At 39.2% G+C, this 72,089-nt stretch overlaps 1 pseudogene across 1 annotated transcript; it reads right to left on the bottom strand.

Moving 5' to 3' along the window:
* Nucleotides 1-39,564: 39,564 nt before the first annotated feature.
* LOC105420457 (eukaryotic translation initiation factor 6-2-like) lies at nucleotides 39,565-71,599 on the bottom strand (annotated as a pseudogene). The gene is made up of 6 exons (XR_016055325.1): nucleotides 69,486-71,599; nucleotides 68,774-68,859; nucleotides 68,639-68,683; nucleotides 63,258-63,373; nucleotides 41,308-41,410; nucleotides 39,565-40,107 (listed from the first exon to the last, which is right to left on the bottom strand). The product of XR_016055325.1 is annotated as a eukaryotic translation initiation factor 6-2-like (transcript).
* Between the last annotated feature and the right edge of the window lie 490 nt (nucleotides 71,600-72,089).

Below are 72,089 nucleotides of genomic sequence, written 5' to 3'. Positions count from 1 at the left end.
TGGTTTAAGGTCATATACATTGGACCATAGTTACGCAGTTTAATGTCTTGTAACTAAGACCATGCAGTTTAAGGTCATGCAATTAAACCTCCGCTACAGCTTAAGGTCTTATTGTTTGGACCATGAAGTTTAGGGTCGTGCATCTGAACCAATGCTACAGTTTAGGGTCATATAGTTCGGACCGTGGATATGTAGTTTAAGGTCATGCAGTACGGACTGTGGTCGCAAAGTTTTCAGTCGTGAGACAAGGACTATGCAGTTTAAGGTCGTACAACTAGACCACTGTTACAGTTTAAGGGCATATAGTTTGGACCATGCAGTTTAGGGTCGTGCATCTGGACCTTGGTCATACAGTTTTGAGTCATGAGACAAGGACTATGCAGTTTAAGGTCATGCAACTAGACCACCACTATAGTTTAACGGCATATAGTTTGAACCATGCAATGTAGGGTCGTGCATCTGGACCGAGGTCATACAGTTTTGAGTCCTAAGATAAGGACTAGACAGTTTAAGGTCGTGCAACTAGACCCCTGCTACAGTTTAAGGTAATATAGTTTGGACTGTGGCTATGCAGTTTATGGACATGTAGCACGGACCGTGGTCGCACAGTTTTGAGTCGTGAGACAAGGACTATGCAGTTTAAGGTCGTGCAGCTAGACCACCACTACAGTTTAGGTCATATTGTTTGGACCATGCAGTTTAGGGTCGTGCATCTAGACCGTAGCGTGGTGAGGGAATGTGACTCAATGGGGAACAAAATCGTCATCGGAGGATGGACTCCCGGAGGAGTGAGGCAGAGGTGCAGGGAATGAACTTCTTGAGAGTACAGGATGATGGCCCAGTTGGGAGTGCCATGGCCTACGCATGACACTAAGTATTGGATGGCGCACACGGCATTAGGGCCCTTGGTGAAGCGTGCGGCAGTAGCCCTTGGCAAAATGCACGGCGATAAATCTTTTGACGAGGCTTGCGGTGATAGCCTCCTGATGAAGAGCTCAGCGAAGGTCTTGATGAGGCATGCGGTGATACCCTCCTGACGAAGTGCTCGATGAAGGTCTTTGGAGTGATGTGAGTGGCAACCCTTTCGAGTCTCAGGCTTGACCCACCCCAGTCTGGTCTTGTTACCATTAGGAACTGGGGACCGGAGTGTCCTTTCGTGCTTACCAGGGGCAATTTGCATCACTACTGGGTATAAAAAAGTGGAAAACCTAAAAGGATTTTTAGAGAGAGAGGGCTAAAGCTTTTTGGTGAAGGTTTTCTGGCAAGAACTTCCCTGCCAAATTTGCAGAGACAGTCAGTTAGGAGCGTTTCTGGTGAGCTTCAGGAGATTGTAAAGCTTCGTGCCGTGATTTTAAACCTTTTCAGGAACTATCGAGGCTTCTTGAGCAAGGAATAGGGTTTCTCGGGGCCTTAGTAGGATTTGCAGTGGTGTCCTGCCGGGGTTTGAGCCCTTCTCCGGTCATTCTGCTACTGAAGGGGAGATTGCAGAGAGTTCAGAGGGCTCTGTAGGTTCTCTGGTTATTGGAGGAGAAGAAGGGAGAACAATAGTAGGCTCATCAGGAACTTAGTGGAATTTCGGTGAGGTTGTGACGAACTTGCTGAAGTGGGAAAGCCAGGGAGGAGGGAAGACCGTAGGGTTACAGGGAAGCTTTCAGGGATTTCCAGTGGTCTTCTAACCCTTCTGGTAATGAGTGGAAGGCAGGAAAGGGTTTTCCTGATGGAGGCAAAGTTCTTTTGTCAGGGAGAGGCAACATCAATAGGGGAAAGAAAAGGGTCAGACGGGAGTTTTCGATTGTCAAAGTAGTGTTTCCAGCTGTCAGAGGAGTGTTTCTGGCTAAACCCAAAGGGTTGCAGAGGAGATGAAAGGTCGTGAGAAGGTGGACAGTCGCCACGAGCAGGCAACTGAGGAAACTGAAGAAGCACAAGGTTTAATGCCCTCTGAGAATTGGGGATGGTGGGGACCAAGGTACGACAAGGACATGCGTGACATTAAGTCGTATGAGGCCCCGCCTTCACACATCCCTAGGCCATGTACGATGATAGCTGCATTCGGGAGCATGCTGGTCGCAGCGATGGTCTTGCACGGCGTTGGTTTTCCTGTGGTGATGGTAGAACGCGGCATTGTGTTGCACTCGACGATGGTTGCGCATGATGTTGAGTCTCGTGCAATGATGATCATGGACGATGATGTCTCACGGGGGTCAAGAGTGATGGCAAACGAGAAGCTTGTGCCGCCATGGTTTGTTGGAAGCCAAATCCTCCAGCACAGCCATGAAGTCCATGTTGTTCCGTCATGGGCCGGTCCTTTGGAAGCCAGCCATGTCTCATCAGATGAATTGAAGCTGAATCAGAAATAGTTAGCTCCTTCTTTTGGCCTGTAACCCTCCTCTTCGGTGGCACCGAAGTTATCTTCTCCAAGTGGTTTTGCTTCTTCTTCATGAGGAGAGCATTTCTTTAGTGGATTTGGTTTTTCTTCATGAGGAAGACAGTTCTTTCATGGGTTTGCTTCTTATTCATGAGGAGAGTGTTTCTTTTTGACCTGTAGTCGTCCTCTTATCCTCAAATGCAAGAGCTTTGTAACTTCCCTAGTAATGGGCTTTTGATTGTAACTTGTAACTGTTTGTAATGCAGTTAAAGAAACGAACTTCTTTTGAACTAACTTGATGTTCTTATTTTCCATTTCCTTATTTTCTTGTTGCACATACCGAATTTTAGGGATACATCAAGGATAATACTTCTTTAGGTATCTTCCATTGATATGGGGCATCGCCTCTCCTCCATCTGAGTTTGCCAATAGATAGGCCCCATTTAGCGTGACCTTTTTTACTATGAACAGACCTTCCCATTTGGGCTCAAATTTTCCTTTGCCACGTCCAAGCATGACGATCAGTCTTTTGACTGCTACGACTAGATCTCCACTAGCGAATGAGCGAACCTTGACAGAATTGTCAAAGGCTCTCTTCATTCTTCCTTGATTGAGCTTGAGGTTTTGCTCGGCCTCTAGTCTCTTTTCATCAAGGGCATCCAACTCTTAGTAACGGAGCTTGACCCTCTCATCTTCAGTCAGTCCCTAATGTATAGCGACATGGAGTGAGGGAATTTGAACTTCAAGGGGTAAGACCACCTCACCTCCATAGATCAGGGAATGAGGACTGAAGTTTGTCGCATTCCGAGTGTTGGTGCGATAGAACTTCAGGTAGCTTCTCATGCTAATTATTCTTTGATTTCGAAACTGACTTCCAGAGCACCCCGCACAAAGTTTTATTGAATTCCTTAGCCAATCCAATAGCTCGAGGGTATTACATAGTCGAGTACTTTCACTCGAAGTTGAATTGGTTGACCAGGTGATCAACATGATGGCTTCTGAACTGGGGGCCATTATCAGAGATTATCCGGTCTGGAACTCCGAATCGGTAGATGATGTGATGGCGCACAAAGTTGGCTACCATGGTCCTTGGAACCTTCTTGAGACGGATCGCTTCAGCCCACTTAGAAAAGTAGTCTGTCATCACCAAAATGAAGGCATGGCCCAAGGCAAAAGGGGGATCGACGGGTCTTACAATGTCCAAATCCCATTGGGAGAAGGGCCACGATGCCATTGTAGGGTGGAGAGGCTTCAGGGGTTGATGGATGAGGCTTGAGTGGATCTAGCACACCTGGCATCTTTTGGCATAGTTTTGGGCGTCAGCCACCATAAAAAGCCAGTAATAGCCGAGTTTGCATATGCGCTCGTAGAGCTTAGGGCCGGACTGATGCAGCCCACAGATACCCAAGTGCACTTCTTCAAGTACTTTGCTTGCCTCTTATGTATCGACGCATCTGAGGAGAATTTCATCAAATGACCGATGAAAGAGGACGTCTCCATCGAGAAGGGTGTGCTTGGTGGACATCTGTCATATGCCGTTGCATTCCACCGGATCCTGAGGTAGCCTTCCATGCTTTATGAAGTCTATGATAGGCTCTCTTCAGTCCTCTACTAGTTTAACCTCCGCACACATCGGGTTGAAGAATTCGAGTTGCTGCTCCTTGACCTTGGATTCTTTTCGATGGGACATTTCTTGCTCTGCCTCAACAATATCCTTAGCTGCGAGGAGTGAACCAAATGGGTAAGGCGGGCATTCAGGGATGGCATCCCTCTCATCATCTACATCAACTTCTATTCGTAAGTCGACATGTCTCCATTCGGTTACCCAAACAGAAGTAGGTCCTGGTCAAGACAACTAAATGGTGCCGCCGAGCTTTGAGAGCGCATCAGCCTGCGAGTTTAGCCTTATAGGGATATCACTCAGGGAGAAGTCATTGAACTGGGCCATGTAAGTTTTGGCCATGTCATGGTAAGGCTTGCGAGTATCCTTACGTCATAAATCCCTTTAAGATGTCAGATGACTAGCTCAGAGTCGTCATAGATCAAGTGTTCCAGGTCTAGCTCTTGGATGATTTCCAATCCGATTATGAGGTGGTACTCGGCTTTGTTATGAGAAAATGCCTTTGCAAGAAAGAAGGATAGAGGGATCATTCTGCCATCAAGAGTTAAGAACAAAACTTCGGCGCCCCCTTTCTCAGACTGGAATGCTCTGTTAAAGTACATTTCCCACAGTTGAGTTAGCGCCATACATAAAATTTCTTCATCTGGGAGGTCGCTCGACAAAGGAGATTCTGAAGGAACTGGGTGAGCCACGAGGAAGTCTGATAAGGCTTAACCTTTGACTGCCTTCTGAGGTACATACGTGATGTCGAACTCCATCAACAATAATGCCCACTTAGGCAAACATCCTGACAAGCATGGCAAGGCCATAAGGAACTTGACCGGGTCTGCCTTGGAGATTAACTTGACCTTGTGATCGAGCAAGTAATGGCGAAGCTTCTGTACCAAAAATCAAGGCTAGGCACATCTTCTCGATGTGAGGGTAATTCTTCTCAGCCCCTTGCATTTTGCGGTTGAGATAATATAGCGTTGTCTCTTTTCCTCCGTCATTGTTCTGTGCTAGGAGTGCCCCGAGTGACTCATCAAGAGCGGTCACGTACATGATGAGAGGCCTTCCCAACATTGGCTTAGAGAGAACTAGAGGATTCAATAACCATTGCTTGATGTCATCGAGCGCAGCTTGATCCGCCTCATCCCATATGAAGGGAGTGTCCTTCTTTAGGAGATGTGAAAAGGGCCTGCATCACCCTGAAAGGTTCGAGATGAACCTTCGAATGTATGCGAGCTGTCCTTGAAGAGGTTGTAGCTCATGGAGAGTTGTAAGCAATGACATGTCCTGAATTGCCTTGATTTTAACTAGCTCGATCTCCAGTCCTTGGTACCTCATGATGAACCCAAAGAATTTTCCCGAGCATACACCGAAGGCGCATTTCAAGGGGTTCATCTTGAGTTGGTGATGCCACAATCGTTCGAATACCTTTTTGAGGTCTTGTATGTGGGCATCCTTTGTTTCAGATTTCACCACCAGGTCATCCACATAGCACTTGACTTCCCTGTGGATCAGGCCCTTGAAGATGGTCGTCATGGCTCGTTAGTATGAGGCACCGATGTTCTTTAACCCGAAAGTCATCACAGTATAGTAAAAGACACCTCTTTGGGTCAAGAACGCAATGGCCACCTCATCTTCTGGTGTCATCCTGATTTGATTATAATCGGAGTACCCATCCATAAAGGAGAAGATTTGGCAATGAGCCATGAAGTTGACCAGCAACTCAGTGAATAGGAGGGGGAAGTCATCCTTGAGGCAGACGGTGTTCAAGTCATGAAAATCAATACAGACCCTGATTTGGCCAATCTTCTTTTTGACTGGGACAACATTTGCCAGCCATTTTGGGTATTTGACTTCATGTATGAATCCTGCTTGCCTGAGCTTGTTCACCTCAGCATCGATCTGCATCTCGAGGTCGGGTCTAAACTTTCTTAATTTCTGCTTCATGGGTTTGATTGTTGGATCAATACCAAGGTGATGGACAACAATCTGGGGGTTTAGACCGAGCATCTCATGATAGTGCCAGACGAAGACATCTCGATTTGCTCGGATGAGGAGATATAACTTTCTTTCTCCTATGGGGACATTTTTATTGAGATGAAAGTTAGCCTTAGGTCTGTCTCATCCCCCAGGTTAATCTCTTAAAGCTCATCAGCCATGGCCTAACCACCTTCTTCCCACTCTTCTGGAGCTTCTTGGAGTTCCTCGTTAGGGGACTCACCAGGATTCTCATTGACCTCGAATGTAGAAACCCATGATCCTGACATTTTGGCTTCTAAGACGGACACAGTGTGGGGGAGGACCGGTCTTTGGCTAGTCCAAGCGATGGAGAACGAGGAGTTCGAGACCATGTGACTAGGATCACTTGGTGCTTGGCCCAAGTTGGGTGATGCTTTGAACACCTGGATCATGTGGCAGGCTTCTTGGGAATAAGAGCATGAAGATGACTCAGTCTTTGCTCGGGTTGACAGGGCGTTGGCGGCTGTCGAGAATCCTGCCACCTAGGTCAGCATCTCTCTGAGGCACTCTTACTAGTGCCTCCGAACTCTCTGTTTAGAGTGTTGAAGTCTAGGCACCATCGAGCTGTACCTGTGGAGAAAATAGAAGAGGAGGGAGAAGAAAAATTAGAACGTTCCGGGCAGGTTTTTACTTCGTCGTCGGAGTTGGACGTACCCAGGGGATATTTTAAGTCTTGCCTCGGGTTTGACCGTTGTGGAGTGGTTTTAGCGTCGTCACCCATATTGGAGGAATCTCGAGCTGCTAATGACTCATGGATGTCCGCTTAATTGGATGAGGCGAGCTGCGCTTGGGATGAAGACTTGCAAGGTCAGCAGTGGAGGAAGGAGCCAGAGATATTCTTCCTTGACTGGTGGCTGAGGAGGGAAATTCCTTCGACGGGCCGACCTAGGTGCCCACCGTCTCCTTTGGGATCCATGAGGGGGTGTTTGGACCACCCTATCAGGCTGGTGAGTAGCCCAAGCTTGGTAGACTACCTCACATTTCAGGGATTTGAGCTTATTTTGCCCATGGTAGACTTTCTAGGACTGAAAGGTCAAGGGCTTTGAAGGGTCCTGGTGTATGCTCATGAGGGGCTTATAGTGTGACTTACTCTTGAACGGGCGCGAAGGCCTGGACGCGTTCTGAGAGGAACCGTACAAATGATGTGGCCCGGTTGAACTTTCTCCATGACAATAGCTTCCAACCCAGATCACTCGTTGAGTTCGTGACCTCATACTTGACGATATGAGCATCAGAGTTTTCTGTGCCCTAGGCAAGACGCCTTGACTGCCTGGCAGGCTTAAGAGTGACAAGGCCTTGTTGAAGCATTGTCTTGAAGAAAGTCTGCAAATGGTCTTGTTTAGTATTTTGCTGAGCTTGAGTCGGGAGGCTTTCTTGGACAGACGGAAGAGAGACTTGAGGATGTCCTCCTGGGTTGCCTTGAACTTCATGACACTGCTGCATCTTCTCTGCTAAGAGCTTATGAAAGCCAGTGCACTAGCTGACATCATGACCTCGTATCTGATGATATTCACACCAGAGGTTCTTGGTCCCTTGGGCTAAGAACTTAGGCTGCCTTGTCGGCTTAGGAGTGAGGAGTCCTTCTTCAAGCATTATGGAGCAAAATGCACAGATGATGGTAGGCGTCTCGTCATCCTCTTGGATAGTGACTATGTGAGAAGCCTCAGTTGCCCTGAACGCTTTCTTCAACTCTTCGAGCTTTATCTAACCCTTGTTGATAAGGGCTTCGATCATGCCGTTGAGCTTATAGCAGTCGTAAGTGGGTGGCATACCCTCTTGTGATAGGCATAGTACTTGTCATTTGCGTCCTGCCCAGCTGACTCTGCAGTATCGGCTTCTGACAACTGGATCATGTTCTGCTCTAGCAACAATCGGAGCAGTGCAGGAGTCCACTCCTTGTCGAAGGGATAAACTTTATTCTGGTGTTGGATCCAGTAGTCATTTCGCTTAATATTTTTAGAAGGCAGGATACTGTTGTAAGATTGTTGCTTGCCCCCAGCCCGAGGAGTCTGTGCCTTGGAAAGGTCCAGGGTTTGAGGAGTCGTGCCCTTAGTGCCCTTGACTGTGACGTCCACCCTGATCACTACCTTTTGGTTGCCCCAACTATTGGAGCAAGAGTTTGAGCTGGTAGGTTGCTGACGAGGGCTACCATGGTGCTTGAATAATACCTCAGTACAAACTGCCATAGAGATGAGCTCTGACATGGAGGGTGGATTGGATGCCTTGATATGCAGAGCGATCTTGAGAAGCATGTTCCGTATGCAAGCTGGACCGCTTCCTTCTCAATCATGGGAGTGGCATGAAAGGTTGCCAACTCTCTCCATCGGTTCATGAACTTATCAACCGACTTACTAGGGTTTTACATTAGAGTGAGGAGCTCGATGGTTTCCACGTTCCTTTGAACCTCGTAGAAGCGTTGGTAGAATAACTGCTCCATTTCTTGCCATGTTTGTACCAAGTTTGGAGGCCACCGTTAGTTGGCCCTTCGAGAGTCTCAATGAACTGGTGGAGGAGTAGTCATTCGTCAATTGCCGTCTCTCGACAGGCTGCCTGGAAGTGGGCAGTATGCTGGTGAGGAGACATAGTACCATTGAATAGGGGGAGCTTCCCCTTTTGATAGTTTGAGGGAAACGACACATGGTCGATGTACGAAGGGTATGGCTTTTGATAGAGCGGTGTCTCCAACATGCTTGGGACCTTGTTATTGAGTCTATGGGCCACCATAGCATCTATGTTGGTTTGGAAGACCGCACGGGAGGTAGAACTTTCTTGGGAGGCCGGTGGAGGAGTTTGCCTGGGAACTGTGTCCCAGCAGTCAGAGAATCGGTTCAAGAAGGGGACCTGGAGGCCTCTAGGGGTTCCATTTTTCCAAGGATGGCTTCATCATTTCCTCGAACTTGTTCATTTACTCCTTCTGAGCGTCGTCCGGGTCATTAATCACCATGACATTGACTGTCTCTTCTGGAGGGTCAGAGCCTAGTGGCGCAGTGGTTTGCCAAGGTTAGCAAGTCATACGTGGCAAGTCAGCCTTGAGGGGTTCAGCTTGCCCCGACTGGACTCGAGCCTTGTATGCCGATCTTGTGAGGATTGGTTCTTGATTGTCTTGGGACCGTAGCTTCTGGGCAATGATGACCGAGCAATATTCTTGGACCTGCTCAGGTTCTGGAGCTTGGAGAGGGAAACAGGAATTACGCCAAGCGTGACCTTAATTGCCTTAGAGGCTTCCCTGGTCAAGATCTGTAGGCCTCTTTTCTGCTTAATCCTAAGGCGACTGTGGACCTCATCCCAAAACCAAGCTTGAGACCTGGACTGCCCTGGTTTCTTTGAACATGCAAGGGTCGTGCTTATCAATTGGAGCATAGAATGGGGTCCTAGGATAGCAGGCAGGCGAGGATTCTTCTTTGGAGGCTGGACGCCTCTGTTTGACATCTTGCCATTGCCCCGAATTCTTTTGTGGGGACTATATGCACGATTGACTTGAGGCTGGCTTAAGATGTGTGACGACCCAAACTTTTCTCAGCCAGTTAAAAGGAATGGCAGGATGGGGAGGCTGAAGTTGTGGATAGTGTCGGCTGGGTAAGAGTGAGAGACTAGCGTCGGGTGAGTTGGAGAAGAGGTCAGCGCCGGTTGGAAGAGGCCAGCGCCTGTTGGAAGAGACCAGCGCCGGGTGAGTTGGAGAAGAGGTCAGCGTCGGTTGGAAGAGCCAACGTCAGGCGGATTTGTGTGAAAGGACCAGTGCCTATTAGAAGAGCCAGCGTCGGGTGAGTTGGAGAAGAGGCCAGCACTGGTTGGAAGAGGCAAGCGTTGGTTGGAAGAGACCAGCGCCGGGTGAGTTGGAGAAGAGGCCAGCGCTGGATGGAAGAGACCAGCGCCGTGTGAGTTGGAGTAGAGGTCAGTGTTGATTAGAAGAGGCCAGCGCCGGTTAAAACAGACCAGCACCGAGTGAGTTGGAGAAGAGGCCAACACCGGTGGGAAGAGGCCAGCGCCGGTTGGAAGGGCCAGCGCTGACTGTGTCTCTGACATGCATGTATTGAGTATGCCACTTGTTATATGCATGTTGTTTGAGTTCCACATGTTCAGATTTTACAGTCTTTTGGTGACACTTGACTAGCCACCTCAACCCAAGAGTACTTAAGCCCCCTTCTTGACCCATGGCACTCATTCTTACTTCATTTCTCTCTCTCTTTAAGACACAAGGTGGGAAGAAGTGATTGTTGGTGGGAAGCCACTGTTGGGCGGGTGAGAACTATGAGGAGAAGAGTGGAGAAGACACCATCGTTGTTTAAGCAAGTGGATCCATCACCATTGCATGATAGTCGTAAGGATGCATGGAATTTATGCATGTAAAATGAGAGAAAGTATCTGTGGTGTAAGAAAATCCTTACGCCTTTTTATTTAGAAATTGGGGTTCTTGTTCTATGATAACGGTGAATGTCAAGAATGAATGCATGATTCTTAGATTATGTAAGAAATGCATGCTATGCATGATTATGTGTGTGTTCACATTGTTAGAGAACGGTTGTTATCAGGTGCCTCACCATGAAATGAAGATCATGGAATGTATGCTTGAGACATGCTATATGCCATTGTGAAATTCCAGAAGTTTACATGCACTTGTAAGAGGCTTTTGAACAGTCAAATGGGGTCCGATTAAACTCAAACCAACCCCATTGGAAAGATATACGAGTTTAGTAAAATGTGCGTTTTTACCCATTGCTGAGTTTATTTACAAAAATAATGTTATGTTTCAAAATGGGAAGGTACATCATTATTGACTGTTTTCCTAGATTTTTCATTTATACCACTATGTGTTTGAACGTATTTTTCATCACCTTGGTCCCCAGTACGAAGCAGGTTAGTAGAAATTCTTGACAGTCTCAGAATGGCCCCAGAATTCGTCCGAACTGTCATAAGCACGTCAAAAGGCTACCTGCCAAGTTTCATCGCAATCAGACATGTCTAAGGTAGTGACACACAAAGAAACAATTTTCGAAAAATTTGCCTCTTAACACCTTGAAACGGACCCAATAACTAGAACTATATTTTCGGTGTCTCAAATCACTGTGGGACCACTGCCATTAAATCCGGTACAGTCGAAAACCCCTTTGGACCAATTTTTGGCTTAATCGGACACTCTAAAACAAAGATATAAGCAAAACATTGAAACAAGAGAGGCCGCACATTATTCTCGTGTGGCGTCACTACACCAAAACACCATTAAAGGTGGATGGTTTTACAGTCACGGGTAGTCAATTTCGGGGCCTGTAACTCACTCTTCCCAAGTTGGATCGCTCCCAAATTTGGTGAGCGTATTCGTCTCATCAAGATGAACACTTCGATATGTGGCACGTCCCGAGACAATGTCCAAGCATGGAGAAAGGCTAGAGAGAAGTTGCCGATCCGTGAAGAAGTTGCGAAAAATTCAACAGCGACAAGCCTCGCTTGATGGACCAAATCACGATGCTCCAGTATCCGATCGACGCGAAACCAATTCCATTGTGTGCGTAAGGTCCAGGGCTATCATTGGTCCATACCCCATACACGATGAACGGTCAAATTTCTTGCATGAAGCCGATGATGTAATTGAAATTTCGGCTACTGGATTCCAAATTCTGACAAAAACTTAAAAGTTGCGAAAACTTCATCCGGTCTCCAAATCGCATCCCTTTTATTGCCACGTGATCGTGACAGAGCATGCTTAGTGCACTACAATGAAGAAATCACGAAGAAACATCAAGGAACGAGCACACAATCGATTTTAATTTTTCAAGATTCATCCAAAATTCAAGTCTCATGATCGTGGTTTGAAACACGATCCATGGCTCGAAATTGGTATCAAATCGATTGCCATGCCGAGCCTTACAAGAAAATAATAATCTTTCGATCAAACGGGCATCAAAACGACCCCGGATTAGTCATTGAAGATCATGCAAGTTTTAGGGCAACAGTTGGAACTATTATGGAATTCCACACATTATTAGGCAAGGGCAAAACAGTCTTTTTGCACCCTATTTTCTAATTTCTTTTAATTCAATTAAATCTTAATTTTCAGCAATTAGGTTTAATTTTTGTCAATCCACTCATGTTTCAGCCCAACTCTATATAAACAGGTACTGTCTCATTGTAAAAAAAACCTTTGGGCTTCAGTTGATTTCTTTGAAGATTCAATAAAAATTTTGATTTCTTGCTTGAGCCTGTGAGTACATCTTGAGGAGAGACAGAGAGGAGAGATAAGAAAAGGGCCGGTACCCTTGGGTAAGATAATTATCTCTCTCCTTCTTTCTCTCTCTTCTTCTCTCTTTCTCTCTCTTCTTCTCTATTTCTTTCTCTCTCTGCTTTTTCTCTCTCTTAATATCTTTTCTCTCTCTTCATCTTCTCATCTTTATATCTTTCTCTCTCATTTTCTCTTCTCATCTCTATCTCCATTTGCCCCCTTTAATGCAACTGGTGAGGCCTAGCGTCGGTTGATCTCCTCTCTCTTCCTCTACCAGTCGGTAAGATCTAGCGCCGACTGGTTTTTCTCTCTCCTCTTCTATTAGTTGTGGGACCTAACACTGACCGATTTTTCTCTCTCCTATTCTATCAGTCGATAAGACCTAGCATCGACTAGTTTTTATCTCTTCTCTTCTGTTAATCGATGAGATCTAGCGCCGACTGGTTTGCTCTCTCTTCTTTTATCAGTTGGTGAGATCTAGCACCTACTAGATTTCTCTCTCTTCTCCTGTCAGTCGGTGAGACCTAGCGCCGACTGGTTCTCTCTCTCTTCTTCTATCAGTCAGTGAGACCTAACGTTTTCTGATTTTCTCTCTCTACTTCTTTTGTCATTCGGTGAGGCCTAGCGTCTATTGAATTTCTCTCCCTCATCTGTCACAAGCGGCATAAGCCTAATGCCAGTTAGTTGTCTTCCTCCCTTCTCTTTTGATACAGTTGGCGAAACCTAGCGCCGACTGCTTTTTTCTCCCTCTTCTCCTGATACAGTCGGTGATGCTTATCCCCGACTGTGCCTTCTTTCCCTCTCTCTTTTATCCTCTCATTTCTTCTCCCTCCTTCTGTCCCTCTTTCTGTCAGTTCCCTTCTCTCACTTCATTCTTTCCTCATGCCCATCACACTGTTACCCTTTCATTTGACTAAAAGGAATTGATATTAGCCTCTCATAGAAGTCTTGTCGTCTAGCTGTAATGATGTTGTGCCAGGATTACTTGGCCCACTTTACTGCCATGACAGATTGACCATCATTCTTAGCTAGCTGGTGTTGGTAATGACGTCTAGTAGTGATCCTGTGAGCCAGTCTCAGTTACCGAGCCTGTTTCGCTACCATGTCAGGCCAATTACCCGCCAGCTTAGTCCTCTCACTCAGTTGAGCTCTACTCTCCCTCATCTTTCTTCTCTTCTTCTTTTTGGATGTGCCTGTTCGTGTATGTCCATCAAAGAAGAAAAGGGTGAAGTCTGACCCACCCCTTTTACAACCTTTGTCATATATATGTGTGATTGCAGAAGAGCTGAGAATAAGAAGAATACAAGCCAAGGGAGACGATTCCAAACCAGTTTCATTACTGGGGGGTTTTCTTCGTTATCTAAGAGGGCGCCCACGCGAGTCAGCCGGAGTAAGTCCCGAACCCACTTTTAAATTCTTCTCTCATCGGTTGGTAACACCTGCCCCCGTTTTCAAACGGGGTTTCTGAGAGAACAATCTCATAAACCGTTTCGGGTCTCCCCCAAAACTCGAGATGCATGCCGCTCGATCCTCCAGGATCTGGAGGGTGAGATCGAGGCACCTAACCAGCTTGGCGACTCTATTGGGGACTTACTACCCCTTAGTCGGATCGTTCTTGTTTGGCTAGTTTCTTCTTTTATTATCTGCTTTCATTCTCTTTTCACATTTCACATATGGCTTACGGCTTCTCTAACCCATTTATTTGGATCAGAAATTTTCTTATCCCCGTATTCAAGAGTGTCCCTAGGGAACAAGTTCCTTCAACTTCGTTCCCAACCATCCTCTTGGGCAAAGACCCCTTGTCTAGGTCCTAGGTCTTAACTTGGACTGGTGTGAGGAGGGACTTGAAGGTCCCACACTCCCCATCTCTTTGCTCCGGTGGAAACTCCACCAAGGGGCCTTGCATGGGTGGCACTTATGTTGCTCCACACATAAAATGAGGTATAGAAAAATAATTTATTTCGTAAAAAAATAAGTTGAGGTTACTTTTGGAAACAAAAAAACAATTAAGTAAAAATAAATAAATTGAGGTATTTTTCGCCAAAGAAATAATTTGAGGCACTTTTTGCAAATTAGACTAAACTGAGGTATTTTTCGTTTGAAAAAAAAATTGAGGAATTATTTGGAAATAAAGAATAAAAGGAGGCAAAAAAAATAATTTGATGTACTTTTGGGAAATAAAAAATAATATCAGTTAAAAAAAAAAGATAATGAGGTATTTGTTACGATAAAACTAAATTGAGGAACTTTTTGCTAAGAAAAAACAAAACTAATTACCGAAAAACAGTTTGAGGTAAATTTTGGGATAAAATAGTAAATTGAGGAACCATTTGGTGATTAAAATAAAATGGGGTATTATAGTTTTTGGTAATAAGAAATAAACTGAGGCCACTAAAATAAAGTGATGTATTTTTGTATAAAAAATAAATTGTGCTATGCTTTGGTATTAAAAATTAAAATGAAGTAGAGAAAAATACTTTGAGGTATTTTTTAGTAAATAAATAAGTGCAGGTACTTTTAGGTAACTGAAATAAACAGAGTTATTTTTCGTAGGAAAAATACATTGGGGTACATTTTGGTAAAAAAAAATAAAATGAGGTAAAATAATTTGAGGTGACTTTTGATAAAAAATAAAGAGGGGGTACTTTTTTTAACAAAATGTAAACTTAAGTAAAATAAAATGAGGTAAGAATTCTTTTTTGGTAATTAAAATAAAATGAGGGGTTAAAGGCTCATCACAAGCTGTCATACTTGGAACACCTTTTTTGAACCTTCTCATTTGAATAATAGAAGATTTTAATTTTATTTTTGTTGTTTTATAATTTATTTTTTCCTTCAAGGAGAATACAAAATTTTCTTTAATTTTCAATTGATTTTGTACCTAATTTATTTCTTTTATTTTTGGTTTGTCAATAAATTGAAATTTTACTTTATGACCATCAATTTCAGATTCTATACCTGTATGATCTAAAAGTTTTATTGGATATAAGAGGTTCAAAAATGGTATTCCATGTATGACATCTTGTGATAAGCCGTTAACCATTATGAACGGTAGTATAAAGCAGGCTCCATTATTGCAAACTGTTGCATCAGAAAGTTTATAATTAATCATCATTCTCTTACCATTAGTAGTATTCAATATTTGTGTAGTTTTTTCAAAATATTTAGAAGGGACAAGTCCTTCATTAATACAATTTAAATCTGCGCCAGAGTCAATTAAGACGACAGTCTAGAAGTTAAATTATTTGTTTACCACAATTGTGACATAAGTATGCGATTTTTGTGATATAACTCTATTAATCAGATTGACATATATTAATGTTTTCAGATTTTTATCAGAAATATGATTGGTTTATGTTATCGGAATGTTAAGGTCTTCAAATTCATTTACTAGAGGAAATGCTAGTTCTTTTTCTCATGTATGAAGAGTATCTAACTGTTCAATTCTTATTCTAAGCTGTTTTATTTCTTGTTTAATATTGTTCACATCATATTTTAATTCTTCCACAGTAGTATCTTTGGAAGGATTATTTGATTTTTCCTTTTGTTTCATCATACTAATAATATTTTTAAATTCATAAGTGGGTTTAGTATAGCAATCCTTTTGTTCAGGAAAATCTTCATTGGGTTTTCGCTTAGAAATATAAGTAAAGCTTCTCTTTCAACAACAGGATCCTCAATTTTGTCGACAATATCTAGAATAATATTTTCTTCCTAGGTTAAAGTATTAATTTCTAATCTATTCATAAGACATAGTGATTTATAATAATCACATTGGCAATTATTGCTTAATTCTTCATCAGTAGAGGACTCAGATTCATCAATAATATTAATTGATTCTTCAGAAAGAGAATCTGAGTCTTCAGATATTTATTTCTTTTATTTTTGGTTTGTCAATAAATTCAAACCATCAATTCAGATTCTATACCTATATGATCTAAAAGTTTTATTGGATATAAGAGGTTCAAAAAAGGTGTTCCAAGTATGACAGCTTGTGATAAGCCTTTAACAATTATGAACAGTAGTATAAAGCAGACTCCATTATTGCAAACTGCTGCATCAGAATGTTTACAATTAGTCATCATTATCTTATCATCATCAGTATTCAATATTTGTGTAGTTTTATCAAAATATTTAGAAGGGACAAGTCCTTCATTAAAACAATTTAAATCTGCGCCTGAGTCAGTTATTGAAATAGATGCCTCTGAACTTGGTTATGGTGGAATCTTAAAACAAAAATTTCAACCAACTGAAAAGGAAAAATTGGCTAGATACACTTCTGGAATTTGGAACCCAGCACAACAAAATTACTCAACTATTAAAAAATAAATACTTTCAATTGTTAAATGTCTTACAAAATTCGAAAGTGACATTCTAGACCAAGAATTTTTTATAAGATTGTAAAGCTGTCAAAGATATTCTAAAAAAGGATGTTAAAAACATAGCATCCAAACAAATTTTTGCTCGACGGCAAGCCGTTCTCTCTTTATTTGATTTTACAATAGAATATATTAAGGGAGAGTCTAATTCCTTGCCTGACTTCTATTACATTAAATCTTGCGAAAAAGCTTGCGATGTAGTCTTGTTATTTCAAATTTCTCATAGTTGGTTTTTACAATTCCGACTAATCACTAGAATAAGTGCATTTCTGCAATGATTTAAAAGATGGATGTTGTATTGGGGACCTACTCCAAACATCTATCCAGAAAACCCAAAAGGATCATATGAGCTCTTTCAAGCCTCTAATAGAAGAATAAATCAAATAGACATATGTATGCATTTTATAGCACAATATGAAATCCTTTGGATTCTGAGATAGGAATATATAATAATAATGAATGAGATTATGTCCTTTATTTAGAAAGGAGGGTCATGATAAAATGGTGGGATTCATTTGAGGATACTTATCTTCACCCACACAATATAAAACTTGAAAAGCTCATACAAGCTAATTTTGAAACTCCACATCCTAATAGGATTGATGAGTATTTTAAGAACTTAAAAGAGCATAATCCAAATTTGTCAAATACAGAACTTAAAAGACAATTATTATCAACTCTAAATGAGGAAGAGCTAGGTGATATGTCCTTGACCTCCTCAAAAGATAAGGAGGAAGACCATGCTAAAGAAAATGAAGATGACTCCTACCGAGTCCTTACTCCTATCAGACACGAAGGCAAGAACAACAGATCAGTCTGACTCCATAACAATCCAGGACACGAAGGCCCAAAGAAAATGACATAAGCCATGACGATGCTATTCACCGATACGAGTTACTGTAGCATTATTATAGCACGGATATGTTACTGTAGTGTCGGCACAATAATTGAAGATTACTGTAGCAAGGATAGGTTACTTGAGGTATTTTTTGGTAAAAAAGTATATTGAGGTACTTTTGTCGGAATAAAACTAAAATGAGGTAAGGAAAAATAATTTGAGGTATTTTTATATAAATTAAATAAATAAATTGGGTACTTTTTGGTAATAAGAAATAAAATCAGGTAAATACTAACAATTTGAGGTACTTTCTGAAAATAAAAAAACAGAGGTATTTTCCGAAGGAAAAATAACTTGAGGATCTTTTTTGTAATCAAACATAAAATGAGGTAAACAAATAAATTGAGGTATATTTGATAGTTAAAATATACCAAGGTATTTTTCATACGAAAAATAAAAAAATAAAATTAGGTAAAGAAAAATACTTTGAGGTATATTTTGGTAAAAATAAAAATTGAGATAATTTTTAGTAACAAAAACAATGTGGTAAAAAAGAGTAATTTGAGGTATGTTTTTGGTAAAAAGATAAATAAATGGGGGTACTTTTGATAATAAAAAATAAAATCCGGTAAAAAAAATAATTTTAGGTATTGTTTTGTAGAAAAATAAATTGAGGTACACTTTGGTAATTAAAATAAACAGAGGTATTTTCCTAGGAAAAATAACTTTAGGTACTTTGCTCTAATAAAATATAAAATTACATAAACAAAAACAAATTGAGGTACTTTTTGGTAATTAAAAAATATTGAGGTATTTTTCTTATGAAAAATTATTTGATGTACATATTGGTAATAAACATAAAATGAGGTAAAGAAAAATTATTTGAGGTATTTTTAGGTAAAAAAAGTAAATAAATTAGGGAACGTTATGGCAATTAAATATAAATGCAATAAAGAAAAATAATTTGAGGTATTAATGGTAAAAATAAAATAAATGAGCCAAGTTTTGGTAATAAAAAATAAAAAGAGGCAAAAAATAATAATTTGAGGTATTTTTTGGTAAAAAAAGTAAATTGAAGCATTGTTTGGTAAGAAATAAATAAAGTGAGGTAAAGAAAAACAATTTGGGGCATTTGCTGGGAAAAACATAATTTGAGGTACTTTTTGATAATTAGAATATACTGAGATATTTTACGAAGAAAAAAATAGTTTGAGGTACTGTTTGGAAAAAAAAAAAATGAAATAAAGAAAAAACTAACTTGAGGTATTTTTTTTTGTAAAACGTAAATTGAAGTACGTTTTGGTAATAAAAATAAAATTAGGTAAAGAAAACTAATTTGAGGTATTTTGAATAAAAAAAATAAAGTGGGGTTCTTTTTGGTTATAAAAAAACAAAATGAGGTAAAGGAAAATATTTTGGGGTATTTTTTGGTAAACAATATAAATCGAGGTACTCGTTGGTAATAAAAAAATAAAATGACGTAGAGAAAAATAAATTCAGGTCCTTTTTACAAATTTAAAATAAACTGAGATATTTTTCATATAAAAAAAAAATAGAGGGAATTTTTGGTAATTAAAAATAATTGAGGTAAAGAAAAATAATTTGCGGTATTTTTTCGTAAAAAAAGAAAAATGATGTACTTTTTGGTAATAAAACAAACATGAGGTAAATAAAAATAATTTGAGGTATTTTTTGGTGAAAAATAAATTGAGGTATGTTTGGTAAAAATAACATAAAATGGAGGTAATTTTTGGTAAAGAAAGGTAATTTGAACCATTTTTTCGGTAAAATTAGAGATTGAGGTCCTCTTTGGTCATTAAAATAAACTGAGGTATTTTTCATAGTAAAAATTAATTTGCAGAGTATTTCGGTAAAAAAAATAATAAAAAAAGGTAAACTTAGGTATTTCTAGAAGAAAAAATTACTTTGAGATATTTTTTGTAGTAAAAAATAAAATGAGATAAAATAATATAATTTGAGGTATTTTTCGGTAAAAAATATAAATTGCAGTACTTTTTGGTTAAAAATATGTCTTCTCGCCTTCTTTTCCTTTCGTCGTCAGGGGCATAAAAATGACCAAAACACCCTTATAAGCAAACAAATCATTTTCTTACCCTTTTATGTGTAAAAGTCTTTTGTGTCATTCGAGGTTCGAACCCAGCCAATATTTGATGGTAACTTCTGCATCTAGGGATAATATAATGTCCAAAATACCATTGGTGTGAAATTGACCAAAATACCCTTAAGGACAATTTCACACATTCCCTCCTTTTTGCTCCGAGTTGATTCTATGTCAAGGTTTTAGTGGCGTAATCCCTTATGTTTGAAGATGAAAAAATGACCAAAATGCCCCTAAATGTAGAAATGACCAAAATACCCTAGAGAGCAGTTCTACCTTCTTCGTTTTGTTTGTAGTTATTCTTGAGTGAATGGCATCGCCCCTTATCTGTGGGATGGTAACATGACCAAAATGCCTTTGGGTGAAAAATGACAAAAATACCCTTTCTACAAATCCATCCTTTCTCTTCTCGCTCGGGGTTAATCCTGAGTGATTAATATTGCCCCTTATTTTCAAGGATGGTAAAATAACCAAAATAACCCCCTCCCCACCAAATTTTTTTTAAGCCCGTTAAGAGAATTGTCGCTACCTTGCTCCTGTTATGGGGTGTTTTGCTGTTAATGTTTTTCATGATGCTTGAAAGATTGATGTATTCCTCTTCTTTTCCTTGCTTTTGTCGACAGGGGCATAAAATGATTAAAATACCCTTAGAAGCAAATAAATCTTTTTCTTTTCCTTTTGTATGTGAAGTCTTTTGTGTCATTCATGGTTCAAACCCAACCAATATTTTATGGTAACTTTTGCATCTGGGGATTATATAAAGTCTAAAATACCCTTGGTGTGAAAATAACCAAAATATCCTTTTCCCTTCTTGCTTTGAGTTGATTTTGTGTCAAGGCTTTCGTGGCGCAATCCCATATGTTTGAGGATGAAAAAATGATCAAAATGCCCCTGGACGTAGAAATAACCAAAATACCCAAGGGAGCAATTCTACCCTTTTGCTAGGAGTAATTCTTGAGTGAATGGCACCACCCCTTATTTTTGGGGATGGTAAAATGACCAAAATGCTCATTGATGCAAACTTACCAAAATATGCTTTTGTGTAAAACCATCATTTCTCTTCTCGCTCGGGGTTAATCCTAAGTGATTGATACTGCCCCTTATTTTTATGGATGGTAAAATGACCAAAATGCCATTCTATACAAAATGACCAAAATACCCCCCCTTTTTCCACTCTTTTTTAAGCCCATTACGGGAATTATCGTGTAACGACCTAGACTTTCCCGGCCAAATAGAGTGCACAACAGGATATGGAGGGAAGAAGGAGAGAAGAGAGCACGGCTTTGGAGTGCACGGTAGTGGAAGAGGCGTGGCGGAGAAGACGCGGCATGCCGTGCTCGACAGTGAGAATGGAAGAAGAGAAAAGATAGAGAGAGACATGCGCGACAGAGTGTGTGTGGTGGTAGAAGAGAGAGAAGCATGCGACAGTAGACGAAAGAGAAGAAGAAAGAGACGTGCGTGGTGGAGTACACGAGCAGGTATAAGAGAGAAGAAGAAAGAGAAGTGCGACGGAGTGCGCCGATGCTTCGCCTGTTCAATCTTGTTCTTTTGCTTTGCTACCAGCCCCACCTCATGCTCCATTAAGGTGGTCACTTCTCCCAAAGAATACTGGAGGGCAAAGTGTTATAAAAAATCACTTTTCCTTCGCTTCCCAATCTGTAGTCTCTTTCTCTAGCTTGTCAAGCTTCTACGTCAGCTCTAATATCTTCGCTTTCAGAGCCATCACCTTGAACTGACGGGTGATGGCCTCCACAGTAAGGCCTAATTTATGGGATTCTACAGCATCTAGCTACTGTGATCGAATGTTTACCAATTCACAGTAGCTCTAAAGAGAAGACTCCAAAGGGGGCAGCCGCGAGCTTTCCAATCGCTGCGCAGTTGCTTCTTCTCGCAGGGCCTTCACTCTCCATCCCTCCATCTCATTGAAAACACTGTCAAGGTAAGGAAGGACTTCAGGTGCATTCCCTAGGGCAATCCCCCTCAACTGTTGGATCGCTGCTCTAAGCTCTTCAAGGGACAACTCCTTCAGTTTCTGGAGATTCTTCTGAAGCATCACAAAAATGACGTTAGACAACCCATAGAAAGAAGGCCTGGACAATACAGCAGGAGCAACCATAAGAGGAGGAATCCCATCTACAGCCAAGGTCTCAGATTCCTCAGATTCAAGAGCAGCTTCAGGCTGCTCTGGTACTGCAGTAATGTCTCTCTCACTCTGGCCTTCGGTCATGACCATGTCGGGCTCGATCGTTTCATGCCCAAACACCGTCACCTCGTCCTCTGCAAGCACCGCAACCACAACCGGAACAAGGCTGGCCTCCTTATCTGGAGCCACTACCTCAGTCTCAGGTTTCACCTTGGTAGTCTCCTCGCCCGGGGCAACGACCTCCCCTTGTAGTCCTTCTTCTTGAACCATCTTTGCCTCGGAAGGTTCGACACCCTCTTTCTCTCGTTCTTCGCCCTTATCCTCCATGACAATCATTTCAGCAATAGGCTCTCCCACGGTGCCTGCCTCCTCTACAGTCACGGGTGCCTTCACAGGGCCTTGAAAGCTTAATTCCTTAGGGAATCCTCCTTCTGTTGCCCCTGCAGATCTATCACTCGAGGCAGCCATCTCCTGCTGCTCGGATGGCCCCTCTTCTGCTCTTAAGGCTCCATCGTCTTATATTACAATGACCTTTATCGGCGTTTCCCTTTCCTCGATAAGCATGAGGACCGTTAGAATTATAGAGGCCCTAGCTGCCTTCACCGCCTCGACAGGACCTGCCTCATCAAGACCAGCTTCATCAGCCTCATTCACTTCTATCGGGGTTGAGCCCTCCCCTTCAGCCATGAATGCTGCTTCTTGATCTGAAGCAATTTCAATCGGGATAGTAGGCTCTAAGGCACCAGCTTGAACCTCTGAAGGGCTAGAAAAAGGCTCAGACGAACGAGAACGTGAAACCTCACGAGCAAAGGGTGATGGGGAAATGACAGGAGACACACAACCTTCAAAAGTAGCCGAGGGAAAGGAGTCGTCTCCTAGCTCGCGAATCACTGGGACCTTATGCCCTTTGCGCTCTGAGGCCTTGGTTGCCTTCTGGTCTAGGGCACGAGGGGTCGCTGGAGCAGTCCACATTTTCTCCTTTCCTTTTGCCGGCTCGGGCACGACAACCTACTTTTTCTTCTTCGCCGGCTCGGGAGGAGCAGCCTGCTTTTTCTTCTCCACCGACTCAAGCGTAGCAACCTGCTTTTTCTTCCTCTTTAGCTCAGGCGTAGCAGCCTGCTTTTTCTTGCTCGCCGGCTCGGGCACTGCAGCCTGGTTTTCTTCTTCACAGGCTCGGGCACAGCAACTTGCTTTTTCTTCTTTCCTTTCATCAGCTCGGTTGCAACATCCCACTTTCTCTTCTTCCCTTTCACCTTCTCAGACGCTGCACCTGTCAAGGTGCCAGACTTGGAAGAACTGGCCACTAACTTGCTATGAGTGTCGCTCCCTATCAGCTTATTCAAATCTTAGACTGGGGCCCTTCGTGCCCAAGGACTTTTCGGCCTTCCTTCCATTTGAAGATAGTAGAGAGGTGGTAAAAAATACTCTCTGACCCCTTCTCTATATTGAGAAACCTCGGCAAGGACTCATCCACGATAGTCTGGCGAGGCCGCCTGACCACCCGCTAGTCATGAGGGAAGCCTAGGGTAAAACTTTTGCCTAAGGGAGGGGTCATTTCCATCTTCCGCTGCCTGGTATCCTGGCTCCAGTGGCTACCCTCCCCTTTTCAAGGGTGTTCCATGTCCCAATAACCCTTGTTCGTGATTCTCCACTAGTGCTCGTGGGCCTTGGTGGCCTGTACCTTCCTGCTAAAATGGGGAAGCACATACTTATTCACTTTGGTGGCTTCTAAGCATGTTGCCCAGACGGTGCGAATGTGCCTCGGGAGCCAAATCTCCTTGAGGGTTCCCAACTTGTCCTTCTTCCAGCGAGCTCTCCTACTATGCCTCTTCTCAAAGAGTATGGAGAACAAGGACCCTTGATCCAACCCATGCTACCCGGTGAATCGATGAGGAAAGTAGACTTCAAGCTTCATGCCATGGACAGTGCGATAGGCAAAAACTCTGACTCACACTCGACATAAACATCAATTATTTTGGGCTAGTGAAGTCACCATCTAAGTGGTGGCCTAGCTCATCTACATACGCACAATCTGTTAGACCTCCAACTGGGAACGCCACCTGGGTCATGTGGAGGTGATCATTGAAGAACAAACTACGTGCATGGCCCGAGGTATGGAAAAATGCCCTTCATTGGGCATTCTTCAACAAAAACATGTTGTCCTCCAACTCCCTGGTTCTGAGATATGTATCTGGAAAATAAGCCCCAAGCCAGCCATACATGTAATGGACTGCGAAAGGAGTCTTGAAATATTTTGGGAAGACCTCACCATATTCTATACCATTCTCTCCTTCCTCTCCTTTATATGGTCTTCCCCTGGAAATGGGTCCCAAGCCATGATAAGTACAACACACAACAGGCTATCCTAGCGCGTACTACTTCCCCCCACCATGTCACAGGCCACATAAAATGTGTCCAGACGAATGATGTGTACCCGAAATTTGCATAGGAAGAGCACTAAGTAAGCCGCCAGGAAGATGTGCTCGTTCTCCTTCTACAGCTCGAAAACAGGCAGGGTTTCCTTCTCTTCTTTACTCGTCGACGGACCAACTTCATCTTTACAAATGCTGTAGAAGAACCTAACCCCTTTTTTGAAAGTGACTCGCCCACTTTTGGGCTCATCATAGAGTCACTGGTAGATCACGAACAATTCTAGAAGGCAGCCGGCAGGGCCTCTTTACCTATCTTCTCCCCTCCAAAAATGACTGAGTTTGGGGGAATAAACTCATCATACATGGCGCCCAGGAGCAGCAGCCCACCAACAAAGTGCAGTTTCATCAGCAAAATACCCTCCTGTCTGTGAGCAAGTAGCCATGTGTTGCTAACATGGCTCCAAGTCTCCAACAACACCAAGTTTGAGCAACGGTCATAGTAGCCCACTGAGCACTGAAGGGCAGGTAACAAAAAGGCCTATCTCAGAGTATCCCTAAAATGTTGCAACACTTTCATGGTCCATGAGGAGTACCCCTTTAGATACTCGTGTTCCCCTTGTACCCGCAGGCTAGAAGACGACCATTTCATGCCCGGGGTTTCCACCATCTGCTTGCTTAGAGTCGACAATCTCGCATTAGAGACTATGTTTCGGTGTAGGCAATGTACAAGGCCTACCCCCTCCTCTATATTCACATTTCCATCATTATCTTTCCTCATTACTAACTGAACGGGGTGCTCACAAAGGTGATGCTCAAAGGCCACCTTGGTTCACACAAGGCTTCAAATAGCAAGATTGGCTTACCTCTCACCAAGCTCTCGTCGGTGAATGCATTGGTACCAACCTCCCCTTCTCGCGAGAGGTTCTTCATGTCTGGAATGGCTCTCGAAGACTCAACCATTAGATTAAAAGCAAAGGATGCTAGGCAGCCACAAAGAAATTGTGCGCACCAGGGCAGGACTATTGACTTCTGCCAACTAAGATGCTCTCGTCGTCTACCACCAGGAGGAAATCGCTGCCTCACAATCAATTGAGGGTTGTCGTCATCCCATGACCAAGGTAAATTAATGCTTCGCTCCAGCTGTCAGCAGGCATCACACATGCCTCCCTTGAAATCTGGGTATTCCGCTTGACACTTGCGGCGTGGCCTGTCATCACACATGCGGAGGGCGACCGTTCGCCGTCCCACAACCCTTTGTCTCTTCAATTGTTACAGTCCCCCAACCCTTTGAGTTCCCACCACTGTTGCCCCTACTCGCCGGGAATCTACTCCTGTCCTCTAAGAAAACCCTTTCCTACCGTCCACTCATTACCAGAAGGGTCAGAAGACCACCTAATTTCCCTGAAAGCTTCCTTATGACCTTGCGGCCTTCCCTTCTCCCTGGCTTTCCCACTTCAGCAAGTTCACCACAAACTCATCGAAATTCCACTATGTTTCCTGGTGAGCCCATTGCTATTCTCCCTTCTTCTCTTCCAATAACCAGAGGACCTACATAGCCCTCTAAACTCTCTACAATCTCCCCTTTAGTAGTAGAAGGACCGAAGAAGCGCCCAGCAGGACACCTTTGTGAATCCTGCTAAGGCCCTGAGAAACCCTATTCCTCGCTCAGGAATCCTTTGTACTTCCCCAAAAAGGTTCGCAATCATGGCACGAAGCTTTGCGACCTCCTGAAGCTCGCCAGAAAAAGCTCCTAACCATCTATCTCTGCAAATTCTGGCCGAGAAGTTCTCGTCAAAAAACCTTTGTCAAAGCTTCGACCCTCTCTCTCTAAAAACCCTTCTATTGTTTTACCCTTCGATAAAATAGTAAAGAGGGGGTTTTCCCATTTTTATACTCAGCGGTGCCACGAATTTCCCCAGGCAAGCACAAAAGGACACTCTGGTCCCTAGTTCCTGATGGTAACGAGACCAGGCTAGTGTGGGTAAAGCCCGAAACCCGAAAGGGTTATTGCCACTCACTTCACTACAAAGACCTTCGTCGAGCACTTCGTCAAGAGGCTATCACTGCGCACTTCATCAAGACCTTCACCGAGCACTTCGTCAGGAGGCTTTCACTGCGCACCTCACTCCAAAGACCTTCGTCGCACGCTTCGTCAGGAGGCTATCACCGTGTGCCTTGTCAAAAGATTTATCGTCGCGTGTTTTGCCAAGGGCTACTCCTGCACGCTTCACCAAGGGGCCTAATGCCGTGTGAACCATCCAATACTTAGTGACACGCGTAGGCCATGACACTCTCATTTGAACCATCATCCTGTACTCTCAAGAAGTTCATTCCCTACACCACAGTCGTACTCCTCCAGGAGTCTAGCCTTCGGTTACGACTTTATTCCCCATGGAGTCACATTCCCTCACCATGCCATGGTCTAGATGCATGACCCTAAACTGCATGGTCTAAACTATATGACCTTAAACTGTAGTGGTGGTCTAGTTGCATGACCTTAAACTGCATAGTCCTTGTCTCATGACTAAAACTTGTACGACCACAGTCAAGATGTACGACCCTAAACTGCATGGTCCAAACTATATGACCTTAAACTGTAGTGGTGGTCTAGTTGCATGACTTTAAACTGAATAGTCCTTATCGCATGACTCAAAACTGTACGACCACGGTCCAAATCCACGACCCTAAACTGCACAGTCCAAACTATATGACCTTAAACTATAGTGGTGGTCTAGTTGTACGACCTTAAACTGCATAGTCCTTGTCTGTCGACTCAAAACTGTCCGACCACGGTCCGTGCTGCATGACCTTAAACTGCACAGCCATAGTCCAAACTATATGACCCTAAACTGTAACGGTGGTCTAGTTGCACGACCTTAAACTACATAGTCCTCGTCGCACGATTCAAAACTAACAACCATGGTCCAGCTGTGTGATCATAAACCATAGTGCACATCCTGACCACATGACATTAAAAGGCTTAGCACCATGGTCCAAACTATACGATCTTAAATTATAGCAAACGTCTAATTGTACGACCTTAAACTGCACGGTCTTAACCGCACGACTTTAAACTACAGAGCTATGGTCCGAGCTACAAGACCCTAAAACTGTAATGCACAACACGACAAATGATACATACACACAGCTAAAAGAGAATTTCACCAACATCCCCTGTGGAGCTAGATGTATGCAAGAGTCATGCCTACCCCTTTAACCTCTAATGGGTTTACTTCACACCAACATCCCAATGAGGGACCTGTCTTACTACGACCCACTATCCCCAGGGATTTTTGGGCCATTTTTGTCCTCTCAACTCTCATGAGGTTCATCTGTACTCTGGCCTGTCATCCTCAGCAAAGTCACATGCATGCCATTGCTCATTATCCCCGAGAGGTCACAGTAGCCCTCCTAATCTCCAGTGAAGTCACGTTCGTCTACCACTCCTTGAGTGCTGCCATCTTTGTTTAAACCCCTCTCTTATGTATAGCCTAACTATCTTTATCCTTAGGGAGTCAGATTGCTAGCCACAACCCATCCCCCCTGTAGCTTTACCTACATGACGACCCACACACTGGTCCATGCTGCATGACCTTAAACTGCACAGCCATGGTCCAAACTATATGGCCTTAAACTGTAGCGGAGGTCTCATTGCATGACCTTAAACTACATGGTCCTAGTTGCACGAATTTAAACTGCATAACCATGGTCCAAGCTATATGACCTAAAACCATAGTGCACGTCCTAGTCGCATGATGTTAAACTGCTTTGCCTAAGTCCAGGTGACATGACCTTAAAGACCCCACATACCAACACACACCCTTAATGTGTGTCTTCACGCATGTCCTTCCTAGCCGACCTGGTCGTGTGCATACACCACCTCCATTTCCTCCCAAGTGAGTCTGCATATGTGCACACGCCCTTTACATGCATCTTCACGCACGACTTCCCTAGCCGATCCATTCGTGTGCGTGCACCATCTTCACCATCATTACCATCTTTTCCCTCAGTGAGTCTTACCCATGCTCACAATATGGTGAACCCTTCCGCAAGCCACACTCGCTGTCAGCTAGTGGGTCACCATTGTTCACCCACCATCTATTCATCGTCAACTCTTCACAAGGCAACTTCATGAGATCTTCCCAAGTGGGTCAAAGTCGTCACCAAGCTCACTCTATGGCCGCCACAAACTACAACTCATCACCACTACAGTCCAGTTGTATGACCCTAAACTATAGTGCACGTCTTGACCACATGACATTAAAAGTCTTCGCACAGGCCTTGAAGGCATGACACTAAATACGCCTTACAAATTGAATTATGTAGGATCTAATTTTTCGAGGGGAAGATTTTGGTCAATCAAACGTGAAAACTAAAAAGATCACTGTTATTGGAAGATGCAACCTTATAATGTAGAACTACTGATGCACCTCAAAAATCCATCGGAAAAAATAGTTTTGATGTTGAAAAACTCTTTGATTGACCCTCTTGATATCGATATGTATGACCATGAAAAATAAAAAGATTTTTAATCTAAAAAATAGTGTATTTTACAACATATTATCTAACTATCCATTTTCAAGATTTTCATATACTTATAGATCTACTTGATTTTAACCATTTTTGAAATTTAAAAGTTTATAATTAGATATAAAAATAGATTTTGAGATAATCCTAAGAACATTTTACATCAAAATTATATACCATGATAAAATTTAAATGTGCACCGTACCTCTACAGCTACTGATGCATCCGTATGCCAACTACACCCTAATTATAAATCTTATATTATTTTGAAATACTAGGATATGGTAATATTTTATATTATTTTGAAATATTAGGATAAGGTAATAGGTTGTTACCACAATAACACAATATATTTCTCCAAAAACTATATATCAATGAAAGAAACACTTATGTGACCTTTTTGTCGAGGAATATAAAATTGTTTTTTAATAATCACCCCTTTTTGTTTTGGGAAAAGATCACTTACAGATGGTCTTATTACAAACAATATTTACTTCAAAATAAAATCAACATAACAATAAAATAAAACTCAACCACTTGATGCCATTATTACAACCTACACTATGATTGAGAATATAAAGATAGAATTGCAAGAAAATAAAAGAGAAGATGTTGGAGATTACCTCAATGGGGCTTATTACCTCAACCGAGCTTATTACCTAAATCATTATTTTAATTTTATAATCTCATAAAATCAATAACTTCGCTTTTACAAGTTCAAAAATTATAAATAAAATATTAAAAGACTTATAAAAATTCAAATAATAATGTTAAAATAATTTCTATAATAAAATAAACACAATTAAATTAATATGATGGGAAATTGATCCATATGGTTTAAAAATCATGGGCACTCCATCTTCAATTGTAGACTACAGACCACACTTGCTTTATTGAACCAATCTGGTGCTTCCCATGACCCACAGTCCAACCAGAGACTCATTAACGGGTCACTAAAGTCTGGCCGATGAGCCAAGGGGTCGCAACATCAATCTGTACATTACAAGTCATCCCCTAGAGACGAGTCGATGTCAACCTAATGCGACCACAAATCTATGGTCATAGGGGTATCTCTCGTACATGCATACGCTTCACCTAAAGGTAGATATCTGGTTTTCTCGAACGATCTATTGATATGCATGTCATGTAATGGAATATGGATAAGGTTTTGGCCCACGTCTCTGTAGGCCTACTACCATCACACACAAGGGTCACACAGTCCCTCAGCTCACTCATCCAGGCATAAGCTCCGACCTCATCAAGGGATAACCCAAAACCCTTCTCTGTTTGTTCTCTATGCCCAGGTACCTTGGGTTTTTCAACTGACTGGCCTAGATCGACAAGCACAATCTGGTATCAACAAACATCGCTTGCTTAGTTTGGTCTCCAAGGGACCACACTCCCACTGAGTTTATATTCCACTATAACATAAGTTTTTCATTACACACTCATAAGGCCTTTAAAGGCCACATAAACCCAACAATCGATTAATTATGGGGAGAGATAAAACATAAAATCCATGAAAACAATTATGTTTGGGGAGAGGTGAAAAATCTATTACCCGATAATGTGTGAAATATTTCGCGTGCGTCTAATTTATGAGAAATGTTTCGTGCGTCTCTATCTCAAAACTCACGTAACCCATTTGCCTCTTCTCTCTTTCTGCAACCAAGTTGATGCACTAAATCTATTGTCCTCTCTCTCTTACTACTCTACTAAACTGCCTCTTCTCTCTTCCTCAACTCAACTTCTTCCCACTTAATCCCGCACTCACTCTCTACCCCTTTCAAGCCCTTGAAGCTAAGGTATGCTCTCGTTAATCTTCGTGCTTCTCTCTCTACCCAGCCTTCTTTTGGGTATCATTATATCGATATTCTGGACTCTCCATGTCCTTTATCAAGGTTTCAAATATTGCTTGCAATTAGGAACGCGTGAAGAAATTATTAATGGATTTGTAATGCAATTGATTCCTTTTAAGGAATCGAGCTGTTTGGTATCCATTTCATGAAATTTTAGTTTACATTTTGATTTTTAGGAATCAATCTATTTGCTTCTTCGTCTTTTTTTTAAAGGAATCAATCTATTTGGTATCCTTTTTCTGTTTTTTTAGAGATTATTTGTCTATTTATTTATTAGGATGTTGGCTGCAATTTATTATCTACATGCTTTTCTCTTGATTTTTGTTGATTATTTAATTTCATGAGCTATGTGCCATGATGCATTTCTTTCGTTTTCTTTTCTTTGATCTGCATGGAGATTGGGGAAAGCTTTCTATGCTTCCCCTACAACACAAAACTTATATACTTCCCCTTATCCAACCATTCATTCTGTATGGAGGGCCACGATTGCCCCAATCATAATGTCACGTCTTTACACTAACTTTGTTTTTAGATTTTTTCTATAAGCTGTTCTGACAGCCTATTTTGGATGTGCATTTCTCTATTAAACTTGCACTAGAGAAAAATATATTATAAAAAAAAAAAATCAATAAAATAAAATAACCAAAATACCCTTGAAAGATTCAAAGGGTATTTTGGTCATTATATTTTATCAAAAAATTATTTTAAATATTTTTTATAAGTGCGCCCCAATGAGAAAATGGCATGTACCAAATTTTATAATAATACAATTTATATAAAAATAAATAAAAATAAAATACTTTGAGACATCGGATCTAAGATCAAATGGTGAGTGGCTCTCTTGGTCAAAATTGGATGGATGGTAGGGGAAGGATAGAACTTCTATGCTGTAAGGGAAGTATAGAAATCTTTCCTTAGAGATTGATCAATATAGCGTAATATACTCAAATTTTCTGTTATTATTTGTTCAATGCATACAATGGAAATAATTTCAGTCACTCATGTTGATTTTTTTTATGTTTATTGTGATTATTGAATGTATGGAGATTGATCAATTGTTGATTATTGAATGCAATTTGGGTTTTCTATAACAACTATGTCGTTTCTATTGGATTTCAGTATACTAGTAAAATTTAATCTATTCTTTATTGGAAGTGTCGTAGAGAATTGATATTTTATTTTTTGGGCAAGCTTTTTATGCTTCCCTTACAACATAAAACTTATATACTCCTTCTTATCCAACCGTCTACTTTGAATGGAGGGCTAAGATTGCCCCAATCACAATGTCACGTCTCTAAACCATTTTATTTTTTATTTTTTTCCTATAAACTATTTTGACACCAAATTTTGGATGTCCATTCCTCTATTAAACTCGCACTAGCAAAAAATATATAAAAAAATATTTTCAATAAAATAAAATGATTAAAATACCCCTGAAAGTTTCAAAAGGTATTTTGGCCATTATATTTTATCGAAAATTTGTTTTTAATATTTTTTATAAGTGCACCCGAATGAGAAGATGGCACGTACCAAATTTCATATTCATAAAATTTGTATAAAAAAATTAAAAATAAAATACTTTTAGACGTCGGATCTAAGATCAAACATTGAGTGGCTTTCTTGATCAAAATTGGACAGCTGGATGGTAGGAGGATAGAATTTATATGCTGTAGGGGAAGTATAGAAATCTTTCCCTTATTTTTATAGCAATTATATTCTGTTGTGCTTTTATTTTTTTTAGCAGCTCTATTCTATTGTGCTTTTAGCATTCATCTCAATTATTGAGTGGTTTTCAATTAAAATCATAGCATATTTTTCGAAATTCCAAATTTCAATATAATTTTGTGACAAAAAAAAAATGATAGTTTATAGACAACTGTTGATAAAATTTTGGTAATGCATTTCTCATATTTCTTCCAGACATAGCCAAACAGTAGCAATGTATTTCCTAGGTTGCATCAAAATACTACCCAAACAATGGCAATCCATTTGCAGGTAATGTATTTCCCATGTTGTATCAAAATGGTACCGAATCCATTTGCAAGTAATGTATTTCCCAGGTTGCATCAAAATACTTTCCAAACAGTGACAATCTATTTGCAGGTAATGTATTACGTTAGTAATATATCTCACAGACAATATATTTTTAGGTATCTAAACAGGTCTTGATATTACTGCCACCATTACACCGTCACTACCACCAAGACCATTGAACTATACGATAATAAGTTACAAATCAAATTGAAATAGTCAAACCCCTCAACGTCTTACATTTACTCTCTTGGGCAAAAAACATATTTGAGAAAACTTCTTAATCTGAAATTTTGGAATCTTACGAATCACCGATCGATATTTTTAATATAACACCTAGATCTGATGTCTAAAATCAAACACTCTTTATGCGGGGTGCTTGTTTCATTTTTCTTTTTTGGTTTACTTTATATTGGTTAGTAGGTTGAATAAGTCACAACCCCAAAATTAGTGTCCTAAAAGTACTCCGGGCTAGGGTGACTGAAAATACCCTAGCAAGGCCGGTTTTGTCAGAAGGAGCAAATGCACATTTTGCTTCGGCGGGAGGATACAATACTTTCCGACACTAAAAGGAAAAGGAAAGAAGCGCCCCGCACCACTTTGGCTCTTTCCAAGATCAACATGAAGATGACAAAAGCATTTTGATTATGTTTATCTAACAGAGCGCAGCTGAATCAAAGCAAATTTCATTCTAAAACCACCCAAATAGACCAATTAGATCTGATTTTGACGAATTCAACAGCTGTGATAGGCATATGGAAAGACAGCTAATGGGACGCATGTGACCTGAAGAAGAACTTCATTTTTTGCAGTTATCCTGAAGAAACACTTCACTGCAAGTGGTTAGACTTATAAAGTTGATAAGCAAGGCGGTGAGATGTTCAAAAGCAAAATGGAGCAGTACCATCAGCAATGAGGTTTAAGGAATTCAAATTCTATCATGAGAGAGGGCAGCTCCATTCCATTCAAACTTTGCATCTGACTATTCCAAGCCCCACCTGCGCCTCCAAAACAAAATCTAGCTTCAAAGCTAGGTTGTCATGGTTAGAGAAGGCCGTGTGTATCTCAGTTCATATACCAGCGATTAGATTTTAGAGCCAAGAAACGGCAACCTCATATACTAGCCCCACAATTCAAGGAATATCTTTTAGAAGAAAAAAAGACACCTTGTGTTCTTTCCACTTTAACCTTTGCCCAAGTGACCTTGATGTGCAATAGCAAAATTGATTAATACATCATCCAACACATATTAGTATGCAGTTCTTAGAAATATCACCAAAAAAAAAAATATTTGACTTGAATGGAATTATCTGTGCTCTCTCACTTATAAGAACAATGTAGAGCAAGCAATAACAACATTATCTTGGATTCATGCCAACTAATTAGTGCATAAACATGGATCTAAGAGCCTATCTATCTAATATGTGCTTTCCTAAGAGATTAAATCTTAAGATATTAAACTTCAGTTACCAACATATACTTAAATTCTAAGAAACCCAATATAGGACCAGCATGCACCATGCAGTATTGCTAAAACTTCAAACAAATCAATGTAGCCTATCAAAGTAATCCACAATTCTACCTGGTAAGTGACAATATTTAAGTACTCAAACCACATTACACCACCATAACCATAACTTCAATTAATATTTGCTATTTGCTACGTCTGACAGCAGTGCCATGATAGATGAGGTACCCAGCTACAACTTTCATACAAATATCCACTGCGTGAGGGACAACCAAGACCACGTGTGTAACCACCAAACAATCCTACAATTATTCCAAGTAGTAATTGTCATATCTTTACAGCTTCAACCCTTCATGAGTAACAATTTTTGTATGATAGTATGTATGGTGAAGCCTATGATGAAGATGGCAATCACACAACCCGTGTATCCCAACTTCATTTAGTTACATATATAATGCAGTATCTGAAAGCCATCCACAAGGAAATTCACACTAAATTTCCTAAAACCCTTCCCTAACACATTTCCTCAGAACAAAACACAACCAACCTCCAATAACGACTCAGGAGTCAGGACAAAAAGTAAACTAAGTTAACATAATGGTCCAACCAAAACAAGATATTTATAAAATTGGAGTCTCCATTATTCTTAACCATGGCTGGTTGGATGAGAAACTAGCTAGGCATGAAAATCCTTCTTAGAAACAAAGCTGCAAAACACATAGACGTGCTCATGTCATCCCACTTCAAACAACTCTACTCATTTGTTTCACGTGCCCAGAAGAAGACCCAAACTCAAATTACTGGTTCACTATAACCATGCCAACGTTCCTGAACATCTGGGAGGTCAGAGCAGATAGAGAATCTCATGAGTTGTTTCTTTTTTAAAATATTTTGATACCAAATATTTGGTGTCCAATCTTCTATTAAACTCGTACTCATAAAAAAAATATTCCCAATAAAATTTTAAGGGGTACTTTAGTCATTATAATCTATCAAAAAATTAATTTTAATATTTTTTTATAGATATAACCTAATGAGAAGATGACACGTGCCAAATTTCATATGCATATAATTTGTATTAAAAAACTAAATAAAATACTCTAAAACACCGGATCTAATGTCAAACGGTAAGTGACTCACTTCATCAAAATTGAACAGCCGGATGGTAGGGGAAGTATAGAAACTTTTCCTCTCTTTTTTTTTTTTATATATAGCAATAAAAATTTTGAATATTCTCGTGAGAGATAGAGAGAGAGAGGTTTGAATTTTTGGCCAAATAGGGGAATAAATACGTGGGGCTCCAAAGAGAGGGGAAGAGAGCAATGAGTAGTGCTTTAAAAGGACATGCATTCAAGACGTCAAACAAAACAAAGATGACTACAGCATTTAAGGCAAGGTAGAGACCATAAGGAGACTTCAAGAGCAAGTTGGCTTTTTTTCCTTTAAATATTAACATGTTCCCAAATGATACGCCCAAGTGGCCCTTTAGATCTCGTGCAAATGCTAATTTTGTGTTGTACATAATTATTGGAAGATTCATTGTATTGGAAGATTCATTCTTATCCGAACACAGAAGATTCATTGTATTGGAAGATTCATTCTCACCCAAACACACACCGTTTGAGTAAACCATGTATAGTAGTTGTCTCGTAACTTCTTATATCCACAGGTCTCGTAGTTGTCTCGTAACTTCTTATATCCGCAGGTCTCGCAAATATTAGGATCCCACAATCTTGGGATGTTGGGCTTGTAGCTTGGGCAATGTTTCTAAGTGACCCAACAACATATAAGCTTATATGTAACTCTACTTTTTGGCCGTTTGATGTGAATCGAGCAGCTATGATAGTTCATACCATAATGTCACACCAAATATTGTTTTATTTTTTATTTTTTTCTACAAAACATTTTTGGATGAAATTTTGACGTCCCATCATGATATTATATGGCAAACCTGCATATATATATATATATATATATATATATATATATATATATATATATATATATATATATATATATATTCTATATTCTATAAAATAATTGACCAAAGTGCCTTTGCAATTGTCAGAGGTATTTTGGTAATCTTTTATCACCAGAAATATTTTTTGTTATTTGTATCATGTGTGCCCTTATCAGATCTATGCATGCCCCAAATTTTGCTTCAAAATTATTTGTCGAATAAAAAATAAAAATAGAAAACGATGAGCCATCTAATGAATATCTTAGAGTTAAGAGCTAGCTTGTGACATTGTGACTCAAGCCATCGTAGCCATGCACTCAGATCTGATAGCTAAGACTAGAGGTCACATATACTATATGTTGGTGGGGTCACATATCCTATATATTTTGGCGAGGTGTAATTGGATTGGAAAGATGGAGAAATTTTGAAAGAGAGAAGAGTTGGAAAAGAAAGATTAGATAAGTAGATATGCTGCTTGAAGATATGAAAAAGGAGAAAGAGGGAGACACCTGATCTGGAGTGGTTCTTGGTTTTCGATGAGCAATGTCGATGATGGAGAGAGTCTTGTAATATTAGTATTTTGGTTTTGAAAAGTACTTTTGTTTATTTTAGAATAACAATTTGGTTTTTTTGTTTTTTTCTTAGACTTTTTTTTAGAAAGAAAATTGTGAGTTGTTTTAATCTCACATTGAAGAGAAGATAGTTAATTGAACAGTATTTAAGAGTATATATATTCCCATACATTATATTCTCAAAACAAGGTGAGAGAATAATGGTGTATGTGCGGAACACGTGAAGAGTACAATGCACACACGCACTTGCGCGTGTGTGTACAACGGCAAAGGCGTATGATGATTCACTGAGTACTTTGCACACTTGCATTGATGCGAAAGGCATTAAAGCACGACATATTTCAGTAAACATGGCTCCTGTGGGATATCCAACGGCCATTTAGATGTTGATGAAAATGGAGGCTTGTAACATGACATCCGACAATCATCTAGCCGTTAATGAATAAAGGCTTGTAACAACCCCCTTAAAGGGGTGCATGCAACTTGTAGTTGTTGGTGGTTCACATAACCACCACTATAGTAAATGTGCAGCCTTCCCCTTAAGGGGGTGCATGTAACTTGTAGTTATTGGTGGTTCACGTTACCACCACTACAGTATATGTGCAACCTCCTTGTCGCTTTATAATAATCGATATTTTTTTTTAGCATGGCTCATGTGGGATATCCAACAATTATCTAGCCATTGATGAAATGGAGGCTTGTAATAGCACATCCAATGGTCTTCAAGTCGTTGATGAATGCAAGCCTGTAATGTGCAGCCTCCTTGTAGCTTGATAATAAAGGCCATCCTTCTCATATGAGATACACTAGAACAAGAGATTTTGCAACTCTGTCTCAACATACCCTTCTTTGTGAAAATCTAGGGAGCAGAACAGTCGACTCATCTCTTTCTTTACTCATTTTTCTTTCTTTCTCTTTCTAAGACATCACAAGACTCTGGTGTCTATTTATGGGTTCCAAGTTTGGGTGAATAGAGCTTTGGAACATCAAGAGAGACATCTTTGTTTTCCTATATCTCGAGGACGAGTTATCCTTCTTATGCACATCTATTATAGTATCGAATGAAAGCAATTATCATCTTGAGATAGCACTCTTGTGTGCTAAAAAACAAGAAAGAATCAAGCGTTTGATTTCTCTAAATTGTACTAACTTTTGCCCCTATTTCACCCAACTATTTTCCAACAATTCAAGATGATATTTTATGGGTGAAAACAAGGAGACTCCCATGACTTCCTTGAAAATCATTTACCATGATTTTACTAGACTCAAGCGCTTCAACGGGTTGAATTTCAAGAGATAGCAACAAAATATCATCATCTTATTTACTACTCTCAAAGTGGCTTACATAGTCACTAAATTTATGCATCCACTGCCGCCATCATCAAATGATTCAATTGTGGAAAAAACCCAAGCAAACAAAAGATAGATGAAAGATGACTACATTTGCAAAGGTCACATCGTCCGTGCTTTGGCGGATCCGATATATGACAGTTGTGCATCAATTGCACGGCGAGAGAGCTATCGAAGCTTCTTGAGATCAAATACCTCACTAAAGGATCTAGTAACATAAGGTTTCTTATTTCCAACTTTCTAGACTCTAAATTCATTGAAAACAAGCCAACTCTTTTTCAAATATATGAATTCCAGTTTGTAGTCAATGGACTTAAAAATTGTAGAATTTCATTAGAAGAATTTTTTTAGTAATCTCTATTATTCACAAGCTACCCTATCTTAGAAAGAGTATCACAAGAAAATAAAACATAAAAAAGTGTACCTTGACTTGGTTCAACTTCAAAGACTTCTCCGAATTGAAGAAGAGAATAGACTTTGAGAAAAGAAAAATGAAACTACAAATTTTCATATTAAGGCAAACCGTATTGAGAAAAATCAAGTGTTCCAACAAAAATAAAAGAAAAACTTATTGTTATGCATGTGGAAAACAGGTACACTATTCAAGAGAATGTCGACACCAAAAAGGTCTTCAAAAGCCTAGAGACCAGTGAGCATAACCATTGACGAACAATTTGTAGCAATAGTCACTAAAGTAAATATGATCGATAAAGACAATGAATCATGAGTCTATACCAGTGCTACCATTTATGTGACTAACAATAGATATATGTTTAAGACCTTTGAACCAATGGGTTTGTATAACGCTAAGGTCCTAAACAATCAAAATAAGACGCACCTTCAAATAATGCCCAAAGATGTTTCAAAATCACAAATTGTTGTAATAGCCTGAAAATTTATTTTAATATCTAAATATAAAATTTGAAGATCGACATGAGGGTTTCTCGGCATTGATACATCTTCTAATGAATTTATGAGGTGCACCTTAATTTTATTGTTTAGGACCTCAACCTTATTTTAAACGTTTTCCATTAAGAAATATAAAGAACTTCATAATGACTAACACACAATTACATTTTAAACTTCATACAATCAACTAAAACGGCTGGAACATTAGGGATGTAAGGTCCAGTTTATATAAGATGTCACCCTAAACAATCAAAGTGAGGCGCACCTCTAAAGCCTCCCAGAAGATGTAGTTTGGGTGCCAGGATGCTATAATCTAAATACGGCATTCCCATCCATTGGTCTCCAAATCAAGGTAAAATAGAAACTGGAGAAATATATAAATGGAAGTTTAGGTTTTCAGAAACAAACGTATTTGCTCAGGTTTTAATACAAATGCTGATCTGCAGGCTCATAGGGCCACGTCGTGATTGACGGTGGCTCTATTCTTTCCTCTTCTTTGTTCCCATGTTCTTTCTTTGGTTGTGGTTTTTGCTTTTGCTTTCTTGTATTGTATTTTCATTATCTCTATGAATCTCGCACCTCTTCACTAAAAATTGTTTAAGTATATTTGATGAACATGATTTTTCACTAAAAACAGTAGGTGTAACGGTCAAAGGTGATAAACGAGTATGGTGTCTTTTTTGCATCAGTTGTTCTTCATAGCACAAATCCGATTCCAAATCATTAACATCGATGTTGGTGGTTGTACGCAATGGTTTTTTTCTCCCTTTTCAACAATGGCACAAAACACATAAATAGAAGAGTAAAAATATAAATAAATAAATATAATATAGTAAAATGAAAAATCCTTCTTAAATTCTAAGGTTCAATCCAACTGGCCAGTGTGATAAGACACAGGTAATATAATCAAACGACTCACCTTGTCAAGACCATTGAATCAAATCCACAGAATCAAAGAAATAGAGCACCTCATCATTTGTACAATTTTTTCCACATTACTATAAATATAAGTCCACTACATTATAAACTGTGAAACTAAACATCCATTAAAAAACAAAAAAAAAAAGCCCATCTAAAAATATAGAAACGGGGGCTAATCTGAGTCTCAATTTCTTAGGCTCTTAGCATTACCGCATTGAGTAGCACAAGAAGAATCAAATGGCAGTCGGTTGGGCTTCTCTGAGCTTGAACACACTCTCAATAACAGAAAGCTCAGTTGCAGTGGTATCTGCCCCACAAAAGGCAGTCCAATCGTTCACACAAAGGCCAGCTCCCACCGCCTCACTTCCCCTGTTAACAGTGCCAGCAACAAGAGGCACCTGTAGAAGAGTCGAAAGCTTATCCAAGTCTTCAATGGAAGTGTGGGGATGGGCCTATTTTTTCCAAGAGAAGGGTGACACCAGCTTATAAAACAACTCTAGAGAAGTAATTTCATAAAAGCAAAGCTTAATCGTTTTCGTTTTGTTTCCATCTACAATTTGCAAAAAGAATGTGGATTATTTTAAAATTTACAGAAGCATATGAGTGGGTGTGCGTGTGCGTGTGCGTGTGGGTGCATGTGTGTGTGCGTGTGCGTGTGCGTAGTGTATGTGGGTGTGAAACGAAGCAAGGCAGGCAGCAGCAAGAAAATTCCTGTTGCCCATTTCTCTTAGGAGAAGATTTTCCTGTAACAAGTTCCAATCAAAAGTATTCGTGACCTGTTTCTGACTCAAAAGACAGTAATCAAATATGAAAATGACATTCTAGTCCTTACTAAAAGTCAACAACTACATGATTAAGTGCATAAAAGAAACTGTCAGATAATGACAAAGGGAAAGGGAGCCCAAGTTGAGTCAGTCGTATAATTTCAGCCTTGAATTTCACATTTCCCTCAAAGAACACATGTAATGTGCTAAAATGCCAATCAAGCTTTGTTCCATGTGGTTTGAATTAAATACCAATTCTTGGTAGGTTCATACCAAATCTAATCAAACCACCATTGACCTTTTGAGTGAGGCACTTGGACCAGATGATGGACTCTTTTTTTCTTGTTCTTTTTTGTTTCTCGTTTTTTTTTTTTTTTTTTGGTGTGTTTTTGCGAAAACCATGGACCAGATGATGGTTCAGATCATGAAAATGATAGTTCAGGAACTTTTTCTTATACAAGAAAGAAACTGGAATAAACCAAACTGTCCATAAGGAACTGGCAATTCATGGTTTCAAACCAAATCATCCTACTGACTGATTCCTTAGTGGACTGGACCATGAAATCATGCAGTTCTGGTTGAAACCAGTCCAAAAGGTCAGTTTCATCTAAGTTACCAATTACCTAGCTCACACTATCGCACATATTCCAGCGCTAACGAAGAACAATTGCCAATTTCTATAGATATAATAGAACAGCATATGTTTCCAACAATACACTGGTGCCATTTCCTCTTTCGAGACAATCATATCGAAACACACAAAAGGGGGAAATTGGTGAACAACAACAAATGGAAACATTCTTTTTCGATGTTTGCTTTTTAGATCCACATTTATTGGAAGGGAAGATGAAAAACAGAGGAGAAATCATTCATTCATTTCAAACTTACCAGGCCACCCATGTTGCACAATAACTACCCACTAGCATATTACCCGCATGGTCTGCCTGAACACTTCAACACCAAGGACATCCGGAATCAACTCCTCTGTTAACTGGAATTCATTTGGCATTGCAAGTCCATTTGTACATGGAAAGCAAAAACAAAAATAAGTGCAGACAAAAAAAAGAGCACCTAGGAACAGGTGCATAATCACAACACAAAAAAGAAAAGGAAATGGTAAAAAAAAATGAAACATCCAATGGATAATATATAAAGGCTCATTTCATTTCCCACACCATTGCAATTGGATTTTGAACAAGCAATTGGATTTTGAACAAGTATAATCTGGCCAATTACACAAGGAAAAAGTTTATATAAGGGTGAGACCTAAACAATCAAATTAACGCACAACTCAAAAATTCACGAGAGGTTGTTTCAATGCCCAAAAATCTTCAAATTGCTTATCTCAACCTCAAGATATATGGACATGAGGGGAAAAAAAAAGATGACTTCAAGTCTTGAAAATAGTGCATCTTGGAAGGAAGAGACTAGGCGTGGGGTGTACTAACCCTGGTTGAAGTAATCTATGGCAATTTTGCTTCTTTAAATTTTATTTTGTGAGGAGCTCTTTTATTCTTATAAGCTTAAAAAGTTTTTAATTTATATACACTGCGCTTGATCACATAGTCATACTTTCATTGGTATCAGAGCTAAATCTACTTACTGCCCTATTTCTTTTATTTCATTATTTTTTGGTGAGTTGGGAATGAGATATAAGAAAGCTAAGGACTTTTGTCGTCAAGTGATACACCTCCGAAAGAATTATTGGAAAAATCAAAACACCAACAAGGCACCATGCAGAATGGGGTATCCTGTGTTGTTTTGAAGCAATGATATGAAGAAGATAATGATTTTCATTGATGCATACTTCAGTGATATTAGGTGTTTTTAAAAGTATGATCCACCTGCAAAATTTCAGTGGGAGATCCTGGGGGAATCAGAGTTTTGGACTCATCAATGAAGTGTGTCAGTTTTAACCCAACAAAATCCAAGAACTGTCCATTGAGTTCCATGAATTTTTTTACCAATCATATGATTTTATTTTTAGCTGAAATTTGATTGTAACTCATCAAATTGAGTTTATTTTCAAACAAAAATAGTTTCATGAAGAAACCCTTGTGGTTTGGGAGATATAGTCATTTTGTTGAAAAGTGCATAAACGTTGTTTTCTGCATTGAAAATTGTTTCAACGACTTGAAAGTCATGATTTTATTTGTATTCTTAACAAAATATTTTAAGTCCCACACTAAGTTTCTAGACTGTTATTTTGAGTCAAGTTTCTAATAAAAATTATTTGAGAGATATCTATGGGAAATAAGAATTAAAAACTTTGGATTGAAGAGGTCATCCTGAATTTTCTGCAGTTTGGTGTGTTCTCATTGAAATGTGAATATTTATATTTATCAAGCCTACTTAACATAGTGATATGAGGCCTATATAGATATATTTGTTGTCATTTTGGGTCTACTTTCAAACAAAATAGGTTTGAAAGGGAAACTCCATGAGAGTGGAGAAGAAAAGCAATTTTATTAGATAGTATGCATCTTGAAATTCCGTAGTATGATATATTTTGTAACGTGAATCTCACTTATTTATTTTTCTAAGGAAAAATATTATTTGGTATTCATACCATAATATTATGTTTTAGTTTTGAGTCTAGTTTTCAATAGAAAAAGTTTCAGGATGAAATCCTTTATGGAGTGAGAGAAACAATTATTTTTATTGAGAGGAACTAAGCATTATTTAGGGACGCAACCTGATTTTCTATTGTGAAAATTGCATAGTGACGTGAATGTCATTAAATCGAAGACCCACTAAATGAATTGATTTAGGGATGGAACTGAGCATTATTTTGTATTTTTTAGTCTATTTCAATACTCAAAAAGTTTCAGAGATAAACTCTTTATGAGTTGAGAGATATCATATTTGAATCATGGGATGCTCATCTTCTATTCTGCAGTAAATTAAAAGATGTGGCATGTTGAGGCACATCTTTGTACTCCTCATAAAAGAAGCTTTGTTTTAGGACTCATTCAAAAGTTTTATAATAGTAAAACTTCAGAGAGAGGTAATAAAAGGTTGGCAAGATGTGACACTCCATGTGAAGAGTGTTCAATCTAGGAATTACAGAAAGAAAAAGAAACACAATACCTATAAAAACATCTTGGTTTTTTCACAATAAAGGGATATGCAGAGAGACTTGAAAGCAGCATAGAAACTCTAAAGAAGTAGAAATAAATTTGTAATCTTTGGAATAATGGGATGAAGAAAAGTATTCCTTAATATATGTATAGGAGAATCCAAAGATCGAAGAGGTGGATGCTTCATCGACGTGTAAAAGATGATGACCAAGTGTTTCTTCAACAGTTGTGTGATCTTCCAAGTTCACAAAAGTCCCTCAAAAGCAAAGAATCAAAAAAGCCTAGGTACCAAAATATATGGTTTTGAGATGTGAAATATGAAACATGTCCCACATTACATGGTAAGGTCATAATAGGGAAAGAGGATTCATTAAATTTTTTTATGTTTTACATCTTTGATTATATTTTAGATGTTTCTTTATGAATATGAATGGAGTGTACGGATATTAGGAAATAAGTGCAAACGAGTTTGAAAGAGCCAATTTTTTTTAATACCATGTGTTTTAGTACCTCTTTGTGCTTGTAAGAACAAAGAGATAAAACACGTGAGATGGGTGCGCTCATTCAAATATATAAGCACGAAGGGAGTGTTCCGATAGAACCTGGTATTAGAGATCATCCTTTGAATAATATTCAATAATATGATGTGTTGCACGTGATGACGATCTCATGAAGAAGTCCTCCATAAAAGTCCTCCATATTTGCCAAAAAGAAGTGCTTTTGTCAGGTTTTAATAACCATTCTTTAATCGTGCTTTTATTTTTTATAAAATTATAAGATGCACTTTATAATTTGTTTTGTGGCTATAAACATGAATTGGTACGTAATTAAAGGAGAATGCGGTAAAAATGATTTATGAAGACTAGGCATGTATTTAAATTTAAATTGGATCATTTGTGAAAAACCTAAGTCTGTGGACATGGTATTGAGAAAATCCCATAATCTTATGAGGTCCATTAAGTATTTAAAAAAAAAAATCATTTTAAACCACTATGCTATTTTCTAGCTATTGTTTGTATAAGTGTAGACACCCCATTTTAAAACTGGCAAATTCTGTGGTTTTTCTGAACCCTTAAGACCACACTATCCTAGTGAACCCCAAATCATAAACCACCATAGTTCAAACTGTGTACCCTATGATCCAGAACCATATTGCCTACCCTATGACCCAAAATCTTGCAGGTACCCTGTTTTACCAAAAATATCACTAAAAATAGTAAAATAACTCTTTTTTACCCAAATTTTCTCCAGAAGCATCACAAGAGCCCATGGATCAAACCTGATGAAAACAATTTACGACTTCGGATAGGTTTGGTCCGGGCGATGCAACTAGGGCAGCCCAACTAGACTAGGCGACACTACTAGTGCTGCCCACCAGGCCCCGGGCGACGCCCCTAGTGCTACCCCGGGCGACGCCCCTAGTGCCGCCCCGGGTGATAATACTAGTGCTGCCCAACCCAGTTTGACCCGAATCATCACTTTTTGGCAGGACAACTGTAACAATCCTAAACTTAAAAAAATAAAAAATAAAAAAAAATAAAAAAAATAAAAATAAAAAACCTTTTACCTTTGATGATCCATACAATAATTTGGTCCTTAGGGACCATCATTTTTTTTGCTCTTTTTACCTTCACCTTTTGTTTCTTGTGCCACGTCCTCTAGGGACGTGGGCTTTAAGTGTTAATGTAACACCTTCTAAACACGTCATGTATGAGTTGGGTTAATAATATATTATAATAATATTTTTTTTGTGTTTAAAAAGAGGAGAACGAGTTGGATTCTCTCTCTGCAAAAACACTCTCTCTTACACCCCTCCCTCTCAGTACCTCTTTGTGAATTAAAGAACGCAGTGAACTTCTCTCTAGCCAAATTTTACCGAAAGTTCCCTCACAAATATTATAGGTAAATGATCTCATTATCCTGAAAAATAGTCTGTTCACCATTTTTATACTGTAATTTTATGCGCATATGGTATCATATTTTTTTTGTTAAAATTATTATTATTAGAAATTTAGACATTGTAAATTATTAAAAATAAAATTTCTACCTATTATTATGACTTTTAGACACTATAAAATTTGTGTAAGTGATGTCATTTCTGGTAAAATCATTATGTGAAAAATTGATATTTCTACAATTAATTACAATACTACCAATACTGTGAGTTTTACACATTTCTGCATTTAATTGTATTTTTGTTTGTCTATGAATTTCAGATATTATAAGTTTTACCTATTCCTGTAAAATAATTAATTATGAAATTACATTCCATAAAATTGTGATATTTATGTGTTTAACCTTGGATTTCTATAAAAGCTCTTAAATTGATAATCGACTGCCTATTGGATTCCATTTCAAATATACCTGTTCAATCTGCTACCTTTTTACAATTTGTATCCAAATTGTGTGATTGGTTACTTACAAATATTTCAATGAAAGTAATTGTTTAAGTTGCTTCAAGTAAATTCCTGTTAATGATTTCAATGATACTTTGAATATACGATGTTGATGCTTTTTGATGTTAAAGAGTTTCTGAGATAATTTAAGTATGTGTGGACCTATCCGGGACGCCGATAGGGACTATTTGGACTCATCGGGTACGCCGGTGAGGTACGTTTGCACCTGTAGGGATTGTTTGGACCTATCCGGTTATGCCGCTAGGGACTATTTGGACTCATTCGGGATGCCGGTGAGGTATGTTTGTACCTACAGGGATTGTTTGGACCCATCCAGGATGCTAGTGGGGTATATAGGTGACCTACTTGGGACGCAGTAGGGTATTTTATGAAATCCTTTGAGTTATGCATTGCTGTTAAAATATTTATATGCAATTCAATCATTTGGATTATGTTTAATTGTGCAGTTCTGAAAGTGAAATTGTTATCCATAAATGCTTTTTGGCTCGCATTGTTTCTAATAGACCTCCCTTTTTGAAAATACTTACATCTTCCGACTATGATTATTTTTTAGGACTATGATGATCACTTACTGAGTAGCCAAACTCATCAAACTATGGTAAAAAAATTTCAAGGTAATTGCAGCCTCCCTAGTTGAAGGCACAACAGGACCAACTTTGGAAGAAGTCATAGTTATGATGAAATTTTCTCTTTGTGACTTTTGTTAAAATTCACTATTGTAAATTTTGTCCTATCAACAGATGTATATCTAAACCTTCATGTTAATACTAGTTATGAGTAGACTTTGTACAGACTCTTAGAAATGGAAAAATCTGTTTTAGTGCAATAAATGGTGAAGTGGAAAAATTTCGCTTTGTTAAAGATAGACTGTTACATCTCAAGGATTCCAGTGTTATAAATCTTGGGGTGTGACAACAACTCACTGATCAATCCTAAGCAAGAATCTGCCATTTTGAGCAGCCCAGGCTTAGGCGACACTGCCAGTGTCACCCAGCCTAGACTGACCTAAAATGGACAATTTTTGGGAGGCAGCATCTTGACGGTAGAAGAAGATGCCCTGAATTGGAAATTTGTTTCTGAGCAGTCCTGACCTGAGCGACACTGCCAAGTGTCGCCCAACTGACTGCCCGAAAACGACAATTTTTGCATGCCAGAGGTCCCCTAGCTATTTTAGGTCAAATTTCCTGAATTGGACGAATTTTGGCTTGGCGACACCACTAGTGTCACCCAGACCCGAGACCTCAAAATGACAACTTCAGGTTAGGGGATTTGCTGGTGATGGTAAGTTGCCTTTTTCAGTCAATTCCTAGTTTACAAAAATGAAAATTCGTGGATTATTGGGGGGGCTTCCTCTTGAATTAGGTCAGAAAAGAGTTAGGACAGAAAAGAGTAAACCTTAACCATTGACCGGAGAAACCCTAAACCCTAGTTCTTCAGCTATTCTTAGGGTCAACTAAACTAAGGCATGGTCAACACACCCATTCAACCAGGCTCAGGCTTGGTCAACATCTGGAGAAAGAGAGGCAAAGAGGACACCGGTTCTGATACGGGTGAGCCCTCGAAGGCTCGGTAGTCCCGGGCCATCTAGCCCGGTTTGGTATACTTCTTTACTCTTCCTTGTTTTTATTTCATTTTAATTAGGTTAGATTAGTTTTTATCACTTTTATTTCGTGTTTCGTATTCGATCAACGCTGGCGCTGCCACTGATCTGAGAGCGGATCCACTCGTTTCTGAGTACCGTAGATCTGACCTCCAATCAGAACTTGATTTTCCCCACATTCTCTATCACTTTTCTTAAAAATCAGTTTGTGGTGTTCAAATCTAAGGGATCTTCGTCTGAAGATCTCTCCGATTTGCACTGTAAACAATTTAGCGCCCATCGTGGGGCATTTCGAGCTTGATCCGAGCTCCAAAACACAAGTTTTTATTCACCATTTTTACTCTTTTCAGTCATAAAAAAGTCCCAAAAATTGGCTATGACCAAGACCCAGGGTTTCGGTGCTGCGTTTAGGTGACACCACCCATATCTCCCAGAGGCAAAGGTCCCAAAAAATTCTTGGAACCCCACAGCTTAGTTTAACCTTACTTCATCAACAGTAAAAATAGAAAGTAATAAATAAATAAATATATATATTTGGACAACACCACCCATGTTGCTCAGCTTGTGAGGGCCAGTGCCGCTTGGTTCCAAATGTTCTAGAAAAATATTGGGACCCTACAAGCCTGTCCCAAAGGTTTTTGGCTTACTGTCCACCAGTTTCTATGTTCAAATAATTTAAAAAAAAAATACAAAAAAAAATATTATGCTTAAGATAGGTTTGTTCTATCTGTGCTTTCTGATTTTTTTTAGTTTAATTAATTCTATTAGAAGTCATGTTTTCTCTTCTTCACTATGTTTAGTTTAACTCTGTTTCATCAAAATTAAAAGGATAAAAATTAAAAAAATAAATAAAAAAAAATATTGAGGTCTGCTTGCACCCTTTGAACTTTGTCCCATTCGAGTCACCCTTGACTCGAGCCGCACTCGGCTAGACACGGGCATGCTTGGTTTCATTGTTTTCACTGAGTACCTTCTTAGGGGTTGCCTACCCCTCCATCTCAATTGTGCTATCTAGCAAGCTTCGCCTCAAAGCACACATCGCTTGTCACGATTTTTGCGGAGCGCTCACTTTATTTCTTTCTTGCATTGTGCGTCTCTGCATGCTTGCCACTTTCTTTTTTGTTTGCATGCGTCTTTACACACTCTTGCACACAGCGGACCGGAAATGCTGGGAAAACCAACAAATTTTTCTAAAACCCCCAAAATCCGCAATAACTACATGAGGGGAACTTAGCATTGAGAGCTGTGGCAATTGGGATTCGTGTAACTTTAACTATATGCGCCCCTCCGTAATCCTTTACCTCAAAGCAACGCCACACATTGTAGGACCTAGTGAAAATCCTATAACAGGAGGCCAGGACCTACGTGGGGACCTACTCAACCTAGCTGCATTTCAATAGTTAGAAACCCACTCAGACCGAGCCAACCCATAATTTAGGGCAAAAGTTTTCGAGTGTTGTGTTTGCTTATTATAGTTGTTTGATCATTAGATCTCAGTCCGGATCCACTTCTGGTCCGAACTGAAACCCTTTGGGTCTAAGTCCAAGCTTGTACCCAGCCTAACCTAAGTCCGAATCAGGTTCACACTCGGGTCCAAACCTAGGCCCCCTTTTGGTCTGAGCCAGGGGATCGTGCCTAAACCAACTTTGATCCAGTCCAGGTCCACACCCAGTATGATCTTCAAAACCCTCTTGGTCCAAGCCCAATCTTGTACCTAGCCTAGCCTAGGTCCGAACCAGGTTCACACCCAGATCCAGACCTAGCCCGCCTTTTGGTCCAAGCCAGGGCCCGCGCCTAACCCAATCTTGATCCAATCCAGGTCCACACCCAGTCTGACCTTCAAAACCCTCTTGGTCCAATCCCAGGCTTGCACCCAGCTCAGTCCAAGTCCAAACCAAGCTCACAGCCAGGTCTGAACCTAGACCCACTCTTGGTCCGAGCCGAGAGTCGTACCCATCTAGTCTAGATCTCAGTCTAGGTTGTATAGGTCTAAGCTTAGAGTTACCTCTAGAGCTAGACTAAGCTTACCCTGGTTCAAGGTCTAAACCAAAATCTATTGAGTTTAGCAAGATCCATCCAGTCTGATCAATGCTTAGGTTTAGATTCAGAGGTGTCCCTAGACTTAGACTGGGCTCACCGCGGTTCAGAATTCAAACTTAAGCCCATCAAGCCTAATCTAGGTCCATGCCCAAGCAAGGTCCCAACCTTCCTATTTTAATACAAGTCTAGGAGTTATGAATCAAGATCAAAGCAAAGCAAGGTCCAACCCTATGGCTCCAGCCCAGTCTAGATCTAGAGAACCTAGTCAATCTAAGAGGCATCGTCACAGTGCTCCCTCGCAAATCCATAGCACTCATGTCAGTGAACCGAGTCTCAACCCATATGGAACCATACCGAGCCGTCCAAGTCACCCTCATGGCCATCATTTGGAAGCCACGAGCCAACAGGTTAATAGGGTCCGTAATACCCTGAACAGTCAAGGGTTTAGGCCAGAGGCAATCCTCCATGACATGGGGGTTTGCCTCAAATCTAGTCAACATATCAAAGGTAGGGCCCCGGCCCAGATCTCTGAGTTAGTCAATCCCAGCCGGGTTAACCCCGGTGTTCAATTAGCAGCCCAGCATTCCAATCTTAGCAATCAACCAATTAGTGGAGAACTGGGTTCACATACAACTAGGGACAGTCTACCCAAGCAACTCAGCACCAATAACGGTTAGGGTTTTGACCAAACTCGATATCAAGACAATCCAAAGGTGCATGCATTCTTTCAAGACCTGTTGAATAGAGGGTATACCATCCAGAATAGTCCATCTAGGAAAGTCAGGTCAGAAGCTCAAGGTATAGGCCACCTCCAACATGTAGGCTCAAACCAATACAACCCTAGGGGTGTTAGCCTATCAATCCAAACCACTACAGGCCAGGTGTCTAGTTCTAATCATCACTCAAGCCCAAGACTACCTAGAGGGCAGACTCCATCTGACAGTAGTTATGGCATTCCTTCACTCTTTTAGTCCAGTGCTAGGGCAAGAGAATACCCTAAGCTTAGGGATAGATCATCTAATCAAGATCAGGGTCAAGTAGACCTAGCCACCCAAGGTTAGAGGTCTAGTCATCATAGCAGTTCGGGTCATTCATCTCAGTCAAGTGGTGATCCTATCTTTGCAGACCTTCTTACCTGGCCAAGTTGTGCAACCTCCGAGTAATGGGTATGCTCTGATCAAATTCAACTCGGGTGAGTCTATAGGCCGACAACCGGCACACCAAGTTCAACAAACTCCTCAGGCTCAATCCTTGGGGCAGGGCCCAATAGCCAGTCTATACGAGTCACATACCACAAAGTCAAGTTCAACAGACTCTTTAGAGAAAATAGGAATATGGGATTTCTCAACTCTTGAAACCTATGTACAAGAAATTCTAGGACACCTAGAAGATCTACTGGTAGTGTTTGTGATGCCACAATTCATAAACAATTTTTCAAAAAAAAAGGATCCTAAGGCACACATCAACACCTACTTATTGATGGTCCACACACTGCAAGACCTACCCAACCAACTTACGGTCATGTTCTCGCATAACTTATCAGAAGGGCCCCTGATGTGGCACCTAAGATTCATGAAAGATAAACCTCAAGCAACTCCTAATGGAATGTTCACGCAATTTTCCTCTCGCTATCGTGGGACAAGGCCAAGACCCATCACCTTGGTGAGTTAACTTCCACCAAACAAATGTCAGGTGAGTCTCTTTCGTTGTTTATAACCAGATTCAGAGAGGCCGCTATGCGAGTCATTGAAACTCCACTCCCTGAAGCTGTGAAGGTAAGCATGGTAATAGAGAGCATGACTTCAGAATGTCACATTCTTCAGTATGGAGGCAGTCCCTTACTCGTTTGATGTTATGCTTGAAAGAGTATCGCGATATGAGCGAGCCAAGGAGGATGAGACCATAGACTTTGATAACTCGACTAGTGGAGCGTCCTCTCAAGAAGGAGAGGTGGACCTGATCAAGAAAAGCAACCTTTCTGCAAACCAGTCGCAAGAAAGGACTAAAAATTATTCTACCATATGGAGGTTTCAGACTTACACACCAAGGGAATTCACTCCCATTGATGACCCTATGACCGATATCATTAAGAAGCTGCCTGACGCAAGGCTCATAGAATTACCCGCAGTAGCCAGGATTCCTCCCTTCCATGGAGGGCGATACAACTCAATGGTGTGATTGGCATTAAAATTATGCCCATAACACAGAAGAATGCCGAGCTGTCAAGCAAAGAGTTCAGGACCTCATTGATAACAGAACGATAAATGTCAGAAAGAAAGAGGTTGATGATATAGAAAAACTAGAAACTCTAGATGCTTCGACAAACAATTCTAATGTCAACCAGATTAACTCAGAAGAATCACAAACTACGCCCAAACCCAAAGAACATCCACAATGGCCTTGGAGCACAAGAATAAATCAACTAGAAGGTCCAGTAGATGAAGAACAAAATGAGCATAAGCTCATCCAGGAGTTACACTCATGATCAAAGCAATGAGGATAACATTAGCTCCAAGCCCATAATCTAAGAAAGGATGAAATAAAGGATCATCACATGCGAAATTCCACTCCAAGATACAGTCTCAAAAGTGGTACAAGAGGTCCCCATCATCAAGGATCAAACTGGGGTAGATGATGCCTTCAACCCGTACTTTCAAATTAACGCAATAAATGATTCACACATATGTGACAATGAATCAAACTCGCACGAGCAAGATGAACTCGAGCATAAGCTCAACCAAACTCATGGTGACAAGAAAAACCTTAATTTCGGGACAATAACTCATGAGGAGACAAATGAGCAAGTGCTGCAAAGAGACCTCTTGCCTCAAATATCAAAAGAAGTTGACCTTCTAGAAATTCTAAAGGGCCCATTTGGGCCATCTTCACTAGACTTTCTTGCGAACGCAATGAGGCACTCATGCTTCAAATAACCAAATGAGGCACTCATGCCTCACACTTTAAAAGGCATTCACGCCTAATGAATAACATAAAGTACTCCATTAACAGGAAAACCCTGATGAGCTTATCTATCCATGCAAAAGATTGAGGGATTAGGAAATTAAGAGTGATTTTTTTTTGTCCCAAAATCAAGGTTCGAGTAGAGCAGTTCAAAGGAAAAGTTCAACGGAAATTCCGCAACCATTATCAAAGAGATATTGGATGTCAACCTGGGTCAAGGGAAATCAAAGGAAAACCGATATTAGAACCTCCCTACCACTTGGAGGACAGAAAGATGATTGAATTCCTACAAGATCTTAGAGTGAATTCTTACAATAAAAAACAAGCCACCTTGACTCTTCTTCTTTCTCCTCCTCCTCTTCCTTTGTCATTGTTTTCTTCTTCAAAATGAAAAAAGAAAGAAAAAATCCGCTGAGCTGAAAATCCGAAAGGAATCCCAAGCATTCGAAAAAAGGCTACTGAGCTGAACATCAGAAAGGGACCTCTGAGAGATGAAAAAAAAAAAAATCTGCTAAGCTAAAAATCCAAAATGAACCCCAAGCGTTGGAAAAAAGGCTACCGAGCTGAACACCCAAAAGGGACCTTGAGGCGATGAAAAAGAAGAACTTCTCTCCTTCCTTCTATTCTCCAAAGTGTTTTCTCTCTAAACATCTTCTCTTCCCTCTTACTCAGTCAGAATGGTGTCTAAAGAAAAATCGATGAGCATTAGCCTGGTAGAACATTGTTAAGGACCTCAATCATTTGGACTTCGAAAGGTGAGTGGTGGAGGAACAAAATCAAAAATCCAAAGAGATTTTAAACACCTTGGGGCAGTATCCTGTAGTCTTCAAAACTTTGTTTTACGTGAAAACTCTAGAGAATTCTCCTTTGAATTGAAATACAAGAGCTAAGGTTGGAAGATAAAGAAATACTTGATGACTCCTCGTCCTGAAGATCCAAGCAAGGACCCGACATCTTCATATAGGGTCCACCAAAGGGGTCATAATGGTTAAACTGTAAGACCCACATTTAAAACCAAAAAAAAAAAACTTAAAATTTTCATTTGAAAACTTTTTTTAAAACAATGTTTTTCTATGGACGACACAAGTGGTGTAGCCCACCAAAAACAAAGCAAAATGTTTTTCCATGGGCAACACAGGTGGTGTCATCCACCAAAAAAAAAAGTTTTCTTACTGGTGTCGCCCACCAAAAAAATGCTTTTTTTTCTATGAGTGACACAAGCGGTGTCACCCACCAAAAAAAAAAAAGTTTTTCTATGGGCGACACCAGTGCTGTCACCTACCAAAAAAAAAGAAAAAATGTTTTTTTTCTATGGGCGACACAGATGGTGTCACCCATCCCATCCAAAAAAAAGAAAACCATTTGTATAGGCAACACTACTTGTGTAGCCCAGCCAATAATAAAAAAAGAAAAAAAATGAGCCAATAAAAAAAACCCTTTTTCTGTGGCCAGCCAGTAATAAAAAAGAAAAACAATTAGCCAATAAAAAAAACCATTTTTCTGTGGGCGACACTACCCTTGTCACCCAACTTAAAAAAAAAAAGAAACCCATAAAAAACAAAATTCCCCTACACAGTTTGAGCGACGCTGGGAGCGTGCCCAGCGTCGCCCGAGCTACAGTACTAGTGTTGCCCAAATTGTTTTGGCAAAAAATGCCCCTGCTCCAACTTTTGAACCTTCCAGAGGGCAAGTTTGGTTTTGTAATGCATTTCTCTTTCATAAAATAATAAAAAAGAAGATGCTCTTTGGTGGCACAAACCTAAACTGCCAATCAAAATCCAGTTCAAAAAAATGTCTAGCTTGTACGACGTAAAAGAGCTGAGACAGAAAAAATGTCAAACTTATGAGTTCTAACGGAGTCTAGACAGGAAAACGTCTAGCCCCATATGACATAAAAGGTCGGGTGTATAAAGAAAACGTCTAGCCCCGTATGACGTAAAATTTCGGGTGTATTCAGAAAACGTCTAGCCCAGTACGACGTAAAAGATCAGGTGTATTCAGAAAACGTCGAGCCCCATATGACGAAAAGATAGGGTGATTCAGAAAACATCTAGCCCCGTATGACATAAAAGGTCGCGTGTATTCATCTAGCCCCGTATGACATAAAAGGTCGCGTGTATTCATTTAGCCCCACATGACGTAAAAGGTCGAGTGTATTGTACATCACTGCATGATATTAAACTGCTTAAAGAGATATCGTTGCATGAGCTAAAACTGCTAAATAAAATTTGTTTTTTGAAATATCTTTCTCATTTCAAAACTTTCATTATATGTCTTGTGTTTTCAAAAACTTTAATTTCTTTGTTAAAATCATGGCCCGTCCAAGTTCTGGGCTCTATTTCAAATCTCCCTCTACTTTCAAAATTTCTAAAAAGTCTTTTAAACCTTAGGAACTTGGACACCCATATCTGATGATCACCGCATTACCTCCTTATCTCTCTCTTCATAATTGACTTGGCCAAACCTTTCCCAAATAGGAAAAACCTATAGAAAACCTTAGGAAACCCTAAAGAAATCAAAGAAAATACCAGGTCTAAGAATTTGAAATTGTGAAAACCCCTAAAGTTAAGTGGCACTGCTAGAAAATCCAACTCGAGTTTCAACTTTGTATAACTAATCGACATCTCACGCTAAAAACCCTATGATGAAAATGCCCTAAGTGAGTAAAGCTCAGGAGCACAATGACTTGGAGGGATAGTTGGTGCGCCCTCTGACCTTGTAACGTCCGGATGAGATTTAAAATGTATGCATTATCTTTGTCGTTCACCTGCCCCTCGAAGGACAGGGAACTCCAAAGTGTCTACTTCTTTGTCACTCACCATTATGCCTATGCCATAAAGGGGCAACTGTTGACACCCCATTTTAAAATTGGCAAATTCTGTAGTTTTCTTGAACCCTTAGGGCCACACTGTCCTAGTGAACCCCAAATCATAACCACCATAGTCCATACTGTCAACCCTATGATCTAGAACCATATTGCCTACCCTATGACCCAAAATCTTGCAAGTACCATGTTTTACCAAAAAAATCACTAAAAATAGTAAAATAACTCTTTTTTACCAAAATTTTCTCCAGAAGCATCACAAGAGCTCATGCATCAAACCTGATCAGAAAATTTATGACTTCAGATATGTTTGGTCTGGGCGACACTACTAGTGCTGCCCACCCAAACTAAGCGACACCCCTAATGCCGCCCGGGTGACACCACTGATGCTGCCCAACCCAGTTTGACCCGAAATCGTTACTTTCTGACAGGACAACTCATTGATCAGTCCTGAACAGGAATCTGCCATTTTGGGCAATCCAGGCTTGAGCGACACTACCAGTGTCACCCAGCCTAGACTAACCCGAAATGGATGATTTTTTTCAGGCAGCATCTTGACGACACCAGAATCTAGCTTGCACTGGAAATTTTCATTTCGAAGCAGGTTCCGACTGCTCGAAAATGGAAGTTTCCGCATACCAAAGGTCCCCCAGCTATTTTAGGTCAAATTTCTTGAATTTGACCAATTTTAGCTGGACACCACTGACCCGAGACCTCAGAATGGCAGATTCAGGTCAGGGGATTTACTGGTGATGGTAAGCCCTTTTCAGTCAGTTCCCAATTTATAAAAATGATAATTTGTGGGTACTTGGAGGGGCTTCCTCTTGAATTAGGTTAGAAAAGAGTTAGGACAAAGAAGAGTAAACCCTAACCATTGACCGGAGAAACCCTGAACCCTAGTTTTTCAGCTATCCTTAAGGCAGAAAACCCCTTTCAACCAGATTAAGGTCTAATCAACACACCCATTCAACCAGGCTATGACCTAGTCAACATCTGGAGAAAGAGAGGCAAAGAGGACACTGGTTCTAATATGGGTGGGCCCTCGAAGGCTTAAGAGTCCCGGGCCATCTGGCCCGGTTTGGTATACTTCTTTACTCTTTGTTTCTTCCGTTTCTATTTTGTTTCATTTTAATTAGGTTAGATTAGTTTTTATCGTTTTTATTTTGTGTTTCGCATTCGAATCAACCCTGGCACTGCCACAGATCTGAGAGCAGATCCACTCGTTTCTAAGTAGATCTGACCTCATAGCAGAATTCAATTTTCCCCACATTCTCCATCACTTTTCTTAAAATCAGTTTGTGGTGTTCAAATCTAAGGGATCTTCGTTTGAAGATCTCTCTGATTTGCATTGTAGACAATAAGCATAACAAGTCAAATTTTTATATAAGGAAAAACATTAGGTCTTGAAAGTATTTTATGTACTGAGAAAAAATGCCATTAATCTATGCACCGTTTTTAAATAACCGAATGTCTTGACTCATGTTTTCATAATACCGATTATATAACTTGGTTTTGAGTTGTTTAGAATCCTCGATTGTCTAAGACCATGAACCATAGGGTATGTCATAGAATGGCTAGCTTGCTATGTCTCCTAGACACATGTTGTGTCGATTAAATAACTTGTATGCTACCAAGAAGGCTAGTGTGGTTGACCTTTGTCGTTCATGAAGGTTGCGAATATTTTGAAACCAAACGGGAATTGATTTATTTATTTTTGCATAACACTTGCTATAATACCTCATGACATAAGTATGAGAATGCTGAGATGATACTTTTATGTTTGAGTCGGAACAGTTAACAATCCCATGATTATTTTTAGCTACTTGGATATTCATATATACAGGTATCCTGTTATAAAGGATCTAGATAAACTCAATATTCCAATGGGACTGTGGGAGCACCAGCTTGTGTTTGACAGGCCTGTTGGAACAACATACTGTTGTTCAGCCATGGAACTCGGATTCATGGCGCTAGTTGTATAGCTACTAAAGGGAGCAACTTGATTGAAGAACTTCTTTAGGCCCCTGAAGATATGACCCCATGCAATGATGGTGCGTAATGATTTTCTACGACAACAGGTCCATGATTCGCGATGCGACATGAAAGATGAACTACAACCACATACGGGATGAGATCAGAGCAGCAAAGAGAAAGAGGCGTTGCCTTCATAAATCCTTTGTGAAAAAATTGATGACGAAATCCATGATTAATGTAATAAGAGAGAATAAGAGAGAAATGCTTGCGAGAGATTGTAATTGGGGGGATGAGAATGTGAGGAAGAGAGATTATAAGGCCTCCAAAGGCCAAGTGGGAGATGTTGGGTTTATGTGGCCTTATGAGAGCTTGTATGAGCATTTTATATAGTGAAACATAAACTTAGTAAGTGTAGTCTTCGTGTAGACCATATACTAGGTAATGTTATTTGTCAATACTCGGACTAGGCTCAACATGCTACACCAACTGAGCTGAAAAACCTAAGGTACCTGGGCATAGAGATAAAATCGAGAATGTGAGGTCGAAGTATACCTAATGAGAGCCGAGGGACTATGACCCTTGTGTGTGATGAATAGCCTTTAGAGACAAGGTTAAACCTTATAGTTGTATCATCACACAGCATGTATGTAGATAGTTGCATTAAGATAGTAATCCACCATTGAGAGTAAAGCGTGTAAATATGCGAGAGATTACCCCTATGCACCATAGAGTCATGGTTGCATCCTGATTTGAGGACCATGGATTTGTCTCTAGAGGAGAACCTGAAATCCACACACAAGGATTGCATCCCCTAACCGATTGGCTAACTTTGGTGGTCCAATTATGAGCCCCTGCGATGGATTGTGGGTTATGGGAACTACTGAGTCAGTTTGAGAAAGTTAGGTGGATCGGAGTCCGCAGTTGAAGGTAGAGTGCTCCAGCACATTGATAAATTCCTAAACCTAAACGAATCACTTCCCATCAAAATTAATTAATTTTATGTCATGATTTTTATAATGTTTATTTGAATTTTTTGTGAATCTTCTGAGTTTTTATTTTTGTCATTTGAATTTATAAATTCTGATAAAGTCATTTTCCAATGTTTTAAATAAATTATGAGATTTAAAATTCGAAATTCAAAATAAAATATTTTCTAAAATTATATGGACCCTCCATAAAATATGAAGGTCCATTTAACATATTTGGTATTTGGGTGGAGCCCAAGAGAAACCACCAAAGGGTGGCACGCCCCACCCATAAGCGATTATTCAAGCTTGCATAATGTGGTGATGATTATCCTATGCAAGTTGGCTTTCTAATTTTGGATGAGGCCAACTTGCACAATAAAATTGAAATATCAAGTCTCGTGAATCAAGATTGCTTGATTTAAAAAATAAGAAATTTATATACTAAATTAGAAAGTAAGAGATATACTTTCTTTATTTAAAAATTTGATGGGAATAGATATAGGAAATGGAGGATAAGGCTCTAGCATCTTCCTTTTAATTTTGATGGTGGATCAAAAGATTAATAACTCACATCTCTCACCCCACAAGTCTCCTTGGATCGACGGTCAAGATTTGCTCCCACTAAAGATTGCAAACCTTAAGGCATAAAAAATCTATAAAAAGAACTCACCTCCCTTACCAAATCTCTACACCAATTCTCTTCTCTCTCTAAGAATTATCTCTCTCCAAGTATTCTATAGGGGTCACTCCACAACCTAGGGCTTCATATCTCTCCCTAAGTTTAAAGAGGGGGGGCATACCCCAACCTAAACTACTCTCTTTGAATCCCAAGGGGGCACATCCAAGCTATCTTCTTTTTATCTCTCCTATGGTTCTAAGGGGCAGAACCTAGCTTGGGATTGGTCTTGATTTGTGGGTAGCAAAGGGGAACATCCCTTTGGTAGTAGATCTCTCCCTCTTTAATTTCTTACTATCATCTCCCTAAAAATCAAGCCAAGGAGGCTTAAGTAAAACTCAGGTATAGTTGGTTCTAGATCGAAAGTCATATGCTTTTGAGAGAGTTTCCCCACAAGTAAAAGAATCAAGTATTGACCATCAATCTAAGGAGACTTGTGGCGTGAGAGATGTGAGTCATCAATTATTTCGATCCACCATCAAAATTCAAAGGAATGTGCTAGAACCATATCCTTCTTTTCTTAATTCTATTCCCATCAAATTTTTAAATAAGGAAAGTAAATCTCTTACTTTCTAATTTAGTATATCCATTCTTTATTTCTTAAATCAAAAAATCTTAATTCACAAGACTTACTAAATATTTTAAATATTTGATTTCATTATGCAAGTTGGCCTCATCCAAAATTAGAAAGCCAACTTGTATGAGATAATCATCACCACAACATGCAAATTTGAATAATCCCATATGGGTGGGGCGTGCCACCCTTTGGTGGCTCTTGTGGCCTCACCCAAATACCACATGTGTTAATAGGCTTCCATATTTTATAGAGGGACCCATATAATTTTAAAAAATATTTTATTTTGAATTTTGAATTTAGAATTTTAAATATCATTATTTATGTAAGACATTGAAAAATTACTTCTCTTAATTTATAAATTTCAAATGATAAAAATAAAATATCAAAAAATTCAAAAAAAATTCAAAAAAACATTATAAAAATCATATAACATAAAATAAATTAATTTTAATGGGAATCGAATCCATTTAGGTTTAGGAATTTATCAATGCACTGGAGCACTCCCCCTTGAACTGTGGACCACGATCCACCTAGCTTTCTCAAACTGACCCAGTAGTTCTCATGACCCACAATCCACTGCATGGGCTAATAGTTGGACCACCACAGTCATCCAATCGGCTAGGGGATACAATCTTAGTATGTGGATTTTAGGTTCTCCCCTAGAGACAAATCTATGGTCCTCAGACCATGATGAAACCACGACTCTATGGTGCATAGGGTTTATCTCTCGCACATGTACACATTTGACCCTCAATGGTAGATTACTATCTCAATACGGTTATCTATGGATATGTTGTGTGATGATACAACGATGAGGTTTTAGCCCTGTCTCTAAAGGTTGTTCTTCACACACAAGGGTCACAGTCCTTCTGCTCTCATTTGAGCATACTAGGACCTCATCAAGAGCTAACCCACTAAACCCTTCTTGGTTTTATCTTTATACCCAGGTAGCTTGGGTTTTTCCAACTCGGCCGGCCTAGCACATTGAGCCTAGTCTGAGTACTGACAAATAGTATTTGCCTAGTATGGTTCATACGAGGACCACACTCCCATTGAGTTTATGTTTCACTATATAAAATGCTCATACAAGCTCTCATAAGGCCTTTAAAAGCCACACAAACCCAATAGTCCAAAGCCCAAGCCAGGCCCGACCCAGGGCCCCAACTAGGTGAACCAGTAGCACCTAGCCCAATTCAGGCCATGGTGGACCTCATAGAATTTAAGCATAAAGACACATTAAAGAAAAGGGTTGGGCAAGCCATGGCCTCTAGCTCAAACCTAGCATGGCCTTATCTAATCCTCGAGCTAAGGAAGCTTGCCACTCAAGCCAGCTCCCATCGCCTGATCCCAGGTTTTTCAGGGAGGGGCCTAATTGTCGTGCCCCATTGCCAACCCCAGCCACCACCACCATCAAATCATACCACCATCACTGCTCCATCACTACTACTATCGTCATTACCCAGTCAAAACCACCACCATTATCACCCCTCCACCACGACCTGCACCATGGCAGCACCAATGCCCTTCCTCTACCACACCCTTACCCAGCTGCCACCACCCCCAAACTCGGGCACCACGGTAGAGTTGTAATTTAAGTCAGAGAAAATCAAACAAATTACAAAATGAGAAAATTATGAAAGAAATTCCAGTTTAAATTAGAACAACCAAATGCACCCCTTCCCCCCCCAACCAAACAAGCCACAATTCATCAAATTGAAAATCAATTACAGCTTGAAACCTAAATGAAAAATGCTGAAATATGACATCCAAATAGGTCCTAATACAAATGAAATAAATACTCTCAATAGATCGAAGGGGTGCAGCATGGCCTCTAGTGGACTAGGCTCCAATGGAGAACAACATAGGAAAGAAGGGGAAGGCAAGTTGTATTATGGATTAGAGTACTTAGTGAAAAATATGGGTGCAATGGCTTCGAAAGGGGTCAAACGACATGGATAGATCTATCTTTGTAATATGAGATGGGATTAATAAGGAGGTTTAGGAGGACGACGCTAAAGGACAGGGTAAGCTAGGTCCTAGTACAACATTTGTGAGGGAAACAAGATTCTCATATATTTCCCAATGCTTATACAGAAAGCCACTGATCCCAATTTTAGGCACTGGAACTTTATTTATCAATTGGCAACTAGGGTTTCAATAATTTGATGTTGTCCTTCCAAATAAATGCACAATGTGTTAGACGTAAGTCATCGACTCACCAACTATAAAGCAACTTAGACAATTTGTACCTCGTACTTAAAACAGCTAAGCATGCTTGGTAACACATTTCTCAGAAGAACATTTTCCATCTAAATTCTTGGCTTCTCTTTTATCCCAGTGATTGAGATAGATTGAGTTATAGAGGTGCTAGAAACAAATGCCTATTCTGAGGCCCATGATTGGGAGCATGCTGCCTGTCAAGTCTGTGAAGTTGAATTTTAATGGCAACTGATGATTCTCTGATACTGAGGAAGGCACTGCTATTGGCTTTGGCAGGCCCACTTGTCACCATTGTTACTTCAATGCCTCTCTGGTAAACTAATCATGGAAGGCAGCATTACCAGACTTAATTCTCTTGGGCCAATAGGCCGACTTCTTCCGCTTCAGCCTCTAAATTGAAGCGAAGGGAAGCAAATACTGCTTCAATCATCAGCTATTTATTGGAAATATCAGCAGTTTAATAAATATATTGGCTAGTTATCTTAAAAAATTTGCAATACTCTTAACCTATCAGATATATTTTTTAACCTTGGCGTAACAATATAATTTGGATTTATTTTATTTTAAAAATAACAAAATTCCTTAAATCAACCCAAGGGCCAAATCGGATCGCCTTCCCAGCCAAAATGAAGAGGCTTCCAAAGTGAATGAAAAAACTGGTGGAAGGTGATTCGCTCTGTATAATTTGGTAAATTTCTCCTCGAGTCACAATTCCTGTTGATGACTGCATGTCGAGTTTTTAAACTTTCCATGAGGCATTGAAATAATTAATAAGGTTAAAATATCTTTCCCCACGGATAGGCCTAATCAAATAGATTTCCAGCCCAAGATGGAACATGTAGAGGCAAGTTCCTGTCTAGTTATTTGTTTAGCTCTATCCAACATAAGCAAGATGCATGCAGTTGATTTACACTGCTGATACCTATCATACATCCAATCCACATGGGTATGGTATAAACTAAGTCAGCGATACAGAGCATATTCAATTCTCAAATACAATAAACCAAATCAGAGACCAAATCAGAGCAATTAAATTTACCATATTGATCAATTTGAACTTCACTACCAAAAGGCCTTCATGTAATGAAATGTACTTTTTTGTTCTCGCCCAATGGGTAAAAAGCCAAGTAATATAATGGTTCTAAGACACAAATGAAACAACCAATTAATTTGGAGGGATGTAAGAAATAGCACATCAAGACATTGATAATCCACTTAGAGCCCCATAAGGTTTTGTAATTGGCACATTTTCATTCATAGGAAAGTAATATAGCACATATAGAATCGTTTCATAACTAACCAGGCCATGAATGTCAAACTGTAAAGGGAATCAATAAGTTAATCCAGAGATTGAAATAAAACCATAGCAACCATCCAACCGGATGTGAATATATTTGAGAGGAGAAATATATAGTGGACTGTCCTAGTTATCTAGCAATTACAAGAATTCAATGTGGAAATAGAAGAAATCTAGAGTTTCCCCAGGGTGGAATGAGCATACCTTGTCTAGATCGGTATGTGCAAGAGCAACATGGTCATTGCAAACTATACAATTTGTCAATGTTGATCGCTGAACAATCACTTGATCAGGCAAACTGTTCCTCAAATGATAAAGCTCTATGGACAGCAACAACACAAAGAGAGATGTCAAACACAGTGCACAAGTTATTTATCAAGAAGGAAGTTATATGGAAAAATTGTATAATATAAGCAATCTTCTTTTATGGGGAGGGAGGGGGGCTACTTTGTAGGTTCAACCTGTACACAATTGACAAAAATATATATATATTATATATACAACTGTACATATCTTCAAGGACAGAAAAATATTACTATTAGACATGATATCTAGACACAAAACATAAACCACATTGACAAGTGTTGTATAGAAAAAAGCTAATCAATCATATATAAACAAAGGAATTCCCTAACCAATACACTTAATAGGTGACAAGTCTTTGTGAATCCTCCTTGAAGCAGCTTCGCACACCCTCTAAACTGAATCTAGAGTTTAAGATGTAATTGAACCTTGTGCCTCAATATATTCAGTATTTACAAGTAACAGATACATAAAATTTACACAAGCTGTCTAGCATTAAGACTTGAACACTGCTCAGGAGTCACAGTCTAGTGCCAAGTTGACTCCCAGCATCCCAAGCCAACTCTTTGGGTCCTTGAGAATTTTGTACATTTAAAAAAGGAAAGAATATAAAGGAATCCAGGAAGAAATTTATTTAAAGGTCCAGTTGAGCCGCTTGTGACATGCATGAGTCCCAAGTCCACTACTGACTTGTCAAGATGGTTTACATTCATCGATGTGCTTGAACATAACTATTTTTGTGTCAACATACATACAATATGGAAAATGCCAGTAAAGTGACTCCCATCAAAATGTTCTGGAATGAATGCAGTTATGCACTGGTACAATCCTGAAAACAACTAGAGTATAGAATAACAAGATGCAGCATCTAACCCACTTAAAAAGATAATTGGAGGGCCAAACAAAGCTTGGCAATACGGTCGAAAAAAAGTGGTCCCCTTTCTTTTGGATAAGTTCCAAAGTTATGCTCATTTATCATGGAATGAGGGCAAACAGATTCTTTCATTTCTTTGATAGTTAAAATGGCCCCAATGGATGGTGGATTGGATATCTCCGTATCAAGGGAACTAAAAGGTGGACTCTCCTATTATATTTTTGATTGTTAGACCTAAATCGAGGCTCTATTGGGAGAACTTAGTCAAATATAAGAGCTCAGAGAATGGTAGCATCATTCAAATGAACAAAGTGAAATAGTTGAACTGGTTTAGCTAACTTGTAAAGGGCCAAAAGTCAGGCTCTTGATTTGAGTGTCCATAATTTTTCCTAGTAGTAGCTACTCTTGACCCTTGTATGATATTGCTAGATAAATTCAAAGGCACATTGTTTAGATGCAGGAGTATAAGTGATGCAGATAAAAATTAGGAAAAATTCAAAATTATATTTTATTATTTTTTGAGTTATTTTTCTTTAGGAATTGGTTAAGATATAAAGTTTTCAATTTTTATGGTTGACAATGGGTATTTCTAGTTACTTGCTCATGGGCTCATGGGTAAGGTCGGTGAGGGTTAACATGGCTTGAAATGAGAAAGTTCTTGTTTCATGGACTTAAGAGATTTAGTTAAAGATTTGTGGGGCCTCACGTTGGGAGAAGAAGAGATTAAGAGGGAGAAAAAATTTGAATAAGAATTTAGAGATTTAGATTTGGAGAGGAAATAGGAAGTAGACGTGAGAGAGGAAATAGGAGAAAGATATTTACGCGGAAGTTAGAGAGAGATATATATAAGGGAAAAGTTGTGCGTGACTTAGAGAAAGAGTTTATTTTTTGTGGGATTTTTTTATTTATTTATTTTTTCTTTCTTTTAAGTGTATTGAAAAGGGAGATGTCCCTTTTGGAGAAGAGAATTGGTGATTGAGTAAGAAGTTGATATTGTGAAACTATCTCTTGGGGTGGATTCCCTTATAGATCCTGAAAGAAGATATATTCTATCATTCTTTATTAGTATTTTTATTTTAATTATTTCTTCCCTACATATACCATGCTTCAGTTGGTATGAGAGCAAAGCTAATCCTACTATGGATGATCCTAGGACAAGTTTTAAAAAATTGTACCTAAGTCATAGAGGATGTTCGAACCGAATTTCGTGAATCATTAGTAATAACGATTGGAGAATACAATTATTTGAGAAAATGGTGATCGCAATCACATCAATCTTGCACTAGTAATCCCACAACAAACCCAATGTGCTAATCCCGATCGTAATGAAGAAATTTACACACGAGATCCACGTCCTATGGAGGATCCACATAATCTTGGTATTCAGCTTGATTTTCTCAAGTTTTACAAGGAACTTCAAAAATAAAAAGAAATCACGATTGAGCTTGAAATCCTAGTGTCCTACTTCGAGATAATCATGAAGTATTTGATGAATCAGTTTATTGAAGAGAAGTACCAAGACGCATGGTGAGACTGCATCACCAATTGGCATTCTAAAGGATGTAAGCTCGAGTTCAAGCTTCTCCCAACTTTGGAAGAAAAATGTAGATAAAAATTAAAAAAAATTCAAAATTATAAGTTTATTATTTTTTAGTTATTTTTATTTAGGAATAATTTTGGATAAGAAGTTTTCCATTTTTAGGGTTGATAATGGGTATTTCTTGTTTACTTGATAAGGCTCATGGGTGAGGGTTAACGTGGCTCAAATGAGAAAGTTCTATTTTCATGGACTTAGGAGATTTAGTTAGAAATTTATGGGGCCTCGCATTGGGAGAAGATATTTGAATAAGAATTGAAAGGTTTAAGGGATTTAGATTTGGAGATGAAATAGGGAAATAGACGTGAGAGACGAAGTAGGGGGAGAAAGATTAACGTGGAAGTTAGAGAGAGATACGAGAAAGGTGGTGCATGACGAGAAAGAGTATATTTTTTGTGTTTTTTATTATTTATTTTTCTTTCTTCTAAGTGTATTTATAGAAGAGATGTCCATTTTTTGGAAAAAGACAATTGGCGGTTAAGTATAAAATTGATCCTATGAAAAGAGTTTTTGGGTTAGATTCTCTTACAGACCTTGAGAGAGGGTTTATTCTCTCACCATTTATTATTGTTTTTATTTTAATTATTTATTCCCTCCGTATTCCCCAATTAGAGGGTATATATAGGGAAAAAATAATTAAAATAAAATCAATAATAAAGGGTGAGAGAATAAACCCTCTCTCAGAGCTTGCAAGGAAATCCACCTCAAAAGATCTTTTCATAAGATCAACTTTTTACTTAACCACTAATTCTCTAAAGAAAGGACATCTCTCCTTTAAATACGCTTAGAAGAAAGAATAAATAAATAAATAAACCCACAAAAAAAAAAAAAAACTCTCTAAAAGTCATGCACCACCTTTCTCTTATCTCTCTCTCTAACTTCCACGTAGATCTCTTTCTCCCTACTATATTTCTCACATATATCTCCCTATTTCCTTTCCAAACCTAAATCCCTTAAATCTCTCAATTCCTATTCAAATCTCTTCTCCCAAAGTGAGGCCCCATAAATCTTTAACTAAATTTCCTAAATCCATGAAAATAGAACTTTCTCATTTTAAATCACGTTAACATTTACCGATGAGCCTTGTCAAATAAACAAGGAATATCCATCGTCAACTTTAAACATTGGATTATTGGAAACTTCCTATCCTAACCAATTCCTAAACAAAAAATTATAATTTTGCATTTTTTCAAATTTTTATTTACATCATTCTTCTGAGCTTGGGAGAAGCTCGACCTCGAGCTTACATCCTTCAAAGGCCACTCAAATAATTAGTGATATAGTCCTACCAAATGCCTAGATACTTTTTCTTTAATAAATCGATTCATCAAATGCTTCGTGCTTAATACTTGTGCTTATCTCGAAATAGGACACTGGGATCTCAGGCTTAATCATTATTTCTTTTTATTTTTAAGTTCTTTGTAAAACTTGGGAAATCGAGCTGAATAGCAAGATCATGTAGATGCTCCACAGGACGTAGATCTTGTCTGTAAATTTCTGCATTATGATCGAGATCAACACCCTGAATTTGTCATGGGGCTACTGGTGCAAAGATCGATGTGGTTGCGATCACCCTCTTCTCGAATAATAGTATTCTCGAAATGTTGTAGCTGCCAATTCATTTCACAAAAATTAGGTTTGAACATCCTCCATGACTTTGATCAAATTTTCTAAATCTTGTCCCAGGTGATCATCCATAACAGGATTAGCTTTGTTCTCATACTAATTGATGCAAGGAATATGGAGGGAAGAAATAGTCAAAATAAAAATAATAATAACGGGTGAGATAATATGCCCTTTCTCAGGGTCTGCATGGGAATTCACCTCAAAGGATCTTTTCACAAAATCAACTTTTCACTTAACCACCAATTCTTTTCTCCAAAGAAGGGACATCTCCCCCTTTAAATACACTTAGAAAAAATAATAAATGATAAATAAATAATCCACAAAAAAAATAAACTCCCTCTTAAAGTCACGCACCACCTTTCTCTTATCTCTCTCTAACTTCCACATAAATCTCTTTCTCCTTATTTCCTCTCTCAAGTCGATCTCCTTATTTCCTCTCCAAATCCAAATCCTTTAAATCTCTCAATTCTTATTCAAATCTCTTTTTCATCTCAATCTCTTCTTCTTCCAATGTGAGGCCCCATAAATCTATAACTAGATCTCCTAAGTCTATGAAAGTAGAACTTTCCCATTTTAAGTTACGTTAACCCTCACCGACCTCACCCATGAGCCTTATCAAGTAAACAAATAATACACATTGTCAACCGTAAAAATTGGAAACTTTCAATCATAACTAATTCCTAAATAAAAATAATTAATAATAATAATAAAATAATAATTTTGAATTTTTTCCTAATTTTTATATACATCAATAGGGAAGACCAAGGCTTATGATTACCTTAACAAGGACTATGATTATCATGATGACAATAGTTTTATCGATATTGCCTAGCTTAGATGAAGTAATTCTGTTGTTGCAGACATTGTACGACTGCTGCATCGGAAATTGCATGCTGCTCTGCATGCGCGCATGTGTGTGTGTAAGAGAGAGAGAGAGAGAGAGAGACTGCATATTAACACCGGCCAAATATGTTCTACAGGGCAAAGCACCATATATTAAGAAAAATGAAAATAAAATGACAAATTATCAGAATTAGTAAAGGTCTTCAAAGAATTCATGTGTTCACACTTCACTAAGAATTCATGGATTCACCCTTCACCCAAAAGAATCATTCAAATTATAAGGTGATTTCAATAATACATAGAGAAAAACAAGTAGAAAAAAAAATGATAGCACAAGCTTACCTTGATCAGTGGTGTTGTGTGGCAAGAGAAGCCCCTTCTGGTTACCTAATATAAAAATGTAAGACTTGTCAGATCCCAACATGTGAAACAAATATTCATGACCACTTTTTTAGACATATGAGATGACTAACTTACCCACACAAAGCCGTCCAATTATTCTTGTGCCTGAAATGGATATTTTAACCACAGGAATGACATCTGCTAATTCTGCTTCAAATGTGCTGCAATAGGTGGCCCAACAATTAGCATAATCCATGACCACCAAGAACATAAAACTCAAGTAAAGCAGTGAGTATGTGAATTTCATATTATACTGTATGTTTGAATCTCAATAAGGTCCATAAGTTCTCCATTATAATCTGACTACTGTATGGTTCTAAAAAGCCAACCAGTAAAAGTTTTCTGACCCTCCGATTCTCACCAAACAATATGCATTTGTTAGTTTTGAAAATACTTAAACTTCACAAGAATTCTTAAACATAAGTCCTGCAACAAAATGAGACAAAGTTATTCACTAATAGAAATAATCAAAGAGAAATACGCCTACCTACCGAATTATTTTAGGGAAAACAACATAAAAAATTACCAAGCTACGCAATGAAAGGCATTGTGACAGAAATTCTGAACCTGAAGATTTCTCCTTCCTACTTTGTTGAAACTAATGGCATACTTCTTTGAAATGTCTGTGTGGCAAACCACACAATTTCATGAACAAGGCAGGCAATGTGTGTTTGTTGCTGTAGTTTTTTTTTTTTCAAAACATAAGCATCTCATTATCCATTGACCTTCAAGCCTAAGAACCAAAGTGAATAAGATGAAATTTGGAAGTTATTAAAACCAAGAATACCTTCGAATGTGAATGACTACAGAGCCACACATGGATTTAGGAAAAAGGATTATCTACATGTAGGGTTTAGTGGACTACAGTTGACGAGTTTCAAAATTTAAGATTTAAGAAGAGTTAGGGTCACAGTTTGAATTAAGTTGTGATTGAGAAGACGAACCAGATGGAATTGGATCGGACACACGACTAGGTTAATGAAGTTAGGGTTATGATGCATTAGGATCTGATTGGAATATGGTAGTGCAGTGAGATGTGGCTCGTTGAGGCTTGGCATGAATAGATGGAAATGTGTGGTTGAAGATAAATGAAATATAGAGGAAAGGCCAAGACTTCTATAAATCAATATAATACTACAAATATGGATACTAACTAAAAAATTGTATGATATCTGCACCATCTAAAATTAAGGTTTCACAGAATCAGCACTAACGGTGATTTGTGGAATCAACGAGACAGAGGGAATCAATACTAAGTGTGCAAGAAGGGAAATTTTATCATTCAAAGCATTGTCTGTAGTCAGGACATAGGCCCCTTCAATGTATTCATGCTAGTCCTCTAAATCCTGATTTACTTGGACTACAACATGGATCAGAACTCCACTAACATAAATGAAATTCAAACAAATAGGAAACCAAAATAATAAGTACAATAAGGAAGCTCCACAACTAAGACTAGAAAAATATAAGAGGACCATAAGAGGGTTGATGGTTGCTATGATAGCATGAAAATGATGGAACATAAAGGGGATGATATTTGTATAAGGATGTAGCACATGACATGCATGCTTCATGAAATACAGCGCTGCACGATATGCATGAGCCATGCAAAGCACTCTATACTCCCTGTTATGCTGCGATGTATTGTACACGTGCAACATGTAAGGCATTCTCCATGGCATGTGAAACTGCATTGAATGTGCATGCAATACTAAATACTCCATGGCATAATGCAGTGCACCACACATGAATTATAGCAAATGCTACATCATACTATATAATATACATTTGCAGTGATCCATGTTGCATCTCTGTGGGTGAATAGGACCCCCCAAACTTATATTTATATCTATACTAAACCCCTAAACCTCTTCTTGCAATAAAAAACTTCCCAAGTTCGAACTTTTCACACAAATAACCCATCAAAAGGACATCAAAAATACTTTGGACTTAAATACGCCTTGTTTTAAAAACATTTAAAAAGAATTTTATCCTCTCTCTTTGCCCTCTCTATCACTATCATTCTGCAAGCTCCTACTTCCTCTCTCTCTATACATATCCACCGAGCCCTTATTGTAAACCCCTATGTCCATGAGAGAATTTATTCTGTAAAGTTCTAATTTAACCCTAGTGGTTGTGGTTCTTTGAGTCTTCTATCCTTAGGGAAATCCAACTCTGCATCTGCTTTTGAAATAAGTTCTAGATAAACCAAGAACACGAAGCTCAATAAGCATTCAAACAGCAAGAGCGCTCAGGTTCTAGGAAGGCTATTTGCAAGCAAAAGGATGTTGCTTTTAGGTCATCCCCTTCTTCAACGTAAACCAGCAACGTCACATTCATCACCTCTTCATCACAAGGCATGTCATCAAAATCAGCCATTACTCCCAAGGCACTTCTCTTACTTCATCAATAAAGATTCACATCCACCTACAATTAATCGTCAATCCCTAATTAATCCCACACCACCGTCATCATCAAACAAGTCACCATAGAAGGTCACATCCCATCTTCCATTCTTCTTAGCCATCAACTTTAACCCCTAATATAAAGCACCAAAATCAGCTACACCGACTACAACCATCCAAACCCGTCTAGACCTTAACCCATACCTGCTCTGCATTAAACATTTGAACTTTCTCAAACCATCACGATATCTATATTGGCATTAATCTTAAATCATCTAGAAACCCTAAACTTATTTCTCATGTCCAAAACCTAGCTGCCCATCAAAAACCAAGTATCATTATATAATGGTAACCCTGGTTTGCAACCGCATATTCTTAAAACCTATAATGCTCAGCCCACCAAAGCTTACTAATACATTTGTAGGAGCCAATCTGCTTGGTCCTACATCACATCGTACAAAATAAATCAGTTAGTTTCATAGTGCGTTGTTTTTTGAGAAACATTTTTTTTTTTTTTTTTGTGGGGAGGTGGAGGGGTTTTGCAAGGGGGGTGTTTTGGGTGTTAATAATATGGCAATTGTTTAGTGTTCTATTCAAGATACTCAAGAAATGAAACCAAATAATTCAGCTTTTGGGATATGGCCTTTTGGCTAGATAAAAGTCTTTAGAAAATGAAAATAAAACTATGACCAATGCTTCAAGGCTCTACAACTTCTTTGATTGAAGACATGGTGCTTTGTGCACCCAATGGGCCCTCTTCTTTCAAGGCTAACAACTAAAAAACTTTATATTTTTTCTTTTTGCCCTTATCATTGGAAATTTAATGATGCACATTTATGCATTTATTGTAACTCTGGCATGGCTTCATTGGAAATTTAATGATGCACATTTATGCATTTATTGCAACTCTGCCATAGCTACCCGGATAAAGGATGAGGGTTGTGTTAGGTAAGGCAATCAGCGTAAAACTTTCCCATATTTTTCAT

The sequence above is a fragment of the Amborella trichopoda genome, chromosome 5, assembly GCF_054954075.1.
Source record: "Amborella trichopoda isolate Santa Cruz 75 chromosome 5, AtrichopodaSantaCruz75HAP2 v2.0, whole genome shotgun sequence".
Taxonomy (NCBI): domain Eukaryota; kingdom Viridiplantae; phylum Streptophyta; class Magnoliopsida; order Amborellales; family Amborellaceae; genus Amborella; species Amborella trichopoda.
This window is presented reverse-complemented; position numbering and strand designations above follow the sequence as displayed.